We start from the raw sequence: 70,222 nt of genomic DNA on the forward strand, positions 1-70,222 counted from the left end.
AAATTTAAACTAGGATTTACCGTAACGCGTACATACCACAAAATACACAAACTTTAATTCATGTAACTCGAGAACTCTATACCAAACCTTCATTCAACCAAACGCTAACCTCTTCTTTCTTACTCTCTTTTGCATTTATTTCATTTCCGGTTGATAATTCCAACGAATTCCAATTTATGAGTATGCTCCACTATCTAGATAATGCTTACCCATGACATTAATCTTCGAAATGACCCACAAGAAAATAAAACAAAACTCCTTTTATTCGGTTTTCTCCGGACAAAATTTGAACAGCTTATTTTCTAATGGCATACTGATGAGCGGATAATTTATATGCTTTTTGGCATTATTTTTACTTAGTTTTTAGTATGATTTAGTTGGTTTTTAGTATATTTTTATTATTTTTTAATTAAAAATCATATTTCTGGACTTTACTATGAGTTTGTGTGTTTTTCTGTGATTTTAGGTATTTTCTGACTGAAATTGAGGGAGCTGAGCAAAAATTTGATTCAGGCTGAAAAAGGACTGCTGATGCTGTTGGATTCTGACCTCCCTGCACTCGGAATGGATTTTCTGGAGCTACAGGAGTCCAATGTGCGCGATCTCAATTGGGTTGCAAAGTAGACATCTAGGGCTTTCCAGCAATATATAATAGTCCATACTTTGCACGAAGATAGACGACGTAAACTGGCGTTCAACGCCAGTTCCATGTTGCAGTCTGGCGTTCAGCGCCAGAAACAGGTTACAAGTTGGAGTTCAACGCCAGAAACAGGTTACAACCTGGCGTTCAACTCCAAAAACAGCCCAGGCACGTGAGAAGCTTAAGTCTCAGCCCCAGCACACACCAAGTGGTCCCCAGAAATGGATTTTTGCACTATCCATTTTAGTTTACTCATTTTCTGTAAACCTAGGTTACTAGTTTAGTATTTAAACAACTTTTAGAGACTTATTTGGTATCTCATGACATTTTAGATCTGAACTTTGTACTCTCTGACGGCATGAGTCTCTAAACTCCATTGTTGGGGGTGAGGAGCTTTGCTGTGTCTCGATGAATTAATGCAACTATTTCTGTTTTCTATTCAAACACGCTTGTTTCTATCTAAGATGTTCATTCGTACTTCAATATGATGGATGTGATGATCCGTGACACTCATCACCATCCTCAACCTATGAACGCGTGCCTGACAACCACCTCCGTTCTACCTTCGATTGAATGAATATCTCTTGGATTCCTTAATCAGAATCTTCGTGGTATAAGCTAGAATCCATTGGCAGGATTCTTGAGAATCCGGAAAGTCTAAACCTTGTCTGTGGTATTCCGAGTAGGATTCAGGGATTGAATGACTGTGACGAGCTTCAAACTCGCGAGTGTTGGGCGTAATGACAGACACAAAAGGATCAATGGATCCTATTTTGACATGATCGAGAACCGACAGATGATTAGCCGTGCGGTGACAGCGCACCTGGACCATTTTCACTGAGAGGACGGATGGTAGCCATTGACAACGGTGATCCACCAACACACAGCTTGCCATAGGAGGAACCTTGCGTGCGTGAAGAAGAAGACAGGGAGAAAGCAGAGATTCAGAAGACAAAGCATCTCCAAAACTCCAACTTATTCTCCATTACTACAGAACAAGTATTTATTTCATGCTTTTTTATTCTTAGCAATTCAAACTGATAATTATAATTGATATCCTGACTAAGATTTACAAGATAACCATAGATTGCTTCAAACCAACAATCTCCGTGGGATTCGACCCTTACTCACGTAAGGTATTACTTGGACGACCCAGTGCACTTGCTGGTTAGTTGTGCGGAATTACATAGTGTGAAGTAATTTTCGTGCACCAAGTTTTTGGTGCCGTTGCTGGGGATTGTTCGAGTTTGAACAACTAAAGGTTTATTTTGTTGCTTAGATTAGGAATAATTTATTTTGTTGCTATAGAGTCATCAAATCTGAGTCCTTTAATTTATTTTCAAAAAAAAATTCTTCAAAAATATTATTTTTCTTTATTAATTTTTAATTTTTTTTGTGAGTTTAGTGTCATGTTTTAAGTTTGGTGTCAACTGCATTCTTATCTTTTTCTCTTAAATTTTCGAATTTGTGTTCTTTATTCTTCCTTGATCTTCAAGTTGTTCTTGTTTATTTTTCTTGTTTGATCTTTGATTTTTCTTGTTCTATGTCTTTTCTTGTTTTACTTGTGCTTTCTCAAAACATTAGTTTTCAAAAAATTTATTTTTAGTTATTAAAAATACATCTTTAAAACAAGTGTTACATTTACTGCTCAATTGGCTAGAGCATTGGTTTATGTTCTTGGTGATTGGGTATCTTCTTTTTAAAATCTTTTTCAAAAATAATTTTTCTGTGATTGAATCTTGTGCCAAACTTTAAGTTTGGTGTTTTCTTGTTAATCTTTTTATAACTTTCGAAAATTTTATTGAAGTTTTCTAAAAATTTTAAGTTTGGTGTTCTTTCTGTTGTTCTTGTTGTTCTTGTGAATCTTCAAAGTGTTCTTGAGTCTTCTTTAAGTTTAGATCTTAAAATTTTTAAGTTTGGTATTCCTTGGTGTTTTCCCTCCAAAATTTTCGAAAACAAAGAGCATTAGATCTAAAACTTTTAAGTCTTGTGTCTTTTGTGTGTTTTTCTCTTTCATCATTAAATTCAAAAATATCTTTTCTCTTTATTTTAAGTAATTTTCGAAATTTTCCTTTAAAAATTCAGATTTTTATTTTAAAACTTTTTGTTTCATCTTATCTTAGTTTTAAAATTTCAAAAATCATATCTTTTTCAAAATCTTATCTTATCTTATTTCAAATTCAAAATTCAATATTCAAATTTCAAATTTCAAATTTCAAATTTCAAAATTTAATTTTCAAAATTTAATTTTCAAACTTAAAAATCAAATCTTTTCAAAATTTAAATCTCTTTCAAATCCTTATCTTATATTGTTGACTTTTTCAAAATTCAAAATTCAAATTTTCAAATTTCAAAATTCGAATTTCAAATTTCAAAACTTTCTAACTACTTTCTCTCTCTTCATTTTTTCGAAAATCCTCACCCACATCTTTTTCAAATCTTTTTAATTAATTAATTTAGTTTTTAATTTTCTTTTATTTCTTTTTCTTCTAATTTTTGAAATTATACTCAATTTTTTATTTATTTTATTTTATTTTATTTTAATTTCGATTTTCAAAAAAAAAAAATAATTTGCAATCCGCATCATCTCCATTTTTCCATCATGGACATAAGTGGAAATGAACAGTCCAGAAGGACTCTGGGGTCATATGCTAACCCCACTACTGCTTCATATGGGAGTAGTATCTGTATACCCTCCATCGGAGTCAGTAGCTTTGAGTTGAATGCTCAGCTCATTATCATGGTGCAGTAGAGTTGCTAGTATTCCGGTCTTCCACAGGAAGAACCTACAGAGTTTCTGGCACAGTTTTTACAAATTACTGACACGGTACATGATAAGAAAGTAGATCAGGATGTCTACAGATTATTACTGTTTCGATTTGCTGTAAAAGATCAAGCTAAGAGGTGGTTAAATAACCAACCTAAAGCTAGCATAAGGACATGGAAACAGCTGACAGAAAAATTCCTGAATCAATACTTCCCTCCAAAACGGATGACACAGCTAAGGCTGGACATCCAAGGCTTTAAACAAGGAGATAATGAATCTCTTTATGATGCCTGGGAGAGATACAGAGAGATGCTAAGAAAATGCCCCTCTGAAATGTTTTCAGAATGGGTGCAGTTAGACATCTTCTATTATGGGCTTACAGAGAAAGCTCAGATTTCTCTAGACCACTCAGCTGGTGGATCTATACATATGAGAAAAACAATTAAAGAAGCTCAAGAGCTCATTGATATAGTTGCCAGAAATCAGCATCTGTACCTAAGCAGTGAATCTTCCATGAAAGAAGAGGCTAAAACAGTAATTGCTGAACTCAGTCCTACAGAACAAATTACAGAATTCAATCAGCAATTAGACTTTCTAACAAAATAGTTGGCCGAATTCAAAGAGATACTACAAGACACAAGAATGGCTAATCTGAATATGGAAGTATAGTTGAAGTAAATAGAACAGTAGTTATCAAAACAAATAACAGAAGAGTGCCAAGCAGTTCAATTAAGAAGTGGGAAAACATTAAATACCTCACTTCAAGGCAGCAGGAAGCCAAGAAATGAACAATCGGCTATCCAAAATCCCTCTGAGGATAGTAAGAGCCCAAAGAGGAATAACTCTGGTGTTCAAACGCCAGAAACAGGCAAGGAGTTGGCGTCGAACGCCCAATGGAAGCTCAGTTCTAGCATTCAAACGCCAGGAACAAGTAAGGAGTTAGCATCCAACGCCACTCCAGCTTCCAACCCTGGCTTTCAAATTCCAGTGAGGGATCAGACACCTGCAAGTGCTGATAATAAATCCCTCAAGAAGGCTTCTCAACCTACCTCTGTAGGAAATAAACCTGCAGCAACTAAGGTTGAGGAATACAAAGCCAAGATGCCTTATCCTTAAAAACTCCGCAAAGAGGAGCATGATAAGAAATTTGCCCGCTTTGCAGACTATCTCAGGACTCTTGAAATAAAGATTCCGTTTGCAGAGGCACTTGAGCAAATACCCTCTTATGCCAAGTTCATGAAAGATATCTTGAGTCATAAGAAGGATTGGAGAGAAACCGAAAGAGTTCTCCTCACTGAAGAATGCAGTGCAGGCATTCTGAAAAGCTTCCCAAAAAAGCTTAAAGATCCCGGGAGCTTTATGATACCATGCATATTAGAGGGTAACTGCACCAAGACAGCTCTATGTGATCTTGGGGCAAGCATCAACCTAATCCCTGCATCCACTATCAGAAAGCTTGGCTTGATTGAAGAGGTCAAACTAACCCGGATATGTCTTCAACTTGCTGATGGCTCCATTAAATACCCATCAGGCATAATTGAGGACATGATTGTCAAGGTTGGGCCATTTGCCTTCCCTATTGACTTTGTAGTGCTGGAAATGGAGGAGCACAAGAGTGCAACTCTCATTCTAGGAAGACCATTCCTAGCAACTGGACGACCCTCATTGACGTCCAAAAAGGGGAGATAACGCTGAGAGTCAATGAGGATGAGTTTAAGTTGAATGTTGTCAAAGCTAAGCAACATCCAGACACATCAGACGACTGCCTGGGCGTTGATATTATTGACTCCCTGGTGGAAGAGGTCCATATGACTGAGAGTCTCGAATCAGAGCTAGAGGACATTTTTAAAGATGTTCAGCCTGATCTGGAGGAACCAGAGGAAATAAAAGCACCTCTGAAAACTCCTCAGGAAGAGGAAAAACCTCCTAAACCCGAGCTCAAACCACTACCACCATCCCTGAAATATGCATTTCTGGGAGAAGGTGACACTTTTCCTGTAATCATAAGCTCTGCTTTATGGCCACAGGAAGAGAAAGCACTAATTCAGGTGCTAAGGACACACAAGACAGCTCTTGGGTGGTCCATAAGTGATCTTAAGGGCATTAGCCCAGCCAAATGCATGCACAAGATCCTATTGGAGGATGATGCTAAGCCAGTGGTTCAACGACAGAGGCGACTAAATCCCGCCATGAAGGAGGTGGTGCAGAAAGATGTCACTAAGTTACTAGAGGCTGGGATTGTCTATCCTATTTCTGATAGCCCCTGGGTGAGTCCTGTCCATGTTGTCCCTAAGAAAGGAGGAATGACAGTGGTTCATAATGAAAAGAATGAACTGGTTCCTACAAGAACAGTTACAGGGTGGCGTATGTGTATTGACTACAGAAGGCTCAATACAGCCACCAGGAAGGATCATTTTCCTTTACCATTCATAGACCAGATGCTAGAGAGACTAGTAGGTCATGAATATTACTGCTTTTTGGATGGCTATTCAGGTTACAACCAAATTGTAGTAGATCCTCAGGACCAAGAAAAAACAACATTCACAGTCCTTCTGGAGTGTTTGCTTATAGAAGGATGCCTTTTGGTCTGTGTAATGCACCTGCAACCTTTCAGAGGTGCATGCTCTCTATCTTCTCTGATATGGTAGAGAAGTTTTTGGAAGCCTTCATGGATGACTTTTCAATATTTAGAGACTCATTCAGCTCCTGCCTTAACCATTTAGCACTTGTTCTGAAAAGATGCCAAGAGACCAACCTAGTTTTAAACTGGGAAAAATGTCACTTTATGGTGACTGAAGGGATTGTCCTTGGGCATAAAATTTCAAACAAGGGAATAGAGGTGGATCAAGCTAAAGTTGAAGTAATTGAAAAATTACCACCACCTGCTAATGTTAAGGTAATCAGAAGCTTTCTGGGGCATGCATGATTCTATAGGAGGTTTATAAAGGATTTTTCAAAAATTGCAAAACCTCTGAGCAATCTGCTAGCTGCTGACATGCCATTTATGTTTGACACAAAGTGTCTGCAGGCGTTTGAGACCCTGAAAGCTAAGCTGGTCACAGCACCAGTTATTTCTGCACCAGACTGGACATTACCATTCGAACTAATGTGTGATGCCAGTGACCATACCATTGGTGTAGTATTAGGACAGAGGCATAACAAGCTTCTGCATGTCATTTATTATGCTAGCAGTGTTTTAAATGATGCCCAAAAAAATTACACAACCACAGAAAAAGAATTACTTGCAGTGGTTTATGCCATTGACAAGTTTAGATCCTACTTAGTAGGATCAAAAGTGATTGTGTACACTGACCATGCTGCTCTTAAATATCTACTCACAAAGCAGGATTCAAAGCCCAGGCTCATAAGATGGGTGTTACTTCTGCAAGAGTTTGATATAGAAATAAGAGACAGAAAAGGGACAGAGAATCAAGTAGCTGATCACCTGTCCCGGATAGAACCAGTAGCAGGAGCATCCCTCCCTCCTACTGAGATCTCTGAAACCTTTCCGGATGAGCAATTGTTTGCTATTCAGGAAGCTCTGTGGTTTGCAGACATTGCAAACTATAAGACACAAGGTTCTCCTTCTGTAACCATGGAGAGGAAGCATGAAAAAGCTTCTCTCACTGCAGAGTCAACCAAAGCCCCCACAGTCAAACTCTAAGTTTGGTGTTGGGAGGCCACAACCAAACTCTAAGTTTGGTGTTGAACCCCCACATTTAAACTCTAAGTTTGGTGTTGGGAGGTCCCAACCTTGCTCTGATTATCTGTGAGGCTCCATGAGAGCTCACTGTCAAGCTATTGACATTAAAGAAGCGCTTGTTGGGAGGCAACCCAATGTTATTTAATTATATCTATTTATTTTCCATGGCTATTTTATGTTTTCTTTAGGTTGATGATCATGTGAAGTCACAAAAACAAATGAAAAATAAAAAACAGAATGAAAAACAGCATGAAAAATAGCACACCCTGGAGGAAGATCATTCTGGCGTTTAAACGCCAGAAACAAGCATCAGTCTGGCGTTAAACGCCAGAAACATGCTACATTTGGGAATTTAACGCCAGAAACAGGCAGCAGTCTGGCGATAAACGCCAGGATTGCACAGTAAGGACATTTTGTACGCCTAATTAGAGCAGGGATGCTAAATCCTTGACCCCACTGGATCTGTGGACCCCATAGGATCCCCACCTACCTCACTATTCAAATTCAAACCATTTCTCTCCTAAACCCACCCATTCACACACTTCCATCTCCTCCATCTTCTCCACTTCTTTCTTCTTTTGCTCGAGGACGAGCAAATCTTTTAAGTTTGGTGTGGTAAAAGCATTGCTTTTGTTTTTCCATAATTCAGTGGTAGAGCAATTGACTGCAGATCAAAGAGCTATGAGGAAAGAGCAACAAAGGCATGGAAGAGACATAGAGGAGCTCAAGAGCACCATTGGTTCTTCAAGAAGAGGAAGACGCCACCCTCATTAAGGTGGACCCATTCCTTGATCTCCTTGTTCTTATTTTCCTATTTTTCATTTACTATGCTTCATGTTTAATTATGTTCGCGTCTTTACTATATGATCACTAGTATCTAAGTGTCTATGTCTTAAAGATATGAATGTCCTATGAATCCATCACCTTTCTTAAATGAAAATTGTTTTCTGAAAAAGAAAAAGAAGTACATGAATTTCGAATTTTAAAATAGTTTAATTATTTTGATGTGGTGGCAATACTTTTTGTTTTCTGAATGAATGCTTGAATAGTGCATATGTCTTTTGAATTTGTTGTTTATGAATGTTAAAATTGTTGGCTCTTGAAAGAATGATAAAAAAGGAGAAATGTTATTTGATAATCTGAAAAATTATAAAAATGATTCTTGAAGCAAGAAAAAGCAGTGAAGAACAAAGCTTGCAGAAAAAAATGCAAAAAAAAAAAAGAGAGAGCAAGAAAAAGAAAAAGCAAGCAGAAAAAGCCAAAAGCTCTTTAAACCAAAAGGCAAAAGCAAAAAGCCAATTGCCCTTAAAACCAAAAGGCAAGGGTAATAAAAAGGATCCAAGGCTTTGAGCATCAGTGGATAGGAGGGCCTAAAGGAATAAAATCCTGGCCTTAGCGGCTAAACCAGGCTGTCCCAAACCATGTGCTTGTGGCGTGAAGGTGTCAAGTGAAAACTTGAGACTGAGCGGTTAAAGTCGAGGTCCAAAGCAAAAAGAAGAGTGTGCTTAAGAACCCTGGACACCTCTAATTGGGGACTCTAGCAAAGCTGAGTCACAATCTGAAAAGGTTCACCCAGTTATGTGTCTGTGGCATTTATGTATCCGGTGGTAATACTGGAAAACAAAGTGCTTAGGGCCATGGCCAAGACTCATAAAGTAGCTGTGTTCAAGAATCAACATACTGAACTAGGAGAATCAATAACACTATCTAAATTCTGAGTTCCTATAGATGCCAATCATTCTGAACTTCAAAGGATAAAGTGAGATGCCAAAACTGTTCAGAAGCAAAAAGCTAATAGCCCCGCTCATCTAATTAACACTGATCTTCATAGATGTTTTTGGAATTCATTGTATATTCTCTTCTTTTTATCCTACTTTGTTTTTAGTTGCTTGGGAACAAGCAACAATTTAAGTTTGGTGTTGTGATGAGCGGATAATTTATACGCTTTTTGGCATTGTTTTTACTTAGTTTTTAGTATAATTTAGTTGGTTTTTAGTATATTTTTATTATTTTTTTAATTAAAAATCACATTTCTGGATTTTACTATAAGTTTGTGTGTTTTTCTGTGATTTCAGGTATTTTCTGACTGAAATTGAGGGAGCTGAGCAAAAATTTGATTCAGGCTGAAAAAGGACTGCTGATGCTGTTGGATTCTGACCTCCCTGCACTCGGAATGGATTTTCTGGAGCTACAGAAATCTAATTGGCGCGCTCTCAATTGGGTTGGAAAGTAGACATCCAGGGCTTTCCAGCAATATATAATAGTCTATACTTTGCACGAAGATAGATGACGTAAACTGGCGTTCAATGCCAGTTCCATGTTGTAGTCTGGCGTTCAGCGCCAGAAACAGGTTACAAGTTGGAGTTCAACGCCAGAAACAGGTTACAACCTGGTGTTCAACCCCAGAAATAGCCCAGGCACGTGAGAAGCTTAAGTCTCAGCCCCAGCACACAACAAGTGGGCCCCAGAAGTGGATTTTTGCACTATCCATCTTAGTTTACTCAACCTATGAACGCGTGCCTGACAACCACCTCCGTTCTACCTTCGATTGAATGAATATCTCTTGGATTCCTTAATTAGAATCTTCGTGGTATAAGCTAGAATCCATTGGCAGCATTCTTGAGAATCTGGAAAGTCTAAACCTTGTCTGTGGTATTCTGAGTAGGATTTAGGGATTGAATGACTGTGACGAGCTTCAAACTCGCGAGTGTTGGGCGTAGTGACAGACGCAAAAGGATCAATGGATCCTATTCTGACATGATCGAGAACCGACAGATGATTAGCCGTGCGGTAACAGCGCACCTGGACCATTTTCACTGAGAGGACAGATGGTAGCCATTGACAACGGTATCCACCAACACACAGCTTGCCATAGGAGGAACCTTGCGTGCGTGAAGAAGAAGATAGGGAGAAAGCAGAGATTCAGAAGACAAAGCATCTCCAAAACTCCAACTTATTCTCCATTACTGCAGAACAAGTATTTATTTCATGCTCTTTTATTCTTAGCAATTCAAACTGATAATTATAATTGATATCCTGACTAAGATTTACAAGATAACCATAGATTGCTTCAAACCAACAATCTCCGTGGGATTCAACCCTTACTCACGTAAGGTATTACTTGGACGACCCAGTGCACTTGCTGGTTAGTTGTGCGGAATTAGGCTGGATTTTTTTTAAAGTATGTGCAATTACGGGAAAAAAATTCTCATGTAACCAAATTCCAAAATAAAAAAAACAATTAGTTCTCCAACGAAGAATGGTTTATAAATTGTAGTTTAAAAAAATGTTGACTAAATATTAAAGGCCAACCAAAAAAACTGTTTGTTCCCAAAGGAATAAGCCCATTATGGCATTTTTCCAAAAAAAAAAAGGCTATTCTGCCATTTGATCTTAACAAAAAAAAAAGATTTCCAGCTAGTTACGGTTCAAAATGCCAATTATAACCGTACGACAAATTACATCATTGGCGAATGCGAATCTGCATGAAGTTAATATCCAAATTTGTTTTCAAAATACATGACATACCAAAAAGCAAATATAATTGTTCAACAACTAACTAACAGATAATTGAGTTTCATACTTCCTAAAACTATGGGAAAAGTTTTAGCATCATAGATGGACAAACATGTCAAACACAGGCGGAGAACGCCGTCTGGTCCTCATCCTAAGACATCCTATCTGCATCGAACCTGGATGATCGTGATTGGCTCAGTAGATATCACCTCGAAGATCCCACACCACCTGCCTTGAAGTTGCACAATGAAGCAAAATTTTCCCATCCTCCGGAAATAATACCGAAGCTACCGTCCCTTTTTCCACTGTACCTTGTGTATGTAGCTTCGACCTCTATGTGGCCGTGTGTAAGGATGAGAGGGTGCCTCTAAGCAGTAAAGTGACTCAGATGAGGGACATTGGGCTGATTTTAACACAAGATATTTAAGTAACTATTAGCTAATTTAATCTTTCTTCACTAAAAAATATTTTAAACAACAGGTTGGGACAAGTATACGCTTACCAACAATCTAGACGATATCATGCGAGCAGTTAGTTCCATCACAAAAAAAAGGCCACTTGGTAGATACGTTATCGGCAACGGCTTTAGCCCTGGCTGAAGGAAGGATGTTGATACACTGTGTAGTTTGAAAGTTACCAGTCCTTACATATGGTGGTTTTGCCGGATCACGAAGCTGGTATGAATTCTCAATGCCACCAAAATCAAATATCCAGACTTGGAAATTAGAGTTTCCTTTGTGTTTGAAATAGAGCATGAAGTCCAGATCGATTTTGTACGTCTGGTAGAACTCCTGCCAGCCACGTGTCAAGGCAATTTTGCCATTTTGCATCGGTGACCAAAAGCACCGAAAGTGGTTGTTCCTTCCATCAGGCACAACCAGGTCCAGGAACGGGGTACGGTTTGGGAGCTCATCCGAAGTTATCGGTAATGACTGTTACACAGAAGTCAAGTTCGGTCAAAACATCGATAGCGTCACATAATGTTTGAATTCAAAGGTTTGTGGTCAAGGGAGGTGATTTACCAGTTTGAACATTGATGGCCTTATTACTGGCTTCAGAAATCTCAACTTGTAGTTATTTGTGCTACCCTGATCGACATGTAGCTTTCTCTTACCCTTGTCCCTGGAAGACGTCATCTATGGCAACTGCAAAATAGAGTTCACAGCCACATTCGAATCAAATCAGAGTTCATGATAAAAACCTCATACAAGTGACACTTACGGTTTAAAATCTACAGACATGCATCTTTTTGTTATTGGAAAGCAAGTGGTTCAATTTTTCCACAAACAGTGCAACTTCCGTTTCATGAAACATGTGAATGTCGTGAAATTTCGAATCCTTAACAGAACAATCTTAAGCAAACCTAAATGCAAAAATTCTTTTTCAGATGAACAAATGTGAAACCAATATCCTTCACTAGTTCCTTTCAAAACTCTTAAGTTGTTTTTATTGATTTTACTACCATTAAATTTTTATTAACTGGACATTGCTTGAAGATGGTGATAATTACTGATCGCTATTAGGAGAAGAGTTAGCATAGAGGTTTATCTTGGTCGGCGTTTTTGCTGGGTTGAAGCTCTTGGAGTCGAAATCTTCAGCAGCAAAGGGTGTTGCTTGGGGTTACAAGGAGGAGTGTTTTATGAAAGAATATGGATACTGAAAAGGGAACTTAAGTTGCACGCTTTTGAGATATAAAAAAATTTTGAAATTTTAATTTTAAATTAAGTATTAAAACGTGCCGTTTTTAAAGCTCTTAAACACATAATCCGTTCTATACTTCTATCCCAATGCTAACTCCCCATAAATCCCCCTTATCAATGCTTGCAATTTATAAAAACGTCAAAAAATTTATTTTCCCTTCAAAAACATTTAATTTCATTGGAAAATTAAGTTCTTCAATGTCTGTTACTAACCAAATTAATGCTAGAAAAAAAACTTGTTGAAGGTTGAAATACAGTTTACGATTTAAATTTAAATTTCGAATTCCTTTGATTACAGGGATTATAGATAACTACTAGTATTTTCTTGGAAAATTAAATTCTTTATTGTTTGTTATTAACGAAATTGATGCTAAAAGAAAATGTTACTGGTTGAAACACACTTTATGAGTTTAATTAAACATCAAGAAAAAAAATTAGGATTATACTTGGAAAATTAAATTCTTTATTGTTTATTACTACCCAAATAAATGCATGAAAACAATATGACTGGTTTAACACACCTTATTACTAAAATTTAAAATTTCAATTCACTTGAGTACTGGGTTTCTTGATAACTAACACTATATAACAAATAAATTAGTTTCCATACAATTTAGTTTTAAAAATAAATAATTTTCAAATTTTATTTTACAAAAATCCAGTGCCTGGGATAATATTTTTCAAAAAGAATTTGTTTTCAGATCAAATGTGATTCAATTAAAGGGTACCTATGCAAATTTTTCTTATTCTAAACGAGACATTCCCAACCCATTTGGGTAATCAATTTAAGGGGAATATCAATTTAAGTTTTTCAAACATTAGGATAAGTAAAGTAATTTTCTAATACTAACTCCTCCACTTGAATACCACCGAGTCGAATTTAAAGGTTTTAATTTTCATTAACAACATCTATAAATTCTCAACTAACATATCAAAAACAAAAAGTCGTATCGTCCATTAATCATTCCCTTCCTCTGCTGCACTCCCATGGGCTATCCCTTGACACGAAAACCTCATCCAGCTTTCCAGCGATCGGACCACCATGGAACCTGCATTCCAGTAAGCTTCTCCATCTTCAATCACCTTCGATCACAACTCACCTCCATGCTGTATCTGTCAAGCATTAAACGGATCACATTTTCAAATATGCATGTAGAATGTGTTCAAGTCTTTGTGCTAAAGCAAATAATGAGTCACACATAGGCTATAAATCAACTGTTATTTAGCTTTCATTCCTGGGTTGTTCATTAGTTTTTGTCTCTTCCTGTTGGTTAGGTATGTTAACGCATTGAGGAACATACAACAGTCATACAACCAGTTTTATGTCTTCGGCCTCTTCGCAAAAGATGTACGTTCATATAAAACTGTTACTTGGTTCATTGATATGCATATGTTCAAATATCTTTCGAACATTAACGTGCCATGGTTGTGTGTTGTTTAACTACAGGATGATATCGAATTTCCACCTTATATCACGCATCTATTCAAGTGGTATACCACGAGGGATCTTTATTTAATAGACACTCAAGAAAATTGCCTCCACCTGACGCCCAAGAGAGACGGTGACAGGTTCTGGATTAAGGCAGCTAACATAGGGAGGATACGACGCATGTATAGACGATCTCCTTTGCTTAGTGTTGAGCTGAGGTACGTTGCTTGGGGTGTCTTCTACATGATCGTCAGGAACATTAATCGGAAAGAGGAACCTCCCTGTGTCGTTGACGAACTGTATGTGTAACAACCCTGATTTCGAGTACATGAGATCTTTTCTGAAAGTACAGATTTCTCTGGAAGATCAGTAAGGAGAGAACCTCTGATATATCATCAAGTATCTTGATCCTCATTGTATTTACATCTTCTTTAAGATAGAACTTTTTTTGAGGCAAGCTCGATAATGCAGTCACGAAAAACCTAGTTTTTGAACCGTATCAGTTAGGAGTTTTGATCCTACTTTTCGTAAATAATCCCAGTTTGATGAACCGGACTCGATTCATGAGAGAAGAGAGATAATAGGATAATATTATCATTTTATGAGTATTAGAAGCTTCTTGAATGATATTATAAGGTTACCTGGTCAGTTTTAGTTAAAAACAGAAAATCAGTTTAACCGGGTTCACAGTTTACTAGTGCAGCTTAGCACCAGCATTCTCTGATAACTTTAGCAATGCTAAGGCCTCATCATACATGTTTATTCTCATAATAAATATGTTACTAGTGTCATTTATGCTAGTAACTCAGAAAAGAATTTTTAGTGATGTTTTCACAAGTGTTCCGATACATCTAGTTTTAGTAGTTATACACCTGAGATATTTTAATATTATTTTAATCCACCTCCAAGCCAACCAATCACAACTCACCCTACACCCCCAAAACCCCCAAGGCTGGTTCATTTGATCCTTGTGGCCGAAATTTCCAAGAGAGAAAAAGAGAAAAAAGTTCTTAGTTCCAAATCTTCAAAGCTTGATTTCTGTTGAACTAAAACTCAAATCAAAATTGCAATCCGACCAAAATAATTCTCTCTTCTTTCTCTACATGATCATATGACTTATCAAGGCTGGAATCAAGGTGAGTTAGCTGCACCATCTCCCTTTTGCTTCAGTTTTAAGGAAACATGCTTAAACATGTGTTTTCTTGATGTTCTTCCTTAGGAATCATGCTTAACTTGACTTGAGGACCAAGAAACGTTAATTTCTATCAATTCTAAGGTGAGAAATCCCTTCCTAACATGCTGAGTGAGATTTGGTTAGTTGAGGGTTTTTGGATTTAAAGTTGTTCTTGATGTGATTTAGGAGGAAAAAGTGCTTAAGGACCACCTGAAAGTATAACCGAATTCGGAGCAGCAAAACCAGGTAGGGTTTGACGAATTCAATCTTGATTGATTGTGTTTGAGTTGTGTAATTATGATATGATTTGGCTGTGCTTGAAATTGATGATTTATATGAGTGATTCTTGTTGAGATTTTGGTGCAAATTTGATGAAATTTGATGAAATTCAAGCTTTGAGTTTGTGTTCTTGGAGCTGCTGGAAAAATAAAACCTAGAGCTTAAATTGGGGTTCAATTTGTGTTAAATCATGTGGAAAAGATGGGGTTTTTGTGGCTGCAAATTTATTATGAATTATGGTAAAAATCGATTGCTGAAAAGACTGAAAAACGGGTAAAAACAGAGAAAGAATCTGAAGAATTTATGAACATGAAGAACACTTTGAGTGTGATGAAGAATAATGAAGAACAGGCTTTAGATCTTTAAAAGGGCAAGGAAGTAAAATTTTTGGTGTTTAAGGGGTTATTTGGTAATTTCTGAAAGTTAGGGTGATTAAAGTAGAAATATTAAAAGTTACGGGCGGTAAAAAGTGAATTTTAAAGGTTAAAAGTTAAAGTGGGGTAATTTTTGAAAATTTAATGATAAAATAATAAATAATAATAAAATATTAAATAATAATATTTAATTAAAAATAATATTTTAATAAAAATAATAAAATAATACGGAAAAGACAGTTTTCTGTAAAAACTTTAGAAAGACAACTTTAAGCGCAGAATCTCATAATTACTTTCATAAAATACTTAGGGAGTGGTAAGAACATATTAGTGAGGCAGAGATAAAAGAAAGATAAAAAGTTGAAGAAAAGATAAAAATCGAGAAAAAGTCTGTAAAGTATTAATGATAGAAAAATAGATAGAGACTAGCGAACGAACTAGGGCAACATAGTTAGTCCTTGAATTGCGACTAGGGTTAGGTATTGTATGAAAAATTAAACTGTTTCAGTATAGACTTAATGAACCTATACTTGGGACAGGCTAACTATTCATACCGAAATTTACATAAGCTTTAAATACTAACGTTAAACAGAGAAATCAGAGCAGAGTAAAAAGATACTGAGAAAAGAGTAATCAGAGCAGAGTAAAGAAACAAAGAGAAAAAGTAATATGATAAAGAGCAGATGACCTATTGAGAGGTCATTTGTTGCATTAAGGCAATCCCAGAGATATGTATATGTTCATCTACTGCATTGTGGCAGTTAGATATATGGTGGTGCGACCACTGAGAACGCTTTTCTGCGGTACAGATCCATATTTTATTTCTATAAGGCAGAGGGGTTATTTCCTGCTACCGAAGTACCGTGACCACCTGTTCCATTTCTGTAGTGGCAGAGGAGTTATTTCCTGTATACAGAAGGTGTGTCGGCATACATCCCTGCAATGGCAGAGGAGTTATTTCCTGCGTGCAGAGGACCCTGTGGTGGCAGAGGAGTTATTTCCTGTACACAGGGGTATAGCCAACAGGGAAGCCATATCCGGCTGGTAATGCTGGGTTACGTCGGGAGCGGGTAGAAACCGACAAATGAGCTCATTACCTGCATTAGGACTAGACATGCATCATTCTTGTCTACACATTATTCTCTGTTGCTTTTCTTCTTGTGTGTATGATCTATTGATCTATGTTTGTGATGCACGGAAACTTGTCTCTTAACAGATTTCCCTCGGCAAGTATACCGAATTGTCGTCAAGTAAAAACTCACAATAGAGTGAGGTCGAATCCCACAGGGATTGATTAGTCAAGCAACTTTAATTGGAGGAATGTTCTAGTTGAGCTAAGCAGAATTTGATTTGAGAATTACAGGAAATTAAATGGCAGGAAAATAAATGGCAGAAAATGTAATTGCTGGAAATAAAGAACTGAATGTAAATGACGGAAAGTAAATTACAGAATCTTAAATGGGGAATGGGGAAGATGAGCATAAAAGTAAATGGCAGAAAGTAAAGAAAATGTGTAAGATCAGAAATGGGGAGTTCATTGGGCTCAGGAGATGTTGTATTCTCCGGATCAAGTTCATTTTCATCTCTTCCTCAATCAATGCATTCATTGATATCCTTGGCAATCTTAAGTGATTGAATTCCAATTCCTTGGTAATTCAATCTCTCAAATTGATCAATAGCCAATTCCTTGGTCTAATTGCTCATGAGAAGAGATGAAGTATGGTCACTGACTATACCACATGTATTTCCAAATCAAAGTATTGGGAGAATTATATGTCACTATATCCGTCCAAACCCCAATTTGGTCCAACATGAGAAAGCATTTCTAGCATGATCTCTTCATTCCTTTTCCAAGGTTCCGAAGAGATCCAAGTATGAATAGCTTCTTTTCCAAGACAACTACCCAATTGGATGAAGATTGAAAGCTTTCTAGTAAAATCAAGAGAAAAGAAAGAAGAAGAATAATGAAAACTATTATTGATCCATCAAATTACAACAGAGCTCCCTAACCCAATGAAAGGGGTTTAGTTGTTCATAGCTCTGGGAATGGAAAACAAAGATGGGAAATACATTCTAAAAGTAAAACTAGAAGTTGTAGAGAAAGTAAAATTATACAGAGAGTAGTTCTTCCAATGCCAAAAAGCTCTTTTTTTCTAGTTCAAAACTACTCCTCTATATACTACTCTTCTGATCTTCTAGTTGGCTCTTCAAGTCTTGGATATGGGCCTTTGGATCTTTGAGTTGAAGCAGTTATCATCTTCAATGGGCTTAGCTTTGCTTGCAGAAAAAGTGTGAATTAGGCATGGACGTTAGTTAGAACGTTAGTGGTGTTAACGTTAAGTGAAAATGTGGGTTCGAGAACATTAGTGACGATCACCTTTTTCACTAACGTTCCTAACCCAAAATGGTCCACGTTAACTTCAACGTTAGTGGCACTAACGTGACCACTAACGTTGCCTCTTGGTCCTTCACAAACTTTATTGGCATTCATCTTTTCCAATAACGTTTGCTTGTTGCCCTTTCTCCCTATGTTAGAGTCCACGTTAGTGTAGCTAACGTGACCCTTAACGTGGGCATGCCTCAGCTTCGAGAGCGTTAGTGACACTTACCTTTGTCACTAACGCTCCAAACGCCCCTTCCCACATTAGTGCCTCACGTTAATTGCATTAACGTGACCACTAACGTGGTGGTGATTGCCATCTCCAACGTTAGTGACAAAGGTGAGTGTCACTAACATTGGCTCATCATTTCTTTCCTCCACGTTAGCTTCCACGTTAAGGTAATTAACGTGGCAACTAACGTGGCTAATAGTGGCTTGGTCCAACATTAGTGACAAAGGTGAGTGTCACTAACGTTGGCGATTCCTTGCTCCTCCCACGTTAGAGTTCATGTTAATGTAGTTAACGTGACTCTTAACGTGGCCAATTATACCTTTTGGAACGTTAGTGGTATTCACTTTTACTACTAACGTTGGGGCTTTCTTTTTCCTCCACGTTAGCTTCCACGTTAATGTAGTTAACGTGGACACTAACGTGGGCTATGATGGCTCACGAAGGCGTTATTGGTGTTCACTTTTCTTATTAACGTTGCAAGCTAGCCTCCATTCCACGTTATTGGTCACGTTAGTTAGACTAACGTGACTATTAACGTGGCATCTTCCTTGCTTCCTTTGTCCTGAAATCAAGCAAGTAAAGTGTATCAAATCTAGGTTCTAACTCATGAGATCATGCATCATCCATTTTATCATTCAATTCATGCATAATTCTCATAAAATCATGTAAAATTCACAATGTTTGCTTGAATCAATATGTAAGTGATTATCTACCCAAAACTTGCTTATTAACTAAGAAAATGCGTGAAACTACCCTAAAACAGTAAAGAAAAGGTCAGTGAAACTGGCCAAAATGCCCTGGCATCACAACACCAAACTTAAAGCTTGCTTGTCCCTAAGCAAGTACTGAAACATGAGAATGATGAATGAAATGACAAGAGAAATGAGTCATTATTGTGGAAGTCATGTCCTTGGTTTTATGGGGTTTCATGCATAGCAACTCAGGTTCATTCCTTCACTGGCTTTCAGACCTTTATCATGCCCTGGAATACTCACTTGATTGCACCCTTTGAGACTTTTATTCATTGATCCCTTTGTCTTTTCGGGGTTTAATAGTGTTCTTAGACTAGGTGCTTTGTGAGGGGGCGACTCTTTAAGATAAGCTTTCAGCCAGCACTCCCGAACCAGTTGGTCCAAGGTGCTGGGTGTTAAGACACCCCTAAGGACTTACTCCCTCAAGTCTCTTTCCCCCATACATACACACCACAGGCACATGATTTGTTATTTTCTTACTTGAGACCTTGGTGTCCAGCACCTCTTTGGGTTACTAAGTGTTCTGTAGCAAAGGTTACTCTTGATAGTGGACTTTCAGCTGATAATCCCGGGTTAGTTAACCCAAGTTACCAAGTGATAAGGCACCCCTGAGAGCTTATTCATCCAAGCATATCCTTTACACAGGAGCACCACAGACACATGCCTCAAGATTCAACCTTTGATGCCTAGCCTTATTTCTTACTCTTTTTCTTTATTTCTCAACTTTCATTTTTCTTTCCCTTTTTCTTATTAGGATCTTGTTATTTAGCTAGTCTCATGGGTTTTGTTTCAAGTATATGATTCAGGACAGATAGTTGCCTTCCTACCTTGTTGGTGAACCAACTTAGCTAAGTAATTACTACACCACAAGCTTAAGAACTTACTCCACAAATTGAACCTCACTCTGGTCTTTCATAACATTCTCTTTTTATTTGACTTAAAGGACAAGCATACAAGTGAGCAAGGTAAAAATGTAGCAGTGACATTAGGACTAGCACACATGTGATGAAAGCAAAGAAAACAAACATTAAATTCTAGTGGCTTAATCTGAAGAGTAACTATTAATCAAGGGTACATTCAGACTTCCAATTTGAGCACTCATATGAAATCAAGTAACAATATAACCTTTTAGTGGTGACTTCTAGCTATCCCTTTGTTGTCATCATCCATAGCTTCTGCATCCTTCTTTGCCTCCTTGGATGATGGTGCACTATTTTCCAGAAGATTGATTGAATTCCTACAGAGTTATTGAAAGTTGCTTGTTCCCAAAGCACTTGAAAAATAGTTAGCATGCATGTATGCTTGTGAAATTCTGAACTTAACTTGGTGTGTGAACACCAAACTTAGTTCCTTGCCTAATACACATATTGAATATATGCAAAGAACCTCATGTGCTGTTATTAACAAAATGGCTATGAACTAGAAACTAAACTGATGTTAAGTGGTTTTCCTAATTGGTTGGGGCTAGCAACTTGCCATTGAAGAAGTGTAGTGTGATTCTAACTAAAATCTTTGGTGGAACACCAAACTTAGAATTACACATTCACTCTTGGATTGTTTTGGTGTGCAACACCAAACTTAGCTCCTCACAATACAGGGGAAACTACTTGTAACTTTTATTGAAATGATCATGAAAAGGAAACTACCTTAGGTTGGGTTGCCTCCCAACGAAGCGCTCTTTTAGCGTCGCTAGCTCGACGATTCCTCCATTAGTTGAGATGATACTTCATTTTGGGGTTTTCTCCCATGTTGCCCATGTAGTGCTTGAGCCTTTGTCCGTTCACAGTGAAAGTCCTCTTTGAACTTTCCTCCATGATTTCTATGTATCCATATGGCGAGACCTTTGTGACAAGAAAGGGTCCTGACCATCTTGATTTGAGTTTCTCTGGGAAAAGTCTCAATTTGGAGTTGTAGAGGAGTACTTGCTGTCCTTTTTCGAAGCTCCTGGGTGTCAGATTGAGGTCGTGTCTTTTCTTTGCCTTTTCTTTATAGATCTTGGCATTTTCATAAGCTTGAGATCTAAACTCCTCCATTTCTTGCAGCTGCAAGACCCTTTTTTCACCAGCAGCAAGGTTGTCAAACTTTAGTAGCTTGAGAGCCCAGAGGGCTTTGTGTTCCAACTCTAGTGGTAAATGACAGGCTTTTCCATATACCAGTTGATATGGGGACATCCCGATCGGTGTTTTGAATGCCGTTCTGTATGCCCAAAGAGCATCATCTAGCTTTTTTTACCAGTCCTTTCTTGATGCTCCTACAGTCTTCTCCAGAATCCTTTTTAACTCTCTGTTAGATATCTCAGTTTGCCCGCTTGTTTGGGGGTGGTAATGCTTCAGATCTTCCCCCCTCGCAGTAAATCTATCTCCATTAGCTTCATCAAGGATCTCCACATGTTCTAGGGAGAGAATTCTGTTGATGGTAAAAACTTTAGGTAGCTGAGATGGGATAGTGGGGAGATGAGGTGGGATAGCTGGGAGATAAGCTGAGATCACTTTATCCCCTGGAGAGAAATCCTCTGTTGGGATCTTCTTGTGCCTCCATCTCCTTGGTACCTTCTTCTTTGTTTCTTTTAATGTTGTCCTGCTCTTTGTGGCCTCTTTTTCCAAGGAAATGTTGTTACTGGTTTCATATGACTCTGGTGGTTTTGGTTCCTCTTGGATTTCCTTTAGCTGTGACACCTTCTGACTGTCTTGCTCACCAACCAAAGGGATTCCCAGGTGTACAGTTTGTGCTCCAGTGCTTGTTTCTTCCACCAGTGCCCTGTCATGCTCTTCCCTTGGTTCCTTGTTTTCTTGATCTGCTTCTTGCGAGGGTTTGAAGACATTGAAGGTAAGTTGTTTATCATGTATCCTCAGTATTAGCTCTCCTCGCTCTACATCTATAAGTGCTCTGGCTGTAGCTAAAAATGGTCTTCCCAATATGATTGGGTGAAGGTGAATTTCTTCCATTTTCAATATGACAAAGTCTGTGGGAAGGAAGTAGTTTCCAACCTTTACCAACACGTTTTCAACCACTCCTATTGCTTGTTTTTGAGTTTTGTCAGCCAGCCTGATGACTATGTCTGTGGGCATTAGCTCATTGATCTGCAGCTTCTTCATGAGAGATAAAGGCATTAAATTAATACTTGCTCCCAGATCACAAAGTCCTTTGTCAATCAGTGTGTCTCCTATGGCACAGGGGATGTGAAAACTCCCTGGATCCTTCCTTTTTGTAGGCAACTCTGGTTGTATAAGAGCACTGCACTCCTTATTCATCACTATTGTTTGTCCTCCTTTGAGTGAGCTTTTCCTGGTCAGCAGCTCTTTCATACACTTAATGTATGAGGGCATTTGTTGGAGAGCCTTGATGAATGGTATGTTCACATGAAGGGATGCAAACATGTCGAGAAACTTTGAGTATATTCTCTTTTCTACACCACCCTTGAGTCTTTGGGGAAAGGGTGCATAGAGGTTCAGAATCTCCTTCTGTGTAGTTTTGGTTGCTTGCTAACCCTCTTCTTGTTTCTCTGCTGAGGTGTCTCCAGGTTGTTCTAATGGTTTGTTCAGCTCTTCCTCAGTCCCCTTATCACTTATAGTGACCATCTTGCAATCTTTCCATCTTACTTTCTTTGCTTCACCTCTCGGGTTTTTCTCTGTGTCACTTGGAAAGCTATCAGTAGGTTTGGGAATCTTCTCAGGGAGGTATTCTACTTGAAATTCCAGCCTCTTGATGGTGTCTCCCTGGTTCTTGATATTGGCTCGTACCTCCTCATTGAACACCTTGTTATCTTGAATTTCTTTACATATGCCTTCAAGTAGATTCTCAATCCTTGAGAGTCTATCTTCAGATGATGGTGAATTGAGATTGGAGGGATGAGAAGGGCTATTTTGGTTTTGGTATGGATGTTGAGAGGTGTTGTTAGGTGGGTGCTGATGTGATCTCTGTGTGGAATGTTGGTGAGCTGCATTATTGTTGGGGTTGTGGCGTCTCTGATCTTGGCCTTGATCTTGTTGATTTTTCCACCCAAAGTTTGGGTGGTTCCTCCAACCAGAATTATAAGTTTTGGAGTATGGATCATGGTTATGCCTAAGTGAATTTCCAATGTAGTTGGCTTGTTCCTGATCACCATCTGCTTCTTCATTCACTCCTTTTTGAGCTGCTGCTGAGGTAGTGATTGCTGCTACTTGGTTCCTCTCCATCTTCTTGGTAAGGTCAGCCAACTACTTGGTGATCATCTTGTTTTGAGCCAGCAATACATCCACGTTGTTTAGCTCCATCACTCCTCTAGTGTTGCCTCTTTCAGAGGCATAGAAGTAGTCATTCTCTACTACAGTCTCAATGACATCTATGGCTTCTTCAATGGTCTTCTTTTTGTTCAGAGATCCCCAGATGAGTGGTCTACTACCTTCTAGTATTCGTAAGAAAGACCCCCATAGAAGATGTGTAACTGCACCCATTCATTGAACATATCTGGCGGGCACCTTCTTGTCAAGTCCTTAAACTTCTCCCATGCTTCATAGAGAGTTTCACCATCTTGTTGCCTGAAGGTTTGTACCTCAGCTCTCAACCTGTTGATCCTTTGAGGAGGATAGAATCTCGCCAAGAATTTGTTCACCACATCTTCCCAGGTTGTTAAACTCTCCTTCGGGAAGGATTTAAGCCATTTAGATGCTTTGTCCTTGAGTGAGAAGGGAAACAGAAGCAGTCTATAGGTGTCAGGATGAACACCATTAGACTTCACAGTATCACATATCCTCAGGAACGTGGTGAGATGTTGATTGGGATCTTCTTGGACACTTCCTCCGAATGAACAGTTGTTCTGAACAAGGGTGATGAGCTGTGGCTTTAGTTCAAAGTTATTGGCATGTATGGTTGGCTTTTGGATGCTACTTCCACAGTTTCCTGGGTTTGGATTTATGTAAGAGCCCATAACTCTTCTCTCTTGCCCAGCATGATGCACTGGACCTTCTCTGCCATGGTTGTGAGCTTCTTCTTCATGATGATTCTCCATATTCTCATCCATGTCTGGTTCAAAGTAGTCTTCCTCTTCCTCAGCACCAACAACTCTCTTTCCTCTTGCTTCCCTCCTTAATCTAAGGAAGGTCCTCTCAGGTTCAGAATCAAAAGAAGTTGAAGCCCCGCTTCTTCTACCTGTCATACAACCAACAAGGCCAAAGCAAAAGGGAGATAGAGAGTATTCTTGTTAAAAATGCTGTTAGTGTGAGTGATGTAATATATCAAACAGTTAGTGGGTTAGTGAACTGAATTGTGACAATTAAGAGAATATCACAAACGGGTAAGGGGTAAAGGGAAGAAAATAACTGAAACTGAAAGTAAATTACTCAAATAGAAATTAAATCAACAAAATAAAGAAAAAGTGCTCAATCTAGTTATCCACCAATTTAATCATTGTTGATACAAAATCAATCCCCGGCAACGGCGCCATAAACTTGATGCACGGAAACTTGTCTCTCAACAGATTTCCCTCGGCAAGTATACCGAATTGTCGTCAAGTAAAAACTCACAATAGAGTGAGGTCGAATCCCACAGGGATTGATTGGTCAAGCAACTTTAATTGGAGGAATGTTCTAGTTGAGCTAAGCAGAATTTGATTTGAGAATTGCAGAAAATTAAATGGCAGGAAAGTAAATGGCAGAAAATGTAATTGCTGGAAATAAAGAACTGAATGTAAATAACGGAAACTAAATTACAGAATCTTAAATGGGGAATGGGGAAGATGAGCATAAAAGTAAATGGCAGAAAGTAAAGAGAATGGGTAAGATCAGAAATAGGGAGTTCATTGGGCTCAGGAGATGTTGTATTCTCCGGATCAAGTTTATTTTCATCTCTTCCTCAATCAATGCATTCATTGATATCCTTGGCAATCTTAAGTGATTGAATTCCAATTCCTTGGTAATTCAATCTCTCAAATTGATCAATAGCCAATTCCTTGGTCTAATTACTCATGAGAAGAGATGAAGTATGGTCACTGATTATACCACATGTATTTCCAAATCAAAGTATTGGGAGAATTATATGTCACTATATCCGTCCAAACCCCAATTTGGTCCAACATGAGAAAGCATTTCTAGCATGATCTCTTCATTCCTCTTCCAAGGTTCCGAAGAGATCCAAGTATGAATAGCTTCTTTTCCAAGACAACTACCCAATTGGATGAAGATTGAAAGCTTTCTAGTAAAATCAAGAGAAAAGAAAGAAGAAGAATAATGAAAACTATTATTGATCCATCAAATTACAACAGAGCTCCCTAACCCAATGAAAGGGGTTTAGTTGTTCATAGCTCTGGGAATGGAAAACAAAGATGGGAAATACATTCTAAAAGTAAAACTAGAAGTTGCAGAGAAAATAAAATTATACAGAGAGTAGTTCTCCCAATGCCAAAAAGCTCTTTTTTTCTAGTTCAAAACTACTCCTATATATACTACTCTTCTAATCTTCTAGTTGGCTCTTCAAGTCTTGGATATGGGCCTTTGGATCTTTGAGTTGAAGCAGTTATCATCTTCAGTGGGCTTAGCTTTGCTTGCAGAAAAAGTGTGAGTTAGGCATGGACGTTAGTTAGGACGTTAGTGGTGTTTACGTTAAGTGAAAATGTGGGTTCGAGAATGTTAGTGATGATCACCTTTTTCACTAACGTTCCTAACCCAAAATGTCCACGTTAACTTCAACGTTAGTGGCACTAACGTGACCACTAACGTTGCCTCTTGGTCCTTCACAAACTTTATTGGCATTCACCTTTTTCCAATAACGTTTGCTTGTTGCCCTTTCTCCCTATGTTAGAGTCCACGTTAGTGTAGCTAACGTGACCCTTAACGTGGGCATGCCTCAGCTTCGAGAGCGTTAGTGACACTTACCTTTGTCACTAACGCTCCAAACGCCCCTTCCCACGTTAGTGCCTCACGTTAATTGCATTAACGTGACCACTAACGTGGTGGTGATTGCCATCTCCAACGTTAGTGACAAAGGTGAGTGTCACTAACGTTGGCTCATCATTTTTTTCCTCTACGTTAGCTTCCACGTTAAGGTAATTAACGTGGCAACTAACGTGGTTAATAGTGGCTTGGTCCAACGTTAGTGACAAAGGTGAGTGTTACTAACGTTGGCGATTCCTTGCTCCTCCCACGTTAGAGTTCACGTTAATGTAGTTAACGTGACTCTTAACGTGGCCAATTATACCTTTTGGAACGTTAGTGGTATTCACTTTTACCACTAACATTGGGGCTTTCTTTTTTCTCCACGTTAGCTTCCACGTTAATGTAGTTAACGTGGACACTAACGTGGGCTATGATGGCTCACGAAGGCGTTATTGGTGTTCACTTTTCTTATTAACGTTGCAAGCTAGCCTCCATTCCACGTTATTGGTCACGTTAGTTAGACTAACGTGGCTATTAACGTGGCATCTTCCTTGCTTCCTTTGTTCTGAAATCAAGCAAGTAAAGTGCATCAAAGCTAGGTTCTAACTCATGAGATCGTGCATCATCCATTTTATCATTCAATTCATGCATAATTCTCATAAAATCTTGTAAAATTCACAATGTTTGCTTGAATCAAGATGTAAGTGATTATCTACCCAAAACTTGCTTATTAACTAAGAAAATGCATGAAACTACCCTAAAATAGTAAAGAAAAGGTCAGTGAAACTGGCCAAAATGCCCTGCCATCAGTTTGTCTGTGTGTATGCTATATCTATATTTTATTTTCTTGTATTCTTCTATTTGTGTTCTGCTTTCTGTTTTCTCTACTTTCTCTATCTATCTTTATCTTCTATTTACTACTTTGCTATATCCTATTATTTGCCTGCTAATCGACGCCGAATAAATGAATGTAACTAATAACCCCAGCCCTACTAAGGACTCCCCAGTTCTTACCCCCTTCTCTTCCTTCCTCCCCTTCAGATGGAGACGGGCGTGATATTCTATGAGTTCGAGGACCCTTACGTCTACGAGGACCCAGTACATCACAGTTACTTCATTATGGGATTTGAGCCTCGTATTAGACGATATGCGTTACCTAATCGAGCTTTTCAACATCCTCTGTCTAGCCTGCATTTTGACCCTGACGCTCTTTACGACTTTTCCTTATCCTGGTTACACCCTGACGCACCTGGATATCCTTTTCCTGATGGTCCCCGACACCCTATACCAGCTCAACCCTTGAATGAGGCGGCACCTGAGCCTATCTTTCCTGATGAGCCTGAGTTAGCTGGAGAGTACGTACTTGTGATTCCACCATAGTGGGACTTTCCCCCTGAGCCGATCCCTAACTTTCCACAGCCTGATGAGCCGACACTACCGGACGACGGGGTAGCTCCTATATATGCGAACGGACCTGTGCCCGCGAATGGTTTTGTACATAGTGACAGTAGTACTTCTGGTGGTTCTGAGGGTATAGATGTAGCTGCAGACAAGGATGAGGAGGAGGATTCTGAGATAGAGATAGAGCAGGATGAGGAGACGGGCGAGCCTCATGACGATCTTCTGAACGGCCATGTGTAGATATAGTCTGACAGCAGTAGGGGCATTCTTTTGATGACACTCTAGTCTGACATTATCAGTTAGTTAGTCTCTCACTTGTGTTAGTACACCCGAGAGCTAGGAGCTATATAGTGGTTAGACTAGCCTGGGCGCCATTTTAGCGGCTTTTTGTATGGGCCAGGCCCTGGGAGTGTCGTATATATATTAACTACGTAGGATGACGAGGATGTAAACTGACTTGATCTTTGGTGAATGCTACATGTTTTGTTATAGTGTACATGATGTATATTATCAGCTGTGTTTCTATGTTTCTTTATACTTCCTTATCATTTCTATCAGTGTGTGCTTATTTATTTTACTCCCTCGCTCGCAATAATATAAGTTAAAAAAAAGTTACTCATAAAATTGGCAACGTTCTAACAAGGAACAGGCTCATATATTAAATAATAGTTAATAATTAAGAAGGACAAGCTAGTAACACTTAGCTTCTTGTACGACTATGGCATACTGGGAGTTGGGTCGTTACAATTTGGTATTAGAGCAGTTCGTCCCAATAGAGCTTGGGGAGTGGACTGACTATGCTTCATTGCATACTCTGCTTGTGTGTCTCATGCTGTTAGGATATCTTCAAGATACATTTGGCATGAATGTCTATGAGTTCTCATTTTAGGAATGTTCGTGCCTAACTTGAGATATTAAGACTGGTCACCTTAATATTGATTGTTTGGTGCGGATAGGACCTTAATGATTGCGAATAGGCATAGTTGAACCGAGTTCCGAATGACTAATCGATGCGAGGCACAGCTATCATCATAGCTGTTATAATCTCCATAGCTATGGCTATGTTAGATTTGGATGCTGTAAGGAATGAACACTTGTTTCACTTGTGGGAACCTGGACACTTGGCGAGGAATTGCCCAAAAAGATTTGCTCAGAATCCAGTACGAACCCAACAACAAGGTCGACTGTTTGCTATGACTGCTAATGATGCTATGCAATCAGACGCCCTGATCCAAGGTCAGTGTTATGTCAAGAATCGATTTCTAACTGTGCTGTATGATTCGGGTGCATCGCATTGCTTTATTTCTTTAACTGTTGCTCATGAGTTGGGATTAGATTTCTCTGAATTAAACTTTGATTTAATTGTCCATACACCTACATCCCAAAATGCGTTAACCAGTTTAGTGGTAAAGAAATTTCCTGATATTTTCCCGGACGACATACCTGAGTTTCCTCCTCATCGAGAGATGGAGTTCAGCATTGATCTCGTACCTGGAACCAGACCGATTTTCATAGCACCATACCGGATGTCACCACTGGAACTGGAAGAGTTGAAGAAGCAGTTGGATGAGTTATTTGAAAAGAAATTTATTCGTTCCAGTGCATCACCATGGGGAGCTCCAATATTATTTGTAAAAAAGAAGGACGGTGGAATGAAGCTCTGCATGGATTACCGATAGTTAAATAAAGTCACTATCAAGAACAAGTATCCACTTCCACGGATTGATGATTTGATGAATCAATTAAAAGGTGCAACTGTGTTCTCGAAGATTGACTTGCGATTGAGTTATCACCAAATTTGAGTAAGCAAGCCAGATATACCAAAGACTGTGTTCAAGACTCAGAAATGATGACGATGCTGAGACGTGTGGGAGTAGAAGAACCAGAAGCTGTAAGACAAGATCATAGTGGTCTCTGGAGATACAAGAATAGAATTTGTGTGCCTAATTCTAAAGAATTGCGACAAAAGATTCTTGCAGAAGCTCATCAAAGCAGATTTTCTATGCATCCTGGAGTGACAAAGATGTATCAAGATATGAAACAAATGTTCTGGTGGCCAGGCTTAAAGAAAAAAGTAGCTAATTATGTCTCAAAATATTTAACCTGCCAGAAGGTGAAGGTGGAACATCAGAAACCGTCAGGAACCCTGCAACCCTTAGAAATACCACAATGGAAATGGGAGCAGATCACCATGGATTTTGTCACAGAATTTTCAAGAACCTCAACAGGACATGATGCCATCTGAGTCATTGTGGACAGATTGACAAAATCGGCGCATTTCCTTCCAATTCGAGTTGACTATACATTAGAAAGGCTGGTACAGATATATATTCAAGAAATCATACGATTGCATGGGATACCTTCGTCAATTGTCTCAGATCGAGATCCGAGGTTTACTTTTAGATTCTGGGGAGCTTTTCAAAAAGCATTGGGGACAGAATTGCACATGAGTACAGCATACCATCCTCAGACAGACGGACAATTAGAGCGGATAATCCAGACATTAGAGGACATGCTAAGATCTTGTGTGATGGATAACCAAGGAAGTTGGGATAAGTATTTGCCGTTGATCGAATTTGTCTACAATAATAGCTACCAACAAAGTATCGGGATGGCACCTTATGAAGCTCTCTACGGAAGAAGATGTCAGACATCATTGTGTTAGAATGATGACGGAGAAGCTAGTGTCTTAGGTCCAGACTCAGTGCATAAAACTACTGAGAAGATAAAGGGGATTCGTTAGAAGATCTAGACAGCACAAAGCCGTCAAAAGGGCTATGCCGATAATAGACGTAGACCCTTAGAGTTTAGTGAGGGAGATCATGTCTTTCTAAAAGTAACTCCAACTACTAGAATAGGTAGAGCCCTTAAGACTAAAAAGCTTAACCCTCGATACATAGGACCTTTCCAAATACTTAAAAGAGTCGGTCCAGTAGCTTATCAAGTAGCCTTTCCTCCATACCTGTCAAATCTTCATGATGTTTTTCATGTCTCGCAACTTAAGAAATATATTTCCGACGAGAGTCACGTTTTACAACCAAAAACAGTACAGTTACGAAATGATTTGACATATGAAACATCAACGGTTCAGATCGTAGAAAGAAGTGATAAGTAACTAAGAGGCAAAATTGTTCACTTAGTTAAAGTAGCATGGGGACAAAGATGAGAAGAAGAGCACACTTGGGAACTAGAAGATAAGATGAAAGCTTATTACCCACGTCTGTTCTCAGGTAATTGAAATTTTGAGGACAAAATTTTCTTTTAGGAGGGTAGAATGTAACAACCCTGATTTTCGAGTACGTGAGATCTTTTCTGAAAGTACGGATTTCTCCGGAAGATCAGTAAGGGGAGAACCTCTGATATATCATCAAGTATCTCGATCCTCATTGTCATTATATCTTTTTTAAGCTATAACGTTTTTTGAGGCAAGCTCGATAACGCATTCACGAAGAACCTAGTTTTTGAACCGTATCAGTTAGGAGTTTTGATCTTACTTTTCGTAAATAATCCCAGTTTGATGAACCGGACTCGATTCATGAGAGAAGAGAGATAATAGGATAATATTATCATTTTATGAGTATTAGAAGCTTCTTGAATGATATTATAAGGTTACCTGGTCAGTTTTAGTTAAAAACAGAAAATCGGTTTAACCGGGTTCACAGTTTACTAGTGCAGCTTAGCACCAGCATTCTCTGATGACTTTAGCAATGCTAAGGCCTCATCATACATGTTTTATTCTCATAATAAATATGTTACTAGTGTTATTTATGCTAGTAGCTCAGAAAAGAATTTTTAGAGATGTTTTCACAAGTGTTCCGATACATCTAGTTTTAGTAGTTATACACCTGAGATATTTTAATATTATTTTAATCCACCTCCAAGCCAACCAATCACAACTCACCCTACACCCCCAAAACGCCCAAGGCTGGTTCATTTGCTCCTTGTGGCCGAAATTTCCAAGAGAGAAAAAGAGAGAAAAGTTCTTAGTTCCAAATCTTCAAAGCTTGATTTCTGCTGAACTAAAACTCAAATCAAAATTCTAATCCGACCAAAATGATTCTCTCTTCTTTCTCTACATGATCATATGACTTATCAAGGCTGGAATCAAGGTGAGTTGGCTCCACCATCTCCCTTTTGCTTCGGTTTCAAGGAAACATGCTTAAACATGTGTTTTCTTGATGTTCTTCCTTAGGAATCATGCTTAACTTGACTTGAGGACCAAGAAACATTCATTTCCATCAATTCTAAGGTGATAAATCCTTTCCTAACATGCTGAGTGAGATTTGGTTAGTTGAGGATTTTTGGATTTAAAGTTGTTCTTGATGTGATTTAGGAGGAAAAAGTGCTTAAGGACCACCTGAAAGTATAATCGAATTTGGAGCAGCAAAACCAGGTAGGGTTTGACGAATTCAATCTTGATTGATTGTGTTTGAGTTGTGTAATTATGATATGATTTGGTTGTGCTTGAAATTGATGATTTATATGAGTGATTCTTGTTGAGATTTTGGTGCAAATTTGATGAAATTTGATGAAATTCAAGCTTTGAGTTTGTGTTCTTGGAGCTGCTGGAAAAACAAATCCTAGAGCTTAAATTGGAATTCAATTTGTGTTGAAATCATGTGGAAAAGATGGGGTTTTGGTGGCTGCAAATTTATTATGAACTATGGTAAAAATCAGTTGCTGAAAAGATTGAAAAACGGGTAAAAACAGAGAAAGAATCTGAAGAATTTATGAACAACATGAAGAACACTTTGAGTGTGATGAAGAAAAATGAAGAACAGGATTTAGATCTTTAAAAGGTCAAGGAAGTAAAATTTTTGGTGTTTAAGGGGTTATTTGGTAATTTCTGAAAGTTAGGGTGGTTAAAGTAGAAATATTAAAAGTTACGGGCGGTAAAAAGTGAATTTTAAAGGTTAAAAGATAAAGTGAGGTAATTTTCAAAAATTTAATGATAAAATAATAATATTTAATAAAAAATAATATTTTAATAAAAATAATAAAATAATGCGAAAAATACAGTTTTCTGTAAAAGCTTTAGAAAGAAAACTTTAAGCGCAGAATCTCATAATTACTTTCATAAAACACTTAGGGAGTGGTAAGAACATATTAGTGAGGCAAAGATAAAAGAAAGATAAAAAATTGAAGAAAAGATAAAAATCGAGAAAAAGTCTGTAAAGTATTAATGACAGAAAAATAGATAGAGACTAGCGAACGAACTAGGGCAACATAGTTAGTCATTGAATTGCGACTAAGGTTAGGTATTGTATGAAAAGTTAAAATATTTCAGTATAGACTTAATGAACCTATACTTGGGACAGGCTAACTATTCATACCGAAATTTACATAAGCTTTAAATACTAATGTTAAACAGAGAAATCAGAGCAGAGTAAAAAGATAATGAGAAAAGAGTAATCAGAGCAGAGTAAAGAGACAAAGAGAAAAAGTAATATGATAAAGAGCAGAGGACCTATTGAGAGGTCATTTGTTGCATTAAGGCAATCCCAGAGATATCTATATGTTCATCTGCTGCATTGTGGCAGTCAGATAGATGGTGGTGCGACCACTGAGAACGCTTTCCAGCAGTACAGATCCATATTTTAATTCTATAAGGCAGATGGGTTATTTCCTGCTACAGAAGTACCGTGACCACCTGTTCCATTTCTGTAGTGGCAGAGGGGTTATTTCCTGTATACAGAAGGTGTGTCGGCATACATCCCTACAGTGGCAGATGTGTTATTTCCTACGTGCAGAAGACCCTGTGGTGGTAGAGGGGTTATTTCCTGTACACAGGGGTATAGCCAACAGGAAAGCCATATCCGGATGGTAATGCTGGGTTACGTCGGGAGCGGGTAGAAACCGACAAATGAGCTCATTACCTGCACTAGGACTAGACATGCATCATTCTTGTCTACACATTATTCTCTGTTGCTTTTCTTCTTGTGTGTATGATCTATTGCTCTATGTTTGTCTGTGTGTATGCTATATCTGTGTTTTATTTTTTTGTATTCTTCTGTTTGTGTTCTGCTTTCTGTTTTCTCTACTTTCTCTATCTATCTTTATCTTCTATTTACTGCTTTGCTATATCCTATTATTTGCCTGCTAATCGACGCCGAATAAATGAATGTAACTAATAACCCCGGCCCTACTAAAGACTCCTCAGTTCTTACCCCCTATAGAGTATAAATTCGTAAAATGTTACATATTATTTATATTTGTACATAAATTTTTTTTAAAATCTCGAGCTTGATAGAGCCACTGGCTTTGAACTGGCCGTCGATGATGATGTCGTGGTTGCCCATAGTGTCTACACTTCTTAAATCGAATTCACCTCGGTTCACAATTTTAGGATCTGTTAAACACAAATATTTACAAAGTTACTTAATTAATTTACCAATGAAATTTTATAGATAATAATAGCCAAAGCTTGCACGCTTGCTAGCAAGGTTATCGTCAAAGATTTATTTTAATTAAATTACATAATGTTTCATTAGAGAATCAGTACCTGACTTCCGAAGTTAATTTCTCTTTCTTAGCACCAATAGAATAGGATATTTATTTAATTTTTCTTTTGTTAGGATAGAATAAAATTGCATAGTAATAGGTTATTTGCATGCATGTTCTATTTGGTTAGAAAATAATAAATTTCTTTTTAAAGAGCCTATTTCTGAAAAATTTCATTGATTTAAATCAAAACTTTTGTGTTAAACTTATTTGGAAGCTGTATTTGGAACATAGTTAAAAGCCAGAACACACAACCAGTAAGATTTTGAGCTTAATTACATGGTTACATTATTTAACCATAATAAAAAAAATTTATTCTTGTGTATTTTCTTCTCTATGATTGTAATCTATATTTTGTTCCATCCTATATGTCCAATATTTAATGTGTTATATGCATGCATATGATTGAGGCCATTATTTTATTAACTCACTTACTCCAAATAGCCTACCATTTCATTTACCTTTGTTAGCCACTTTGAGTCTTTTAAATCCCCTTTGTTCTATATTTCACCATATTACTAGCCTTAAGCAGAAAAATAAGTAATAACCCAAATTGAATCTTTGGTTAGCTTAAGATAGAAATTGTGTGTCAATTAAGTGTGGAAAAGTCATGGGAACATTGGTTAATTAGGAAATGTGTCATGATAAAATATTGAAAATTTGGGTACCTACTCATGTGAAACTAGAAAAATTATAAATCCATGTGCATTGGCAATGTTATGTTTATTTTTATGCTGCAAAAAAAATCCAAAAATATTCAAATAAATAAGTAATTAGATAAATAAGGGGACAAAAATTACCCCAATGCTAAGTTAAGTTCAATAAAAACCAATGCATATGTGATGCAAGTTAAGAGAAAAGTTGATGCATGAGTATGTAAAACAAAAGTGGAAAAATTTTGGGTAGCTAAGGATGATTTAAGAAGAAAATAGAGTATGTATGTTAGGTGATAGCTTAGGATAATCAAGGATTCAATTTATAACTCACTTAGCCATATATATACCCTTACCTTTACCTTGACCCCATTACAACCTTGAAAAAACCTCATGATGTTTGCATTGGTGTATTAAATACTTGTTGATTGGTTAGGTGAAGAACAAGGTTTAGAAAGCATGATTAGAGAAGAATAGAGTGATAACCCTATACACTAGAGTGACTAGAGTGCATACACACCATCAGTGAGGGTTCAATGCTTAATCCTATGTTCCCTGCTTTCATGAGCTGTCTTCCTACGAGTTTACTTGTTTTTACTATATAATTTGAATTAGTGGAATTTGATTTATTTTTGTCTTAAAAGAACTTATTTATTTTTAACTAAGTAGACAAAATCATTTTATCATATAGTTGCATTCATATACATAGGTTGCATTGCATTGCATTGCATGAGTCTTACTTTTCCCTACTCATTTGTTTTATCTCCTTAAGCTAAGCATGAGGACATGCTAATGTTTAAGTGTAGGGAGGTTGATAAACTACTATTTTATGGTTTATCTTGTGTTTAATTGAGTAGTTTCATCAAGTCTTCATCCACTTATTCATATGATTTGCATGATTTTATAATCCATTCCTAGTATTATTCTATGATTGAAAACTTGCTTCATAAAGAACTTTAATTAGTATATTTTAATTCTTCTTTATACCATTCGATGCTGTGATCCATGTGTTAAGTGTTTCAGGCTTTATAGGGTAGGAATGGCTTAGAAAATGGAGGGGAAGCTTGCAAAAATGGAAGGAAAACAAGAAACTAAGGAGATGACCAGCGAACACCGACGTGCGCACATGGCTCACGCGAGCGCGCGGAATGGAGAAAATTGCAGCGACGCGTGCACGTGCCTGACGCGAACACGTGGATTGGAGTCGGCACAAATGACGCGAACGCGTGGACGACGCATACACGTGACAAGGAAAATCGCTGAATGACACGAACGCATGGACGACGCGTACACGTGACCTGCACGATCTGCAGAAATAACAGAAAATGCTGGGGGCAATTTCAGGCCACGTTTTGACCCAGTTTTCGGCCCAGAAACATAGAATAAAGTCAGGGAACATGCAGAGACTCAAAACAAAACTTTAGACACATTGATATATTCTCATTAGGATAGTTTTAGATCTGAATCTAGAGTGAATTACTCTTCCTCTAGTTTCTCTTTACATTCCCAGTTTATTGCTTTTGCTTTTAGATATTGAAGAGTCATTACCTCCGTTGAAGATACTATTCTAGTTTGTTTCCTTACTTACTCTTTTATTTATTCTATATTTTTAATTCTTGTTTAAAGTAGTAAGTGGATTATTTTCATGAATTGTTAATGCAAATGATTACTTTTATTTTTAATCAATTTTGAATCCCTATTTTATTTAAATTCATCATGTCTTCTTCTTATATTTTTATGAGCGTTATATTCATGTCAATGGAGTAGACTCCATACTTGATATGGGAGTTGATTAGGAGGAGACACTTGAGTTGGAAGGCTTAGGTGTTGATTAAACTGGAAGTTGTTGGCTAGTTCTGTATTTACTAACGCTAGACCTTCCCAAGGGAGAGGACTAGGATTTGCGAATAAGAATTAGCTCAATCACTTGACTTTCCTTTATTTAGTAAGGGTTAACTAAGTGAAAACAACAACCTTTTTAATACTACACTTAAGAGATCCCAACAAGGGTATAACTTCCAATTAATCATTCCCCCAGTCAAGGCTTTTTATCTAGAATATTAATAATCATTCTTAGTTTTTATTGCTTTAATTTACAATTATTTAATTGCTCATTATTCAACTCTCAAACTCTCGTGGAAATTTCTAATTAATAAAATATCATCCTTTCTCGCAACTCGTTGGGAGACGACCTGAGACTCATACTCCCAGTATTTTTCTATTCTAAATTTTTGTGACACTCTTCTAAATTGGTGAGGCAGATTTTAGCTGGTTAAGAGATATACTCGCAATGCTGTTCTATTATATTATAATCTCTTAATTGGCTTAACTTCCGCCACGCACCAGTCCACTTGACTTTTCTTTATTTAGTAAGGGTTAACTAAGTGGGAGCAATAAACAATTCTCATCACAATTGATAAGGATAACTAGGATGGGATTTCCAGTTCTCATACCTTGCCAAGAGTTTTTATAGTTAGTTTGTTTCCATTGTCATTTACTATTGTTGCTTCTTATCTTAAAAAAACCCAAAAAGATACTTTTTCCATAACCAATAATAAACACACATCCCTGCAATTCCTTGAGAGACGACCCGAGGTTTAAATACTTCGGTTATAAATTTTATTGGATTTGCTTAAGCGACAACCAAAACTTTTGTACGAAAGGATTCTTTGTTGGTTTAGAAACTATACTTACAACGAAAATTTATTTGTGAAAATTCTTTACTAGCAGAAAATTCGTTCGTCAAAATGGCGCCATTGCTGGGAAATTGCAATTGTGTGCCTTATTATTGGTTATTGTAAATATTTTCTTTTGCTTGTTTATTTGTTTTTATTTTTGTTTTTAATTTTTATTAGCTACTATGAATTCTCACCCCTCTGGTTTCAAGTTTGGTTCTAATGTTGTTGTAAGGAATGGAAGTTATAGTGAGAACAGGCATCAAGGTTGGAAGAATCAAAGATGGGAGGAGCCACAAGGATTTGATCAACCCTCTTGGTAACAACCCCCTCCAATGCGCTATAACCAACAACTATTCTGTGATGCATACCAAGACAATAGTTATGGTGGACCTTTTCGTGACAACCAACCTCCACCAAGTTACTATGGTCAAGAGCCATTCCGAGGTGCGTACCAAGATGATAGATATGGTGGACCCCTTTGTAGTTACCAACAAGCCCCATCATATGCCTATGAACCACCTCCTCAACATAGCTTTGAACCACCATACTCACAAGCCACCTACAACCATTCACCTCCATATGACCCTAACCCTTATCCACCCCAATTCCAATCTAATTACCCCCAAGAACCACCACTTCCATATGCACCATGTCCATATCCATCGACCCAAGAATCACAGGCTCGCCTCAAGGAAACAGTAGATTAATTTCATGCAACCCTTCATCAACTGGAACAAGCGATAAATCAATTAGCTTCCCGACGTTCGAACACTCAAGGAACCCCATGGCTTCATGTGGAGAATCTAATGAAGAACGTAGCATGAAGGAGACACTAGAAACTCCGGTGGACAGTGAGCAGCATGACTTTGTATTGGAACAATTAGAGGAAGCCGTAATCGTTAAAGAGGAAGAAGTGGTTGAAGACTTAGGAGATGTGGAACGTCCATGGAAAAGCCCAGTCATAGAGCCCCCTTCTAAGGAGTTTGAATTTGATGTTGAGGAGGGTGTACAACCTCCAAGGCATATCATGATTGAAGACTTTGAAGGGGATGATCAAGAGATGGATTCAATCATTGATGAATTCTTATCTACATTTGAATCCTTTCCCATTGGACTTGACATGGAGATTAAAGAAGAAGAAGCACAATCTCCCATGCCCTTGGTGAACAATGAAGAAGAGGTCGAATTGGAAGAAAGCTACCAAGAGGAAGATGTTGAAATTAAAGAAGTTTGCAAGGAGGTGGAAGTTGTCAAAGAGCCCAAGGGAATGGAGCTGGAGATCACCTTGCCAAGGTTGTTGGAGACCTCTCCCCCAAAGCCATCACCATCCATCCCTTCATTCAAGTGGGTAAATCTCTCATCTCTAAGCTTAATTAGCCCACTTGAATATGCTTTGCTTGAGACGGATAGGCAACTTAGAGCTCTTTGTGGCTATAAGAGTAAGAGGGAGATGGTCAGTGGTTGGCAACATAATCCTAGGTTCATTATGGTAGGAAGCTCACGGTTGAATTATCATGGTTGGAAGAATACTAAATTGTATGGGTCTAGGAAGCTGTTTGGATGCTTCAGTAAGAATTCGGATTGCTTACCACCCGATTGGAACAAAGATGGTCAACAAGAAAACGGTGCAAAAGCAAGGTTTGGGACCCTGGAATTCAATCTAGCAATCAACACTCTTGGGGCCTTGTCACTTGTTTAATCTTGCTTGAAGGCTCTTTGCGCCTAATTTGGGATCCCGGAGGCTATTGGAATTACAAACATTGGTGGGGATTCAAGGATCAGTACAAGCACAAGCCACCATGACAAGGAACTCACCAAATGTCCAACTTAAGGACTTTAACTAAAAGTGCTAGGTGGGAGACAACTCACCATGGTATGATCGTCTCTCTTTATTTTTAGTTTTATTTTATTTTATTCTACTTTTTGTTTATTAGTGTCATTCATAACATCTGCATCAGCATCTTCATTTTGCATTCTGCATATGAAAAAAAAAAGAAGAAAAGCGCGTCCCACGCGTGTGCGTGAACTATGCGCACGCGTCACATGCGACACTAAACCTTACAGAAAGTCACATGGGAGCTGTGCAGGAAGGGTGCCTTGTGCACGAGCCAACCCACGCATACGCGTGGGCGACGCGTGTGCGACACCCGTATTTTAGTCACCCCACGCGTAAGCGTCAGCGACGCGTACGCGTGGATTGCCAGATCGGCGTCAATGGGTGATTTGGCCGAGAGTTGTGCTGCCTTGGTGCTGGTATTGTGCGTTTAGCACAACCAGTGATCACGCATACGCGTGACCGACGCTTACCCGTCACTAGGATTCTTGCTCACCCACACGTAAGCGTGGACGACGCTTACGCGTCGCCTCTTCTTTATTCATGGGTTAATTTTCTTCTTTTTCCTCTTCTTTCAGGATGGCCACCGAGGAAGGGAAACGGAAAACCTTTACATGGGCAACAAACAAGTTCCATCTACACAATCTTTGAAGAAATAGCATTAGTTGGAGCAACCTGCCCACTTGCGCATCTCAGCATGCACCGAGGACGGTGCAATCTTTAAGTGTAGGGAGGTCAATACCGATCTCCGTGGGTTAGTACCTTCTTGTCTCAACACCAATGTTTAAATTTTCTTTGTAGTTAGTTGTTGCATTTGCATGTTTGATTGCATGTTTGTTACATTTTGTGCATATTTTACCAACTACTTGGTTGAAGTAATATTTACTTTTTCAAGAAACTTTTTAGAGTATTTCACTAATTTGATTTAAAATTTTTGATAAACTTGTTTGAAGGAATATTATACTGGAACATGGTTTAGAGCTCGAACACACAAAACCTGTGAGATTTTGAGCCTATTTGAATTGGTTGCATTCTATCAACTAATATTTTATTTTTGGTGTGTGTTGTTCTCTCTAAAATTGTGATCTTTGTCTTGCTTGATTCTATATTTCCATTGTTTAATATATGCATGCACTTATGTGATTGAGGCCTTGTTTCACTAAGCTTACATACCCATATGGCCTTAACCTTTCATTATCCTTTGCAAACCAATTTGAGCCTATTTTACCCCTTTTATTCTTTACTTTAGCACATCATTAACTCTAAGCGAAAAATAATAATGTCCTTAATTTGAATCCTTGGTTAGATTAGACTAGTGAGAGTGCTTATGATTTAAGTGTGGGAAAATTGGGTTTAGAAACATTTGGTTTGAGAATTGAGTATGTTAGAATTTTCTGAAAATATGAACAAGAATGTTAAAGAACATGTTTATGCATTCAATATCTTAATCATATGAATTGAAAAAAATTATTAAGAAAAGAAAAATAAAAAAAAAGAAGAGAAAGAAAAGAAAAAGAGCAAATAATAAAAGGGGAGAAAATGCCATAAAGTAAATGGTGAAAGCAATGCATATGAGTTGTACTCAAATTCGGATGCATGAATATGTGAAAAACATAATTAATGGGTAGTTGGGCTTTATATTATGATTGAACTCTTCATATCACGAACATTTGAAGCACGTATCAATAGCTCTCCAAACATCATAGTGCATGAAATCACAAACGAATTCTCATGTGTATTTCATATAATCTTACTATTGTGATATACCGTTATATTTAGGGGTGTCAAAAATTCCCAGGAGGCGGGGATCCCTACGGGGACCGCCCCGAATGGGGCCCCGATGACGGAGAATTTTCCCTGTGGGGACGGGGATAGGAGACAAAATTTCCCCGAAGCAGATGCGAGGACCCGAGTGGGGATCCCCGTCCTCGTCCTCGTATTCCCCACAATCCCCGAATATATTAAATTACTCAAATACCCTTAAGAATTTAGTTTTTATTTTGGTTTTTTAGTCATTTCACATTGCAAATATATATATATAGAAAAGTTAAAACCCTAACTCCTTTTCCCAGTTCCCACCACCGCATTTCAATCCCTAGACACCCTCAGTCCCTCACTCTACTTCTTGCGAAAACCCTTCGTATCTGCACCCTTCATCTACGTTCTCTCCCTCGTCCCAGCCAGCCACCTCCGACCACCATCGTCACGGCCTCGCCATTGTCCGTTTCAGCCGGCCCACTCACTGCATCATCACCGCACCACCCCGTGCGCCCTCTTTCGTTCGTCCTCTTCCGCGTCGTTCGTCGCTCTTCTCTTCACCGGCGTCTCTGACCTCTTCGGCCATTTCTCTTTTATCCCTAGTAAGATTCACTACTCTCTTCTTTTCTTGTATTTTGGTATTTCACTTTAGGTTTTTGTTTTTTTTTCATGAATTTGATGTTTTGAAGTTGGTGACTGTTGTTTTTGTTAATGAATGTTTTGTTCTATGAATTTCTGATAATTAGTGGCTATTTTTTTATTTTTTTCATACTTCAATTTTTTTATTTTCCATTAATTATGAGTTTTGATTTTCTTGGCTGTTTATGACTTTATGCTATGCTATTCTGTTTATGCTATGCTGTTCTGTTTATGAATTGTGATCTTAGCTGTTCTATTTATGACTTTAAGCAAGATTGAAGCAATTTCATTAGGATTCATATCTCCTAACAACATACAAATATATTACTGCAATAGACATTTCTGTTTAAATCCTAAATTGAAATTTTCTTAACTAGTACAACGATGTATGTGAACCTTTTTTTATGTGTTGTACGAACATTTTGTAAGGGTAAAGCAAATTAGTAAATTCATTTTGCTGTGTTAGAATGCACGAACATTTTGTTATTAGAGAAAAAGGTATTTATCAAAATTTTGTAATCTTGGATAAGATATGTATGTTTGTGCGTTGTTTTGACATTTTGTGATTTTTTTATATTTTTTTAAATTTTTTATGAAAATTTTCATATAAATGTTCAACATAAGCAGATGGGGAATAGGGACTCGCGGGGAACACGGAGAACATGGCGAATGGAGATGGGAGCAATTATCCCCCCATGGCGGAAAATGGGACGAAGACGGGGACAAAATTTGAGGGCAGGGACGGGGAGTAGGGAGGCATCCCCGTCCCCGCCCTGCCCCATTGACATCCCTAGTTATATTTGTTCATCACATCACCAACACACTAAAACAACTCTCCTCACAATGAAGTTAAATGGTAACGAACTTCGCTTTTATAGACAAAGCACTCAACATGCAGGCCACATACGAATCACATCGAATCAATATGTGACACATGTCTAACATGCCACCCACGTGATGTAACACGCCCCTTGCATGTTGGATGAGAACTCGCCACGTGTCCAGCACGCCTCCTGCGTGCTGGCTAGGAGCTTATCTCGTGTCCAATACGCGTTCTGCATGCTAGCTTAGCACGCCACCTGCGTGTTGGGCCTACTCTTCCTACAACATCTACCCATCTATAATTACACCAAATAAATTCATTTCCATCAAAAGTACCTTAAATTTTTTTCATATATAAAAAAAATGAACCAGGAATATTAACTCGTTCATTTTTATTTTTCTTATGAAAATCGTAGGCTCTCAAGTCTGGGCCAAAATGGGTCCAGCATATCTAGTGGACTAAAAATACCAGAGAGCCCAATAAGCCAAATCCAGAAAATGGCCAACGGTCTCTTGATGACTTGTACCTTTCACACCAAAGAAACAAAAGAGACTTTTTATCCAATGACTAGCTGATGTGGAAGGACGGAATGACTTTCGTGTGAAAAACGGTCGGATAGACAATGCGGGATTCGGAGTGTTGGAGCCTGGAGGAGATGAATAAGGAGGGCAAAAAGATAAAAAGGCGAAAGAAGGGGAAAAAGAAAAAACAATGATGTCTGGGACCGTAACATTTATAAATGCGCATAAGACCCTAATAGAGAGGATAGAGAGCGACCCACCCTGCAAATCAAAGAGATTAATGCAACCAAAGTGAAAATCCAAAATTAATACTAAACAAAAATACCACTAAATTATAAAATGACAAAAACAGAAAAAAAAAAAATACACATACCAAAGAGAAAAAGCAAGAAAAGGCAAAAACCTTCTTTATAAATCGTGAATAAATAATAGATGCTTAATTAATTGTAGCTACCATAACTAGCGTCAGTTCATTTCTGCTAAACAAAACACACACGCAAACGAATTAAAAGGGAAAACATCGGAGGAGTGTGTCGCGAATCTAATGAAACCGCTTTGGAAACAATAGCCATTTTTGTTTGAATATACGCATTGCATTGTAGTATTTAGGCGAAAAAGAAGAGCAACTTTATTTCAAGTGAGTGAGTGAGAGAGACTGAGAGAGTGAATTATGCAAAGATCCCCTTCCACACCGCAGAATAGGGATTTGGATATTTTAAATTGAAGTGAAATTGGGTTAGAAAAGCGACATGAGCTGCTTCTCGTGCTTTGTTTCTCGCGCCAAAGATGCCAGCAGAGTCGAAATTGACACTGGTTCTCGATCTGCTTCCTCAGGTCCATTCCTCCTTCTTCTCTTTTTTCTCTTTTATTTTATTTTTGCTCGTTTATTTTATTGAATTACGAGGGTTCTGTGTGGATTTTACAGGCTCTGGTGGAGGGAAATACACTGCTGCTACTGGTATGCCTTGCGATTCTTCTGCCTTGTAATTATGATTATTTATTATTATTTTAATGTACTTAAATTCAGAGTAGATTTTTTTTTTATCAAAATCTTAAAACAAGTGTCAGATTATTTAAGTTAGTTTTGGGTGGTTAGAGAGTGAAAGGAGGAAGAAGGAATCGTATTCGGAGGGGAAGGGGAAGAGTACGAGTAATGGGAAAAGCAGCACGGCGGCGGCGAGCTTTGGATTCCGAGAGCTGGCGGCGGCAACACGGGGTTTCAACCAAGTCAATTTGATCGGTGAGGGCGGTTTCGGACGCGTTTACAAGGGTCGCCTCTCTACTGGCCAGGCAACTAACTACCTCTTTTCTTTTCAATTCAGAGTTTCAGATCACATGACATGACTAACAATTTAGCAATTAACAACAGAATAATCAATTTATTGTGGTTATTTGGATATGTTTTTCAAATTTGAATTGTCCTCTTGTGTAGGTTGTTGCCATAAAGCAGTTAAGTCATGATGGTCATCAGGGCTTTCAGGAATTTGTGATGGAGGTTCTTATGTTAAGCCTTCTTCACCATTCTAACCTTGTCAGGCTCATAGGTTATTGCACCGATGGAGATCAAAGGCTTTTAGTTTATGAGTATATGCCTATGGGTTGCCTTGAAGATCATCTCTTTGGTAACTATTTATTGTTTATGTTTCTCGCACTTACACTTAATTTGCAAGTGCTTGACTGTTGCAATGCTGTAGAAGCTCTGATTGGATTGTTCCAGACAACTTTGTGGTTTTATAGTCATTAGTCAACAGTCAATGTAAATTTGTGACTGGAATAGGTATCTTTAGTTTCTTCATATCTCGGTATTGACCATTATTTATAATGAAGTTGATGCAACAGAGCACATTGCAACACCTGCTACTTACAGGAAAACTTTTGTTGCTTGTGTTGCTCTTGCAAGTATATTTTCATAATTTTGTATATTTCGTTTGTATTGTTTATATTTTGTTCCCATTAACCACAGAAGGAGTTTGTGTATATAGAATGAACAGATTTTGTCTACTTTGATATGCGTTGCGGTGTTCCTTGTGATTGCATAGTGACTACTGTAAACTGGTTTATGGCCTGTGTCCAACTGTGTAAGGAGTGTCATAAACTTCGTCCAATGTGGAGAAAAAATGGTCTTAGTCTTTGCTTTCTGATTTTTCTTCTGTGACACCCATCCATGATTCGTCAATAAGTATGCGGCATATGAGTATAGGCTTCAAGTGGATAAAATCATAAATTCTGTTTATCTATTTTCTGTTAGGTTTACACTATTGTGCTGTAGACAACCAAAACAGCTTCTAGTTTTTCAGTAAGGATGGTTTTGAAATTTGATTTTGTGAACTAGAATTACCTAAAAGTAAACTGCAGTTGTTCTTCGATGTTCGTCTGTGTGGATCTTTGTTAAAATTAAAGAGCAATTTTTTTACAGCTTAGATGTATAATGTATAATTTATTGGAAGAACAAACTTGTTCTCATTATGTTTATTTATTCAGAAATCCTCTACTCCTCTTTAAATACATCCTAACATTAGTTTCTCGGTTATATAATTAATTAACTGATTCTGTTGTAACTTATTCTATTTCAGATCCTCCCCAAGACAAAGAACCACTAAGTTGGAGTACGCGGATGAAGATTGCTGTTGGGGCTGCCCGAGGTCTTGAGTATCTTCATTGTAGAGCTGATCCGCCAGTTATTTATCGAGACTTGAAGTCTGCAAATATCTTATTAGACAATGAATTCAATCCCAAACTGTCAGATTTTGGGCTTGCAAAACTTGGACCTGTTGGAGACAATACCCATGTTTCAACAAGGGTGATGGGAACATATGGCTACTGTGCACCAGAATATGCCATGAGTGGCAAATTAACACTTAAATCTGATATATACAGCTTTGGCGTGGTTTTGTTGGAGTTGATCACTGGGCGTAGGGCAATAGATAGTAGCAGAAGACCAGGGGAGCAAAACTTAATTTCATGGGTAAATGTTTAGCTTGTTTGGTTCCCAAAATGAATTTTTCCCCTTTTGAGTAAATTATTTGTCATAGTTTTGCTCATATGTAGCTCCTTTTAGTGTATTGTTTCCATTGCCATATAGCTTACCCCTATATATGTAGTTTCTATATGGCAAAAAGTGAAAAAAGCCTTGAAAAAAGAGAGTATGCTTCAGCATAAAGGAACTGACATGGTGAATTAGGTTGATTCCTGCCTTTAACATGCAAATTCGTCTTTAGCTTAATAGATGGATGTATCTGTATTCTTCCGTTTCATATGTGAAATTACTTCTTTAACACTTCTCTTTTGTTTTGGTTTCCAGGCTCGCCCATGTTTTGGGGACCGGAGAAAGTTCATACAATTGGTTGATCCCCTTTTGCAAGGGAACTTCCCCTTGCGCTGTTTACATCAGGCAATTGCCATTACTGCAATGTGTCTACAGGAGCAACCAAAAGTCCGGCCGCTAATCGGGGATATTGTTGTTGCATTGGAGTATCTAGCCTCTCAGAGTATCCCTGAACAGCATAGACAGAACCCACCATCGCAATATTCAGAAATCGACAGAAGTTAATTTCCGTTGGTATCAGAAGGTAGATTGAGTTCGATTTCTGTTCATGTTTAGTACAGATTTACTTACTGGTTTGGGTGGTGTATGCTACAAACTTGTACCTATTTTGAAAGTCAAGCATTATTTCTTTAGTTAAACTTATTGCCATTGCAGTAGTGAAACTGTGAAAGTTAGTCCTGTTGAATGTCGATTTGATTTAATTGCAATGGACGTGAATTTTATGACTAATTAAACTTGGCGAATCTAGCAATATTCTTATCATTTCAAACAATTAAGGAAGACGGTGGTCAGAGGGAAAGATATGTTATTAGAAAGGAAACATGCTTTAAGATGTTAGGTCAGGGGAACCGTGTGCCTTACTCTGCAAGTCTGTAACTTTTTTTTTTATTTTTTATTTTTTGGTAATTCTGCAAGTTTGTAACCTTATTCTTGTGTTTTAAGATGATGGATTAGGTAGAAGCATGTGAGTTTGCCCCCATCTTTTTTTTTTTAGGTCAGGAGTTAGCCCCCGTCTACAAGTTCTGTCTTAGTTTCTTGGGCCGTTTGGCCTATTACGTTTTCTACATTAAATAATAATTCTAAACATCCTGTAGGAATTGTTATACGGTTATACCTGTAGTTAATTAAGAACAAAAATTTAAAGGATCGTTGAAAAATAAATAAATAAGGAAGATATACTAAATATAAAATAAAGATTAGTAAATAGAAGATACTAGAATTAGTATTTACTAATATAATTATCTCATTATAATAGAAGTAATTTATATATTTATTAGTATATTGTAACTTAAAAACTCAGAGTAAAATAGAAAAGAGAGAGTTTTATATTTTATTATTATGTGTCTTATATTTTAGGTTATGAAGTTTTATTTATACATATACAAATTCATCATTTTCAACCTTTATTAAAAGTTGGTCTTTGTAAGAATCTTAAATCTCTCCCTTGAAAGTTTTAGCCACACATATTGTTAATGGGCATCCACCTTATTTGTTCTTATCACAACACTCCTTCTTGGATAACCATTTAGAATTATGCCTTATTAAAATTTTACTAAAAAAAATTCAATAGAAAAAAATTTTAGTAAAAAAAAAGAGAATACAATATCCTTTGTGATGGGGACTGTCTCATTAAAAACCTTGTTAAGAAAAACACAATAGAAAAAAATCTGATCAAGGGGAAAAAAGTACCGTCTCTTCCTCTTGTTGATATTATTTAATATTTTGGAATCGGTGCATTCCAATCTGATATACCAATCTTTCAAATGAGGATTTTAGAAGTGACTTTGTAAATAGATCTGCCAGATTATTGTTTGAGCGGATCTGTTGGATATCAATTGTTTCTTGATTTTGAAAATCATGAGTGAAAAATTTGGGAGAAATATACTTTGTCCTATCACCTTTGATGTATCCGTCTTTAAGTTGAGCTATGCATGCTGTATTATCTTCAAACAGGACAGTTGGAGCTATCTTTTGGTCAATCAATCCACATGATGACAGAATATATTGGATCAAACTCCTGAGTCAAAAATACTTGCGACTAGCTTCATGTATTACTAGTATTTCAGCACGATTAGAGGATGTTGCTGCTATCGTCTGTTTTGTGGACTTCCATGATATAACTGTACCACCATATGTGAACAGGTATCCTGTTTGAGATCTTCCTTTGTGTGGATCAGACAAGTATTCTACATTTGCATAGCCAACTAGTTGTGGCTTGGATTCATAGGGATAAAACAATCACATATCAACCGTTTCATGAAGATATCGAAAAATTTGTTTGATTCCATTTCAATGTCTTCTGGTTGGAGAGGAACTATACCTTGCTAGTAAATTCACCACAAATGATATGTCAGGTCGTGTATTATTAGCAAGATATATTAGCACTCCAATGACACTAAGATATGGTACTTCAGGATCAAGGATATCTTCATTTTCTTCCTTAGGACGGAATTGATCATTTTCCACGTCCAAAGATCTTACGATCATTAGGGTACTTAATGGATGTGACTTATCCATATAAAATCTCTTCAAGATCTTTTCTGTGTATGTTGTTTGATGAATAAAGATCACATTTTTTGTATGCTCGATCTACAGGCCGAAACAAAATTTAGTCTTTCTAAGATTTTTCATCTCAAACTCTTCTTTTAGAGTTTTTATAATTGTTAGAATCTCTTCAGAAGTTCTAATGATATTTAAATCATCAACGTACACAGCAATTATAATGAATTCAAATGCAGATTTCTTTATGAAAATACATGGGCAGATATCATTCTTAAATCCGTTTTTGGCCAGATACTCAATAAGATGATTATACCATATTCGTCCAGATTGCTTTAGACTATATAAGAATCTTTGCAATTTGATTGAGTATAACCCCTGTAAATATTTATTGGATGATTTAGATATCTTTAATCCTTTAGGGACTTTCATATAGATATCACGATCTAATGATCCGTATAAATAGGCAGTTACCACATCCATTAAATGCATATGTAGTTTATGGTATGCAGATAAACTGACCAAATAATACAATGTTATTGCATCCACTATAGGGGAATATGTTTTTTCATAATCTATACCAAGCCTTTGTGAAAAACCTTGTGCCGCAAGTTGAGCTTTGTAGCGTACAACTTCATTTTTCTCATTTGGTTTTCTCACAAATAACCATCTGTATCCAACAGGTTTTACATCTTCTGGTGTACGGACTACAGGTCTAAATACTTCACGTTTTTTAAGTGAGTCAAACTCAGCCTTCATAGCTTCTTTCCATTTTGGCAATCATTCCTTTGTCGACATTCTTTGAATATTCTTGGCTCAAGATCCTAACTTTCATGTATGATATTTAATGCAACATTATATGCAAATATTTCATTGACAATTGTCTTATTTCGGTTCCATCTTTCTCCTGTAAAGATATAATTTATCGAGATCTCGTCATTTTCACAATTTTTAGGTATTTGAATGTCTTCTAGCGTCAAAATTATATCAAAATTTTAGACAACTATAGGTGTCTTTACTATGACTTTTTCAACAAGAATAGCATTTACCTTTTTTCTTTTTCGAGAATTTTTTTCTTTGGAACTGACAGGTCTATCACGCTTCTGGTGTAAATTTGTATCAGTGGTCACTTGTCCAACTGGGACATCAATTCGAATTGGGACATTTTCGCTGGTATATAAGATTTGGTTATCCTCTTTGTATAAAAAAATGTATCAGGTAATTCATTTGCTATTCTTTGCAAATGTATAATCTTTTGAATTTCTAGTTCACATTGCCTTGATCAAGGATTTAAATGCATCAAGGATGATGCATTCCAATTAAGTTCTTTTTCAGGAAGCTTATTCTCTCTCCGTAATGTTGAAAATTTTGATTCATCAAAATGATAATCTGCAAATCGGGCTTTAAATACATCTCCAATTTGTATCTCAAGATACCTCACTATAGAGGGAGAATCATATCCAACATATATCCCCAATTTTTTTTGGGGTCCCATTTTAGTGCGAGAAGGTGGTGCAATAGGAACATATATCGCAGACCCGAATATTCTTAAATGGAAAACATTTGGCTGTTGGCCAAAAGCTAATTGTATAGGAGAGGACTAATGGTAACTTGTTGGCCTCAAACGAATGAATGCTGTGGCATGTAAAATAGCATGCCCTTAAGCCGAGGTTGAGAGATTTGTTCTCATAAGTAAGGGTCTAGCAATTAATTGGAGGCATCTAATAAGTGATTCTGTTAACCCATTTTGTGTGTGAACATGAGTTACTGGATGTTCAACACTTATTCCGTTAGTCATACAAGCTTGGGAAGTAAATTCACCAGCATTATCAAGGCGAATTGCTTTTATTGGATTTTCTGAAAATTGTGCTTTCAATCGAATAATTTGATCAAGTAATCTTGCAAACGCCAGGTTGCGAGAAGACAATAAGCACACATGTGACCATTTCAAAGATGCGTCTATTAGGACCATAAAATATCTAAAAGATCCACATGGTGGATGAATAGGTCCACATATATCGCCTTGAATCCTTTCTAGGAATTTAGGGGACTTAAATCCAATCTTTACTGGTGATGGCCTTAAAATCAGCTTTCCTTAAGAACATGCAGCACAACAAGATTCACTAGATTTAAGAATCTTCTGGTTCTTTAGCGAATGTCCATGGGAGTTTTCAATAATTCTCCGCATTATGGTTGTTCTCGAATGACCTAATTGATCATGCCAAGTTATGAATTCATTTGGGGTAGTAAACTTCTGGTTTACAATGACATATGATTCAATTGCACTAATTTTGGTATAATATAACCCAGATAAAAGTGAGGGTAACTTTTCTAATATAACCTTTTTATTTGAATCATGATTTGTGATACATAAGTACTCATGATTTTCCTTATTCATTGTTTCAATATGATATCCATTTCGGCGAATATCTATGAAACTCAATAAGTTCCTTAGAGACTTAGTAGACAATAGTGCATTATTTATTATGAATTTTATTCCTCCAAAAAATAAAATTATAGTTCTTCTGGAGTCTTCTATTACATTGTCTGAGCCAATAATAGTATTAACATATTCTTCTTTTGTTACAAGATGAGTAAAATATATATCACTTTTGAGAATAGTATGCAAACTGGCACTATCCGCAAGGCAAACATCTTCACTATATGTCCTTGCCATTTTCTTCAAAGACAAATAATAATAATAAAATGAATAGAAGTATATGCGCACTAAAATTATTTTCTTGATTGTTTTTCTGAGAAATATTGTACATAGTATTATATACTAAAAATTTTATTATTATTATTCTAGAACTGGCACATTTTAAATGACCAATATTTCTTTCAAGATCCTCAAAGAAATCAGATATATCATAATGAGTGGTGTAATTTTCAGCATCATTTGAAACAAAATTTATTTCCTTTCCTTTGTTATCCTTTTTCAAAGATGCTTGATAAATATTGACTAGGTACCTTGGGGTACGACAAGTACGCGACCAATGGTGAATGACCTTTTCCACCACAACGGAAACATTTATTCTCTGCTGATTTATTTTGCTCATTGTTTCTTTCTTTATCCTACTTCTGGTGAGATCCTTTCTTGTGAACATAATTTTTCTTCCTTCCATAATTTTTCTTGTTGCTAAAACCTTGCCATTTACCTCTTCTGGGGTTATGATTTGCCGCATTTGCTTCAGGAAACGGGACAGCTTCATGATTTTTTAAAAATAACTCATTGTTGCGTTCAGTAACAAGAAAGTAAGAAATTAACTTAGAATATTTTTTAAATCCCTTTTCTCAATACTGCTACTGCAAGAGCACATTCGAGGCATGGAAGGTCAATAAAGTTTTCTCTAACATGTCATTATCAGTTATCTTTTCTATACATAATTTCATTCGTGAGGTGGTTCGAAACATTGCTAAATTATATTCATTTATGGATTTAAAATCCTATAGACGCAAGTGCGTCCATTCATATTGGACTTGAGGAAGTATCACTGTCTTTTGATGATTATACATTTTTCAAGGTCTTTTCACATATCTGCAGGATTTTTTAATGTAAGATATTCATTTTTCAATCCTTCATCAAAATGACAACGAAGGAAGATTATGCCTTTGACTTTATCCTTCTGAGATGCATTATTTTCAGTCTTAATGGTATCTCCAAGATCCATTGAATCAAGATAGATTTCAACATCTAGTATCCATGATAAATAGTTGTTTCCAAATATATCAAGGGTATTAAATTCAAGATGAGAGAATTTTGACATAATGAAAATTTATTACCTGAGTTTTTCTAAAATTTGATCAAGAGTCTCGTGCTGACGTGTTGTAAAATAAATAAATAAGGAAGATGTACTAAATATAAAATAAAGATGTATAAATAGAAGACACTAATATTAGTATTCACCAATATAATTATCTCACTACAATAGAAGTAATTTATATATTTACTAGTATATTGCAACTTAAAAACCTACCGAAAAAAAATATTTTCAATCTTTATTAAAGGTTAAATCTTAAGTCTCTCCCTTAAAAACTTCAACTGCCCATATTATTAATGGGTATCCACCTTATTTGTTCTTATCACAACAACAAGGATTTAAGTTTTGTATTTTTTTTTTCTGTAAAATATTCTCGCATAACGCCATTAACCAGTTTTCTTGTTGGGTCATAGGTCCCCACCATGTGCCAAACACTCATATTAGGTACGTTAACTCTCTGATGATTATTGATTAATGTGGCTACTCAATGATGCAAAAGCGTGAAATTCTTTTCCAGGATTTCGTTCATTAATAAATTCTTCAGTGCGAATCTATCTTTTTTTTCTCTCATTCTAGATTTCTCGTCACCTAATCTAGTTTATGTGGAGCCATATTATTACGAAGAAACCAAATGTTCCACATGCTGAAACATCGCAATTTGGCCTGAATAATACAATAGGTGACAGTTTTGCAAATAATAAGAGGAAGACAAATTGTTATAGAGTAAAAACTCAGGTGCAGTCGACTTCACGTGAAGTTGATAGCTGAGAGTTATTAGATGAAAATTTAGTCAAATCAGTCAAATCATTTAACGACTTTCAGTTATCAACTTCATATGAAGTTGACTGCACCTGAGTTTTCACCTTGTTATAGCTCTATATATGGTACATGAAGCTAAGGTTGACCCTGGTTCCACCGACCGTAACAATGATAATCTAGAATACTATTGGAGATGGAGTGAATTTCCTCTTGATTGAAGAGACCAAGAAAATGTCAAGTTTGTTTTTATTCCTTGCATTTCTGTGGCTGCGTGTGTGTGTCATATCTAATAATCAATTAGAGCTAAGAAACTTCCTTCATTGTTGGTTTTCTTAGGAGCATAGAATGTGGTGCTACTTATGTGAACGCGAAACCAGGTTAGGCTTGCGTAATTCAGGGTAGTATATTGTTTGTTGAGAGAGAAAAAAATAATGTGAAAGCAAGAAAAAAATAATTTAATTTATAAATAATAAGAATGACTTGTATTATCTATGAATAATAATGCTAAGAGACAATAATCTAAAGTTATTTTATTAAATTTAAAATCTATAGTTTCAAATATGTAATATTCATAATACATATTTATTATATTTAATATTATGCATTTATTCTAGCAGTATTTAATGAATGCAAATAAAAACAAACAAAAAAAATCCTTGGCCCCAAAATTTCGTTATATATTTTAGTTGTACAAAAAAAAAATGTATGTTAACAAATAGATTTGTTACTCACGTGTTTTTTCATTAAATCAAATAAGCTAACCTAACCTTAAACTAGTTTATTATTAGCATTTGGGTCGTTTGCATTGAAAATAATATAAAGAAAATGAAGGAACATGTATAAGATTCGTAATAACAATAAAGACAAGGAGTATATGTATGAGCAAATGTCAAATACTGCTAATTGTAGCTAAATAAGAAAAATAGAAATGTTTAGCAAGTAAAGAGAATTAGTAAAAAATAGTCAGAATTAATAAATGTTAAATAAAGTAAGTTGTGAGTGTGTTTTTATTAAAATATTGCAAATTGAATACGAATGTGACTACACTGACCATTTAAGCCAAAGGGACCGACAAAAAATTTAGGTTAGATATTATGAGACACCAAAGTCAGCTATAAAGTTAAACCAATTTCCATACATGAATACATAGTGTTCCTACCACCGCGTATTTGCGCATGTTCCATGCATATATTCTCTTTTTTTCTTTCCCGGGCCCTCATTTCTTTGAATTAGGTTAATTAGAAGATTCTCCTGATGAAGGGTTCTAATTAATTCCATTCCCAATTATATATAACACTTAATAGTTCAAATAATCTATTAATAATTTAATAGTCTATTATACATGAAAATTTATCATTCACAAAATCGTTTACTTAATTAGCTGTTATTTATATATAGAAATAAATGGAAATGTCAAACATGAATGTTGAGTACACATACCTTGGACATGCAAGACAGGCTTGGTCACATAATGAATATAATTTGCATGCATTACAATTTAATTGGTTGACTTAGCTTGGTTAGGTTTTCTTCATTAAAAAGTATAGATAAATAATTTTTAATTAGTCAACTTTAAATAACTGTAATTAATATTTATTAATTTTATATTTTTTAAAAAATATAATTTAAATAATTATTAATTAATAATAAATTGACTGTTAGTTGGTTGGTTAGGTGTTGGGTTCTAGCGAAATTCTTCCTTCATTTGTCTTTATGTCTTCCATTACTATATACTATTAGAAGAAACTCTTTATCTTGATGTGATAAAATTAAAAGTATCCTTTAAAAAATTTGGTATGGTGTATATTAATATTTTAATGATTGAACTGAGCGTTGCTTTTTCTCCATCCATATGTCATACATTCACACACACCATATCCATTTGCTAAGATAACAATTAATAGTGTTGCGATAACACATGGAGAACAAAATATGACGATTGACGCTTTTGAATAAAGTAAATCTTAGAAAAGATCGGACAAGACCATAAAGATTACTATATTATTCGAGCAGAATATCAGATCACTATGATCAATTATAAGGCTAATTTTGTTAGTAATGAATTCTCAATATGTGTTATTATGGTTATGGATTAATTGAGTGTCTTTTTTTTATGGATATAAAGAATATTTTTTTAAATTACAAAATATAAATCCAATGTTTAAATTTGATGGGGTAGAAAATCTAAAGTTTGATATGTGACTTGGTGAATTCAAATTTTGTTGATGAACAAATCGGAGCCTCAATTTTATGTGGACGGAAATAAAAAATTTAGGGTTCAATTTGTGGCTTGAAAAATTCAAATTCTGGTAACACTATAAAAAAACAGACATTCAATTTATCGGCAGAAAAATGAAAATAATTCGTCGGTAATAAATTTACCGTCAGATCTAATTTGATGGTATAAACCCACTAATAACTGTTTATCGTCGAATTTTGTTGTTCGCCATTAACTTGCGGTGAATTTAACGTCGGAATTGATTTTTTAAGTTACGAATATCTGATGTCAGTTATCGGCGAATTTTTTTTTACGATAATTTTGGTGCCAAACTATTTTGTTCCTGCATAATTACCGTCAGATTTTTTCCCGGGCAATCTGACAGTAAGTTCATTTTGTTTTTAGATTTTTTGACGAAATTAGTGGTCAAATTTTAAATTTTTTATTTAAATTCTTTTTTGCTCAATTAGTAGTCGAATTCTAAATAATAGAAGCCAAATATGTTAAATTATCCAGTATACAAACAAAATAAAAAGTCAAATAACAGAGGATATGATACAATCAAACTGTGTATAAAGAAAACCCTAGTCATTAAAGATCCCTATCATTGTCAGCGTCGTCCCACTGGTGGAGTTGCTAAGGCAGCGACCTAGGCAGTTGATGCATTCGTATCTTGAGTAGTTTTTCTTGCATTCTTTTTGCATTTTCATTAAGCTAATTACATTTTATTTTATCTAAACTGATTGATTTGAAGTATTTTCTGTTGCTAATATATTTTCTAAGTACTTTTAAGAAAACATAGGAAGCTGGTGTCACTCCAAGGAATGGCGTGCAACGCCTTACAAGGTAGAGAAGTTGGCGTACCACTTCAAAGAATGGTGTGCAATGCCTTCCACAATACAGAGAAGTTGGCGTGCCACTCCAAAGAATGACGTGTAATGCCATGAAGCCCAGTAAGCCAAGAAGAAGTTGACATGCCACTCCACCAAAAGGGCATGCAATGCCCTCAACAGAACAACAAGTTGGCATGCCACTCCAAAGAAGGGCATGCAACACCTTCAACAAAGCAAGGAAGCTGGTGTGCAACACCTCAAGTTGGCGTGTAACGCCTTCAATGAAACCATAGAGTTGGCGTGCCACATCAAGCTCAGGCATGCAATGCCTTGAAGCTCACAACAAGTTGGTGTGTCACACCACAAGCCCAAGTGCCACACAGATAAATCCCAATTTTGTGGTTTATCTTGTGTTGAATTTGGTGGGTTTTATCAACTTTTCTCACATTTATTCAATGGAATAGCATGGTTTTGTAATTCTTCCTAATTTGTGCTTAAGAGTGAAAACATACTTTTTAAACTTTTAAATTACTAATTTTAATTTACTTTAATTCCATTCGATGCCTTGATATGTTTGTTGAGTGATTTCAGGTTTATAAGACAAGGATTGGATGGAAGAAGTGAAGAGAAAAGCAGGCAAAGTTGAGAATTCATGAAGAAATGAGGATTTGCAGAATTCGGGGTGACGCGTATACGTGCACGCGTATGTATGGGAAGGAAGTCTGCCAAGTGACATGTACGCGTCACCCACGCGCACGTGTGACGTTATTCACGTGACCTCATTAAAGTGAATACATTAGCTCACTACAACATTTTTGGCCTAAGGTAACCCTTATTCGCAGCAACATTTAATAAATGTTGTCTTAGACAGAAAAAGGCAACATTTTTAACGAGTTGTCTTTGAATAAGGCAAAGATAACAAAATTTTTGGCTACCCATTAAAATAGTTGTCTTTAATATCTAAAACAACACTTAAAAAATGTTACATTATACAAAATTTAAGACAACATTTTTAAATAAAAATACAACATTTTATAAAAATTCTAAAAAAAACTAAATAAATAACATTTATAAAAAGTTACCTAAAGTTATTCATAACTAAAAATTTTAGAGTGAAATTTTAATTATATTTCCACCAGTTATTTTTCCAATCAAATAACTTAGAAAAAAATAAAGAAATGAAAGGAAGGAATGTGCTTCAGTTCATCATCACTACCGTAAGCTAACCCTAACACTTCAAAAGCAATTCCAAATGGCAATACACCATCTGCGATCGCAGCTCTCGATCGTAGTACTCTTCTCCACGTACGGCGACTGCCCGGTGCTCTCCTCCATGGGCGACGGCGCGTGCTTCCTTCCACGGGCGTCGGCACAGTGCTCTCCTCCACGGGCGTCGACGCGGTCATCTCCTCCACGGACGCTACTCCACGGTGATGGCGCGGTGCGCTCCTTGTTTTGTGCCGAACCACCACCGTCGAGAAACCCCTCTACCTTCTCTTCTCCTTCTTCCTCTTCTTCCCCTGTCTCGCCTCCTCCCCTTCACGAGCTCTGACAACGCTACACGCAGCTGTAACCGTCTTCCTCCTCCTCTGCGTATTGGTAAGACATGTCTAAACTTACTATAGGAATGGAATTTCTGAATGCATTGATTTTGAATTTTAGAATGGGAATATTCTAAATTTTAGTATAGAAATGGAATTTCTGAATGTTTTAATTTTGAATTTTAGTATGCAAATGTTCTAAATTTTAGTATGGGAATGAAATTTTTGAATGCATTGATTCTAAATTTTACTCTGGGAATGGAATTTTTGAATGCATTAATTTTGAATTTTTGGGGCTTTTTGATAGATCTGATTTTGGGGGGTTTATTTCAATTTTTCTGAATTTATATGGTTCTGATTGTTGCTTCTTTGGGTTTTCTTTTTTATTTTGAATTTGATTATAGTTTTGCGTTATTTTTGATAAGCATACATTTGAAAAACCTTCTTTTGTGTTCTTTCTTCTTTAATTTTCAGCTTTATAACTAAAATTTTACGTTTTACTTAAGCTTTTCACTCCTTTTTTGTTGTTGCTGCTCAATTTCGGTGGTAATTTGTGGTTTTGTTGACTTTTTTTATTCATGTGATGATTTTCAATGACAATTTGCATAATAATGTTGGTAATTTAGACTTGCTTAAAGGGTTTGAACTGTAATTATAAATTCAACCCAAAAATACACTCATAATGGCTGTTTGGACAACAATTCCAACTGTGCTAAGTTTAACTACACTCTTATATTTGAAACAATTTTGAAAGTAGCAGGGTGGCAAGAAGTTGCTGTCCATGGCCCAATTCAAAACTGAACTCAAATCCAAGCCCCAATCCTTTGAGAAGAAGGCTTGAACCCTAGTTTTATGTATGTTAAGCTTTATGTCTCCATTTCTTTTTCAGGACAATAGGTAAATGATTAACTGATTAACTGGTTATAGTTAGATTTTATATTCTCTAGTTTGCTTTGTAACAATTTCTCTAATATCTTTGATGAAGAGTAGTTCATTAATTATTTAGCTAATCATGTAAAAATGATTAACAAGCTACTTAAAACACTAGTTCATGCCACCAACATGGTGATCCAGTTCAAAAGCTGGTCTGGTATGGATTACTATAGGTAAAGTCAGAACATTCAGAGAAATTGATGCTAGAATTTATGTACCTAAGTTAAATAATGTGACTAGTAATTATATGATGATGTATGTGAGAATAGTATTAGGCACCTCATAGATCATATATTCATATGGTTGAATTATCATTTATCAATATATGGTAATAAGTATCTTCATTTTTTTAGGTAGTGGCTTTTCTTTTCTTTTCTTTTTTCTACTTTCATTTATTCTGTGTGATATCTCTCTTTCAATAGGATTCAAGTTAAAGGGAAAAGAACAAGAAAGAAGGAACAAAAAGAGCAGTTCGTGACACTATTAAGATTTTAGTTTTCAAGGTGTCTGTTTTTTTCTTTAGTTTTCTGCTGAATGCTATTTGATGTCATATATATCATCATTGTTGTCTTATAGGGAGATGCTGATTGAATATGTGGTGTAGCTTGAGAATTCTGGCCGCTGGAGCATATGGCTTGCCTCAATTTAGACTGCGAGTGTTTTTATGGGGTACTAAACCTTCTGAGGTATTCTAATGTTTCTGAGGTATGTGCAAATTTTACATAGGACTTGTGTAACTGTGTTTTGAATTGTAAAATAACTTTTTAGAGGTGTTTATTAGTTATGGCATGGTGATTAATTGGCATGTTCATTGGTTTCAACTAGCCATAGGTTTGTTGCTAGTTATTTACTATTAAATTGTTTGGATTTAAAAAATCCATTTTACAATTTGAATACAAAATGGATGATTAAGCCTCATTTTTCTATTTTTTTAATTTAAAAAAGCACTACAAAGTTTCATGCTATTTATTCTCACAAATACCTTTGTATATTAGCTTAACATTGGCTCAGAATTAAGATGTGATGGAACAAATATACCGTTATTGACATATTAGTACTCTTTCCTTATTTTTAACTCCCTTATTTAATTCCATCTGGTTTAAAATTTATCAGTGGGATGTTGTTTTTTAAGTTTTAACTGTTGAGTTTTGCATATTCTTGCAATGATGTTCTAGGGGTCAAGACTTTGCTTTTTTGGATATAGGTTTCGTCGCGCCTTACTGACTTAGAGGCAACTTTGGATGCGGGGTTGAGGCACCGCAATAAGGCTCTAGCTTCTGTAGGGGAACATCTATCAGACTGGATGAACATGGTATGATTTTCTTTTTGTCTGTCTTATTTTTCAACTACAAAGCAGTCCTTTTACTTTTGATACTGCTGCTCGTGATCAAACAAGAGAGAGCATCAATGAGTTCTTGGAAAGTGTTAAAAGCCATGATCTAGCAAAAGCTGAGATTCTCAACATAATCAACATCAGGCCCACCAACATAGTCGAAATTTTCCCCTTATATTGCCAATAATATTTACAAGTTATATTTGCTCTCAACTTTTTAGCTTTTACCCACTTAACCTTGTCTTTCGCTTTAGTAAACTGGTTAGCAGTAACACACTAACATATAAGTAATAGAATATTTCTGAGAATTAATAGGTGCCTTGACATTATTACATAACTTCTAAATACTATGGAAAATGCTTAGCTCTGAATTCATCTTAGTATGATTCGGACACTCATAAGGAAAAGTGATTAATCATCCTTGAACCCATATCTGAGTCCTTGTAGCCTATAACATAAATGACAAAACCTTGTCTTCTAAGTTCCTTGTTCAATGTGAATTTGGGGTATGTCAATTCTTGATTGGTTGCATTTGTTTTGAAATGAGAAAAGTAATTATGATGGTGCATGAATTATTAAGCCATAGAATCACTTTGCTATGTTATGTCATTTTTATGTTTGACATTGACAATCGATGAACTCGGTGATATGCTTTTGAGTTTGTTGTCTATCTTCACTTGTGTTTAGCATTTATTTGAGTAGTTCTAATTAGAGTTTTGGTGTGCTTTGCTTTTGTTACATAGATCATAGAGTGTTGTGATACTCGTTTTCGGATGAAGAGCTCACAGAAATAGTTGAGATTGTGAAGAGAACATTGCCACAACCCCCTGAAGATGCCAATGGTGCTGAAGCAACAAAATCAAATGGTGAGGAAGGTGGGGAACAAATCGAAACAAGTTGATATCCTACTTGTGACCATAGAATTTTGTGAATAGCACCACAGGATCTCAAGCAAGTAGTTCGGTTATAATTTTCTATTAGTTGGTATGCTGAGATTTAGAATTAGGTTCATTTTTCATGGGGTGTAAGTGTGTTGATTACTGCCTTATTGGTGATGAAATACACATGCAAGGTGCATTGCCAAATTTGCAATATCGCACAGCAGGAAAAATATGTATTTTGTTACTTATGTTTATTTATTTGACTTGGTAACTTAGCAAGTATGTTAATTGGCACTTGGAAGACCTTTCTATATATATGCAATATATATTATTAGCTTATTCTCCCTATATTAATTAAATTAAATTTAAATATTTAAATATTGTTAGTGTGTGCTATATATTCTTCAAATGTCATATACATATAACAAAGGTAAAAAAATATTGCTTTAGATATAAAAAAAGAGAATTTAAGAAAAACTCAATGAGGTGTTGCTTTAGGTATTAGAGAAAGACAGCTGCAAATAAACTTAGATAAGTGTTGCTTTAGGTCTATGAAGAAAGTAACTTAAAAAAAACCTGGATAAGTGTTGTTTTAGGTATATGAAAAAATAACTAGAAAAAACTTATATAAGTGTTGCTTTAGGTATATGAAAAGGAAACTTAAAAAAATCTGGACAAGTGTTGCTTTATGTATTAGAAAATACAACTCGTAAAAAGTGTTGCCATAAAGTCTTATCTAAAGCGTTGTGTTTGGGTCCCCTAAGGCAACCCTTTTGTGGAGTTACTTTTTTTTGTAGAAAAGGCAACGTTTTTTGAATGTTGCCATAAAAAGGGTTCCCTTTGATACACAAAAAGCGTTGCCTTAGACCAAAGGTAACGGCCGTATAGCCAACCCCCCAAAAGCGTTGCGTTTTGTCGGAAAGTGTTGCCTTTGATCAAAGGCAACACTTTTTCATATTATAGGCAACGTTTTCAAAGAGTTGCCTCAACCCGAATTTGTTGTAGTATAGGGGCGATTTCTGAGCCATCCAGGCCCAAATCCAACTCATTTCTGAGGCTATTTGATGCAGAAATCAAGAAGGGTCAATGGGGGAGCAATTAGTGTAGCTTAAGACCATGTTTTAGGGTAGTTTTCTATAGAGAGAAGCTCTTCTCTCTAGAATTAGGGTAGATTAGGTTAATTGCTCTTAGGTTTAGGGTTTAATTCTTGTTTTCAATTAGTTTTTCTTGCAATTTCTTGTTTCTACATCTTTGTTCTCTTAGTTTACATTGTTAATTTCTCTTTTATGCTTCTTTTTAGTTTATGAACTCTTGTCAATTTTAATTTCATTTAATGCAATTTGAGATTTTATGTTCTTTTCTTGCTTGTTTGAGTTGTTATTGTTAATTTCTTACATTGGGTAGTTATAGATTTTATTATTGTTGCACTTGTATGATACTTTTCTTTTATGCCTTCCAAGTTTTTGACAAAATACTTGGTTGGGCTTTAGAGTAGATTTTGAGTGTAAACCCCAAAAAATTAGCAAATAATTAGCCAATAAATTATTTTTTTAATAAAGAAAATTAGAAATATGAATATTATATTAAAATAGGATAGAGCTCTTTAAAACGAGAATTTTAACACTAATTTCAAAGAATTTGGCCCAAAGTTGGACTAAACCGATTGGACCGGGCCTGTGGACCCAACCGAACCCATCAAATAAATGAGCCCAGGGCTCATCTTCTTCCCCATTTCAGCAGAAACCAACGATGAACAGCCAAGGGAGAAAAAGGGTTCCAAACCCTCACCATAACATCAATCCACCAAAACTTCTTCATCTGAGCTCCGATCGCCGCACTGTTTGCGGCTATGCGTCCAGCGCATTGAGCTCTACAATTCTATTAGATCAATTTCATAGGTAAGCTTTAATCTCACCACAACCTCTCTATCCCTCAATTTTCGAAATTAAAGGGAGCCCATGTTGAAATCTTGCTTGATTTGGTGCTCTAAGTTCAATTTAGCTTGTGGAGCTTGACGAATTTAGCTCGTTTAGTCCGTGGGCATGGTGAGAGTTCTAAACCCTAGTTATTTCTTGTTTGTATTTTGTTGGATATCGAATTGTTGGGTATATGTATGTATATATATATGTGTTAGGTGTATGAATGCATGATATGGAGACTTTGGAATCTTTGGAAGCTTGATTTGAGAGCTTGGTGGAGTTAGAGTTGAATCTTGGTGGAAGTTGAGTGTTTGTGCCTTGGTAAATTGGACCTTTTGGGGCTGAGTTTGGTGTCTTGGTGGTACTTCGGGAAATACGTGGAAAACGGTCAAGGTATGGTTTAGGTTTCTTGCAATTAATATATAATGTTCTGTGAAAACTTAGGCTAGATGACCATAGGATAAGTTGGAATGTATGTGTATATTTATTGCTTAGTATCTTGTTGAGAAGTATGTTTTAGTTTGGTTCTTGTTGACTAGTTGGTGATTTGATGAATTGTTGATTAATGATTTGAGGACATATGCATATAAGCCTAGAATTGGTGAGCTATGGTTTTGGTTGATGAATTTGGGAAGTGTATGTGTATTATTGTTGATTTGAGGTATGGTTTATTGTGGTGGTTGTGGTGGTGTTGAGGAAGGACATATTATGTTAATAATTGTAGGTTTGGTAATGAATGGGATGGGATGTTTTTAATATGAAAATAAGGTTTTGAAGTTTTGTAAAATTTTGGCTTTGGGCCAAACTTCGGTGAGCTATAACTTGACTTCCGGACCTTCAAACGATTTCAAACTTGTCTTGTATAAAAATTGAGTGTGTGAAGTTTACGCCGTTCGAAGAACAGAGGAAAATAATTTAAAACGGAAAAGTTATGTGTGTCGAAAGTTTGGTGTTTAAATTAGCAAATCTGTAGAATTCAGACTTGGTGAAATTTTTGAAAAAACTTACGCCCACGAGTACGCGTGACATGAGACTTTTGCGTACGTATAACCCTCACTCGTGGAAGGTGGCTACTACCTAGCGCTAATGCGTACGCGTAATCAGGGAATGTGTGCGCGTCTTGGGCTAAACGCATACCCACGCGTACGTGTGGCCCTGTTTTCTACAAAAACTAGATTTTGAGTTTTTAAACTGAATTTCAAACTTCTAAATCTCCTTTTTCATTCTTTTAGCCCTAAACTATAGTAGTAAGTCTAGTAATGAGCTGAAGCTAGGAAAAGGTGATAACCTGATAGTGAAGTAATAATCTTAACTGATGAATTAGGTACATATTGCAATGATATGAGGTGTATATATGAGACCATGCTAAACTATGGCTATAAAGAATGAATGTAAGAAAATGATGATGATAAATGATGAGATTTGGGATGACTATGTGTGGCCGGAATGGTCGAGATGTGTATGTGGTCGAAATGGTCGAGATAGCAAGGTCTAGGTGTGATCTCGCTTGCGTATTAATTCGAAAATGTATTCGGTTGGCAAGTTGAGGACGGAAGTTCCCTCTCTTGTCATGATGTAGATGTGGGGAAGGTGGAAATGCACTTTTCTTTGTATTGTTTCCCCCACATTCTTCTCTGGTTGCAAGGTGGAAAGACACACTCCTTCGATGTGGAAAGGCACTCTCCTTCGTGAAACCACCAGGAGAAGGTGGAAAGGCACTCTCCTTCGTTTACGATCCTCCTGGAGATGCGCAACCTAGAGACTAATGTCTGGGTTAGCTACCAGATGTGTCGGGTTCTGGCAAAGTAATCGACGTGTGAGCTCACGGCCAGTAGGATAGACATTCATCATATACATTTTGTTTGTTTGTTTGCTATACCTTATTTGGGATTGCCTAACTGAATATATTATGATAATTGTGATAATTGCTACTTGCACTACTTGTCTCCTACCTGTGCTTGCAATTGCCTGTTTGTCTATATTTGTAAACCCACTGGAGATGGAGGAACGGAGGAAAGGTGGTCAGGTTGGGTGTTAAGATAAAGTTTAAGTTGAGTTTAGAATTCCCTAAACACTTACCCCCTTTTATGGTTTCTGTTTAGTAATTTTAAGTTTTATAATCTGAGTGTTGGCATTCTAGGATTGCCTTTGGCATTCCCAGGACCTTATATATTATGTGCGTGGCACCTTTACTATGCTGAGACCTCCGGTTCTCACCCCATACTGTGTTGTTGTTTTCAGATGCAAGTCGAGAGGCTCTTCGCTAGGCGTCTGGACTTTTGAAGTGGAGTAGTCTCTGGGTTTTATTTTGATGTACAGTTTTGAATATATATGTACTTAGTTTCCTCTCCAAGAAACTTGTTTATTTTGTCCCTCTTTGAGGTTTAAGGAGAGTTAAGGGTATTTTGGGACATGTATATATGTATGTAAATATTCTCCGGCCAGCTTTAGCTCCGCAAGCTGAGCTAGTAGCTTGTTATATCATTCTCTTGACTCTCTATTCCTGTTTCCTATTTAGTTATGCTTTTAAACTTTAGCTTTCTTTTCACGCAAGTAATCCTTATTTCTGAGCGTTGCGTTTTTAATTTTGCGATTTTGCTTGACCTATTCTTCAAGACTCCTAGAATATTACATTCTTTCAATTATTAGCATATTATATTTTATTTTAGAGGTCGTAATACCACACCACCTCTGTTTTACAACTTAAGCGTAAAGCTCTGTGTGGTAAGGTGTTACATTATGGTATCAGAGCAGTTCGTTGATATAGAGCCCGAGGGATGGACTGACTATGCTTCTCTGCGTTTTCTGTATATGTGTCTATGTGCCATTATGATATCTAACTGATATATGTGGTATAAACGTTCATGAGCATGCATTTGGGACTTAAAGCACTACTAGACTTGCGATATTGAGACTGATCAACTTAATATCACTTGTTTGGCGTGTATAGGGACCAGATGTCGACTTGCAGACGCGGTCGCGGGCGAGGTAGAGGCAGATTAGGAAATGCTACTCCTGAAGCGACAGGGAATAATCCTAACCCTATAGACTTTATGGCTGCCTTGGGAAACATGGCTGCGGCTATGCAGGCGATAGCCGAAACTCCGGGAAACCAAATGAAAAATGGGAATAATGGAAATAATGGTGATGAGGGTCCAATGACACTAGCGGCTTTTCTGAAGATTCACCCTTTGACCTTCAGAAGAACTTCAAACCCCACTAAGGCGGATAACTGGATTCAGGAAATGGAGCGGGCACTGCAGGCTCAACAGGTTCCTGAAGAGCAGTGGGTTGAATTTGGGACTTATCAACTACAAGGCGAGGCCCAACACTGGTGGCAAGGAACACAGTGTATCCTGCAGCCAGAGGGTGTTGTAATCTATTGGGAAGTGTTCCGCACAGAATTTTACAAAAAATATTTTCTAAATTCAGTCAGAAATGCCAAAGAACTTGAACTGCTTCAATTAAGACAAGGACAAATGACTGTTGCTGAGTATACTAACAGATTCGAAGAACTGTGCTGATTTTCTCGCATTTGCCATGGTGCACCTGAGGATTTTGCAGAATGGAAGTGCATTAAGTACGAGGGGAGCCTTCGGAGTGATATTCTGAGCTTTGTTGCACCGATGGAGATCAGGGTATTTTCTGAACTTGTGAACAAGAGCTGAATAGCTGAAGAATGTGTGAGGAATGCAGCCATGGCAAGGAATGATAACCGGGAGTCCCGCTGAAGAGACCACCATCAAAACTTGGCATCAAGGAGTCAAGAATTCAAGAGAATTGAGAACTACCGACCCAATAGGCAGCATAAAAATAAGCAAGGTCTGTGTTACCGGTGCGGATCACCCGGGCATCTAGTTAAGGATTGTCCTAGTCCACGTGGTGGAAACTCATGATGCAGATCGATCACGATCGCCAGGTTAAGGTAATTGCAATGATTGAATTTAAGGAGTAATGTATCATTCTAGGATACCATGATTACTTATAGTCTAAGATAGGGAAGAAAGTCCTAACAGTGAAATGTCAAACCCAGTATAGGACTTAGAACCAAACTAAATCGTTCCGAGTAGGTCATTGTCGTCAAAGCTTGCAGAGCTTAGTGAAGTTTTTGGTTGGCGTTGGACGAATAATCAAGACTCTTAGAGATAAGCAAATCAGGGGCATAAGGCAATAGTTTGTCCACGTAGGAGGGCCCAAGGTGACGGTGGGTCACAAGAAGGAGGAGGTAAACTGAAACTGATACCTGAAATTTTATTTGCATATAGGAAGTGAGACATCGCATTTATCCATACTTAAAATAAACTAGAATTGTAGATGTCAAACTTAACAACCCAAATCTACGAGGAAGAGGCATGACACGGATTTAGCTTTTAGCTGCAAATTACTCAGGTGGCGAGAGAGAGTGAGTAGCGATAAGAATTAGAGTCGAGGACCAAATTATTCATGGGTACCTTGTGTACCATAACACCATTAAAATCGGCAGAGCTTAGAAAGTCAGATGAGATATGTGATAGAAACAAAGTCCGTTCAATTAAGCGCTCTCCATGTGAAATACCGGTGATGTCAGAGGAAGAGGAAGATAACAACAGAAAGACTTTCGATAATCAACTTACTGCTGTTCAATCTAAAAGTCAATTACAATATCACCTTTGTTAAATCGTCTGTGTACCATGGTTACATCACAAGTCAGCAGCCCAAGCATCTCCATACTCATTACTTGAGCTTATCTCAATACATCGTTGGCTATTTGGTATCTCTCCCTATTCTACTTCTTAGTTCATAGCTTTGTTTAAATTTGGAAGCCCTTTTAACAATTTGAGTTGATAATCCTTTTAAATTATTCGATTCCTCTATGCCTCAGCTTCACATTTTAACTTGAAAACATGTACTTGTTCTCAACTCACACGCAATCAACTTTCACCATAATCAATCACGAATTCAACCCTTACTATGTCATCATACAAACTAGAGCCAATCTCATCATAAGCCTACTCGCTATCTCCCACAAATTCCCAACTCTATCAGTTCTCGTCATTTGGTCCTATGAAACAATTATAAAAATTCGCGATTACTTGATAATCTTTTCGACATTCATAATGGATCAATTATATTCCCAATACTATTTCATACTTGTATGAGCCTTGTCTGGGCATACTTATGTAAATCCTGAACTTGAGAAATTCGCCGTAAGTGGAGTTGCTCACCTCTGGAATCTGTACTCTCCAGAAGTAAGTTGAGATTTACTTGACTCGATATTCTTTGTTCTCTCTCTATCACAGGATCAAGTTGAATTCCTTCCTACAATGCACTTTGATTTTTCTTCTTGTGAATGTTTTTCAATTTGATATTTTCCAGAAGTTTCCTCGAGTTTGGTGAACAACTTGTATAGTTCCTAAATATATAGCTATCAAGGCAATCACTCATTAAGAGCAAAAATTTTAAAATACAGAAGACAGAATGAGTAGTATACCACAACAAGAAGAGATCTGAAGCTTTAATTTTATCGACCGTGTTGTTTGCGGTTCAATTGACGCGTCAATACGCACTGATTATTTAGATGCCTCGATATAACCAGTTTTCGAACTTTGAGAGGAGAAAGCGACCTTTGTGTCGAGATTTATCACACCTGAACCTAACGACACATTAACCAAGGACTTTGGACATGGGTGGATGAAACCTCATGGTGCCATGACGACGCTCTGGCAGAAAAACTTCTAGTAATGATCAAAGAATTTAATACCATTAGGTAATTGTGAATTGAATGACAAAAATCCATCTACCTTTCGTCTATTGGAGGAAAAATGACAAGGTTATACATTAAGGTGTCGTGGTACATTAGTCACTCCGGTATCAACCCAACCCCGACTGAAACAATAGAGAAAAGGTTAGTGAAATTCAAACTAAGATTCTAACTACACGATCCCAACCAAATGATTTAATTGGAAGTATGATGATGATTATGTGCGTGAGAATTGAGAATTCTTTTAGTGCTTATAAGGTTGTTTGGGATTGAATGTTTGTCAGAAGTTCTGACTTCTATTTAATAGCCTTATGATTGGTGACTGAATCAAATTCTAATGTGTAATTTATGAAATGGAGGTTTGTTGAATGATGAAAATATTACGTATGGATTTTCAATTTGAGTTCTTAAAAGTGATCCCTTAACTAAAAGTAGTAGCTTTGGGGATTTATAAATGATTTTACAAAGAATAGAATCGTATCGTGAAGTCCAATTTTAAGGGGAGATTCTGTCCAATTTCTTATAAAAATAACCGAAAAAGTGATTTTTGTTTCGAAAATCCAATTTATAAGCTTATTTTGAGAAAATATTGATTTGATTTATTAATAATTATTGGTTTGATTTAATAGCACAAGATTTGAAAGGGAGCTAAATTTTTATAAAACTCTGAGGCTTTGTTTAAATCGTTATTCAAAAGAAAATTTGATTTAAGATTCATACTACTTGGTTTTCAATTTATCAAGAAAAGCACTATGTTTTAAGTTTAACCTATTGAGAAAAGATTCTTGTTTTAAGTTATAATTTGAGGTTGGTTTATTAAGAAAAAGAGTTTTTATTAAACGTTATGAAGTTTGAATACTTAGAAACTAATCAATTTAATGTTATGATAGATGAATGGATATGTGGTGTTGCGGAGGTGTGATTGATTATTTGGTGATGCGGAGGTACGTGTAATTAAGCGGTGATACGGAGGTACGTTTAATAATGTAGGTAATGCGGAGGAGTGTGTATGTAATTGGTGATGTGGAGGCATAATGAAAAGAATGAAAATGAGAAACCAAGGATGAAAAAGGATAATTGAAATGGATTATGATTCATGAAAATAGAATGTGAATGGGCCTTGTGCCAAATTCCTAATATGAAAATGCCAGCCTAACTGATAGCTTGAGGTTGCTAATGCGAGAATGTTCGCCTAATTGATAGCCTGTTTCTTACCGTGATGCCAACATATCTTAACTGACATGGGTTTGCCCATGATAATAATTGTGCCTAACTGACACGGTAAAAAAACCATATTCGGGGTTTGTCCCGAGTAACGTTGGGTTGCGGGAAGACAACCGATGCATGAGCTCATGGCCTGCACTAGGAACAGGCATGCATCATATATTGTTTGCACACTTGCATTTTATTGTGGTTGTTTATTTAATTTTTCTATGATTGTGTTGTTTGCCTTGATGACTTGCTTGTGTGCTGAATTGGATATTTTGTTGATGTTGCGAACTCAGTAATGCATTGAGGAATGCTGTTTGTGGCTGACGAACTATTAACATAACTGAGACTTTATTTAAGTAAAGTGATTTAGAGAAAGGTATTTAAATGGTTTTAAGTAAGACTCAGGAAAACTCTAAGGATTTAATAGAGAGAACTGTTTTTTTGGGACGTGAATTAACTATTTGTAGTTTATTCTGTATTTTTACGGCATTTACTTATCCTACTGAGAACATGCGAGGATGAAATTGTCATTCCCTTACAAGTTTTCTTTTTAGCAACAGGTTCAGGAATCCTTGGTGCGGAGCCGCAACTGAACCACGAAAATTTGTATACATATGTATTCATATTTTCCATGTTTGGTTTAGTCTTAGATTTTATTTTTCTCTCGTCGTTTATTGTCTTTGATTTTTAAAGGGGTAGGGCTTGTATTTGAGAAACTTGAAATAAGTTTATGTATATAATGCTACGTAAATATATGTATGTATCATTTTGATTAAGTGTTTAAAAGTGCAAATTTTTTGTTTTCTTGATTAAAATTTTAGTTCGTATTTGGAAAGGCTCGATATTAAATAAAGATAGTATAAAATAAAAAAGTTTAGATGTAAGTAATGCCTGAACTTTTAGTACAATCATAAGGTGCTAAAGATTAGAATGTTACCTTCAAAA

At 36.7% G+C, this 70,222-nt stretch overlaps 1 protein-coding gene across 1 annotated transcript; it reads left to right on the plus strand.

Moving 5' to 3' along the window:
• The first annotated feature begins 42,771 nt into the window (after positions 1–42,771).
• Positions 42,772–46,377, plus strand: LOC112764880 (probable serine/threonine-protein kinase PBL21). Its single transcript, XM_025810691.3, has 6 exons — positions 42,772–43,436; positions 43,528–43,560; positions 43,699–43,892; positions 44,035–44,224; positions 45,176–45,567; positions 45,904–46,377. Exons 1-6 carry the CDS (start codon positions 43,352–43,354, stop codon positions 46,150–46,152), a joined length of 1,143 nt encoding a protein of 380 aa, XP_025666476.1. The 5' UTR covers positions 42,772–43,351; the 3' UTR covers positions 46,153–46,377.
• The last annotated feature ends 23,845 nt before the right edge of the window (positions 46,378–70,222 follow it).

Source organism: Arachis hypogaea, chromosome 17, assembly GCF_003086295.3.
Source record: "Arachis hypogaea cultivar Tifrunner chromosome 17, arahy.Tifrunner.gnm2.J5K5, whole genome shotgun sequence".
Classification (NCBI taxonomy): Eukaryota; Viridiplantae; Streptophyta; class Magnoliopsida; order Fabales; family Fabaceae; genus Arachis; species Arachis hypogaea.

Excerpts from the sequence above, each read along its gene's own strand:
- LOC112764880 (XM_025810691.3), top strand. The coding sequence starts at position 43,352 with ATGAGCTGCTTCTCGTGCTTTGTTTCTCGCGCCAAAGATGCCAGCAGA. Across the intron at positions 43,893-44,034 it reads GTCGCCTCTCTACTGGCCAG|GTTGTTGCCATAAAGCAGTT; the intron begins GCAACTAACTAC and ends CCTCTTGTGTAG. Across the intron at positions 44,225-45,175 it reads CCTTGAAGATCATCTCTTTG|ATCCTCCCCAAGACAAAGAA; the intron begins GTAACTATTTAT and ends ATTCTATTTCAG.